Raw genomic sequence first — 70814 nt, 5'->3', positions numbered from 1 at the left:
GAGTCAGTGCTCACTGGATTTGCTCTTTGTTTTCTCATCAGTGAATTCAGAGAGCAGGATCAAAAGTAACAACTGTGGAGACCTAGTAAATTTGTAGGGGTAACTCAGACTGAGCCCAGATCTCCTCCCAGATGGGACCTGCCAGCCCCCAGATATAAAAGAGGGTCAACCTAGTTTCTTCTCTCAGATGCCATGCTAAACTGTGAAGGAGCTCTATAAATGAGGTGGAAATAAAAGCCTCCCCTGGTGGATCCTGGGAGGATGTGTGCGTGCATGTGTGTGCATGTGTGCGTGTGTGCACTCAGCCAAGCTCTCTTGGTCCCATGCAAACACAGGGGGCTTCCTTTCTTTGGAGGGTTGGTGACAGCCCGGCCTCCCATTCACAGGTTGGAGAAAGAACATTAATCTTCTTGACATGGCACTGGTGGGGGAGGGGGATCGAGGACTGGAACCTCTCAAACTGGGACATCCCTGTGAGCAGAGATCCTTGTCTTATTTGGCTGTTTGAATACGCTTTAATTCATAAGCCCAGGGCATAAAAATGTCAGGGGGACTTTGAAGATGGGCCACTTGAAGAAAATCAAGTGGTATTATAAAAAAGCAAATATCATCCCTCCTTTTTCTTCTTCTTGCTTTTGTTGGGAGTGGGGCAGAGGTGGAAGGGACTCTGCCCATGGAGGAACCTTGAAGTGTTTTTGGAGAACAAACACCCATGTTCTCAGTAGGAGGGTACCGGGGGAGGGGAGTTCCTGCTGCAGAGAGGCAGGCTGGTGAAGTCTAAACTTGTAAGCAGAACATAATCTATACAGCCCACAGCTTTCAGAAATTTCTGGCAAGCTGGTAGGGCCTCCACCTCTCTGTGTGGAGTCGTCCTTGGTCTTACCTATGCTATTCCTCTCTGTTAACTTGGCTCTGCAGCCACAGTGTGGGGCTTACCAAGAAGAACCAGGTTCCAGAGGCCAGACAGCCCACAGAGGCGCTTCCTCTAGGAGGAGGTCCCATTCATCTGGAATGCGAAAGGCAGGATTGGGTGAGGAGAGGTGAAGGTGGTCAAGAACCCAGACACATCCGTTAGAGAGACTTAGGACAAAGAGGCAAATGGCTATCACATACCGAACCTGCACCCTCACTGTCTCATGAGCAGGCCATGTTCGTTTTGTTCCTTGCCCCAGCGCCAGCCTTGCCCAACCTGGACCACCCAGAAACCTCTTCTCCAGCCAGTCCTGATGTCACCCAACTTGGGCTCTGCCTTCTTCCGGAAACCTCCAGCTAAGTGTCAGTCCCACATGACTTCCTGGAACTTGTACCCCTATTGTTTCTCGTGTGGTAGTCCTGGCCTCTGAGGGCCTTGCCCTCTTGGTTGGGAGTTGGAACTGTTCCACATGCACCATTCCGATCTCAAGGGCAATGGCACTTCTCCATGGAGTTCTTCCCTGATCTAAGCCCTTCAGATAGAATCATCTGTTTGATTGTTGTCCATAGCACTTCCCATTTTATTAACATCTGGTTTATGTGTGTTTGTTTTTTCTTGTCTCACCCCACTAGAGAGTAAGGCAAGAAGGTAACTTGCCTGCCTGTTCACTATGGTGGCCCAGGGCTTGGAACATTGCCTGGCACATTGTAGACCCTCAGAAACTGCTAAGTAAACTGGTGAATGAATGAATCCTCCTTCCTCCCAGCATAGTAACCGAGGTGTATTTGCTGATGGATTAGCAAGAACTAATGGCCGCACCACGAGGAGAGCAGAAGATGGAGCAGTGCAAGGAAGCCGGGGCAGGTCTAGGGTTAGGATTTGGGGTTCTGAACTCCACCTGGTGGGTGACTCTGGGCAGGCCAACCAGTCTCCCTGGGACTGGGTGACACTCCTGGCCCTTCCTCCTGTGATTCTAGAGCTCCCGAGGTGAGAGCATTTGGGATCCCTGGCTTGGCCAATGGACCTGCCTTGGCAGCCGGTGCCCTGTGTGCAGGGGAGGTGTTCCAGTGTGCCCTGAGGGCTGCAAGACTCTTTATGGAGCCAATGGAACAGGCATCGTTAGCAGAGGAAAGGGGAACAAAGACCAACCTTCCCAATTATTAATAAGGCAGCAACACCATCCATCTTAACGAGACAAGGCGGAAAAACCAGCCGCCAGGCAGCCAGCACACAATAGGATACAATAGAGACCTTGCTTTCTTTTTAAAAAAGAGGAAAGAAAGAGACACACAGAAAAGAAAAAGCCACGCAGATTGGAAAGCAGTTCCAAAACGTCCACCTCTGTGCCCCTTGTAGAAGGTGTCACCCTGCTCTGCAACCGTAGCTGTTTGGGAAACGCAGAGGGTGCCGTGGTCCTCTGATGGGCCCTGCAGTGGGGTGGGGTGGGTTGGGGGCAGCTGTTATGGCAAGTGGTGGGTGTAGTGGCACCCACCACTACCTCTCTTACCTAGCCAGAGACTCGGATTCTGGGTGAACTGTGGCCCAATGCGAACATGAAGATCTCTAGCTTAGTTTAATTCTAGCTTACTTAAATGGGGGCTCAAAAGGATTTGCTAACTTTTCAATTAAAGCTCCTCTCCTCCACCCCCCCGCCCCATGTTGTGTTAAAATTCTTCTGAGCCCTGGATCTGGATTCTTCTATTTGTTAGCTGTGTGGCTCTGAGCAAATCACTTAATGTCTCACCTCAGTTTCTTCAGAACAAACTTCTAGAGTAGCTGATAAGATTATATTGTGCTAATAATCGTGGATAAATGATTATCAAAGTGTCTGACACAAAGAAGGCATTAAGTAGTCACTCTTAATTGGATCAGTCTGAATCTTATTTCAGACGGACAGGGGAACGAGGTCTTCTTGGGAGTTGGGGGTCGGGGATCTTGACAGGGGATCTGTCTGATGTTCACTCTGATTCCCCCTGTTGAGCACAGGGCCCAGCCAGAGTAGCTGAATGAATGACTAACAGGCCAGATGCGGATCCAGTGGTGGAGAACAAGGCTCAGCACTCACATGCTGATGCCCTCCAGGGGGGCCCAGCCCAGATCCCAATTAGAGCAGGGATTCCTGCCAGTGATCCCTGCACTCTGCCAGGATCCTCATTAGTCTGGCGGAAAATCCTTGCAGGCTTTGCCGGATCCTGCCACATGCCCAGACGCAGTCCCCAGTGTGCAAACCACTAAGCTGTCTTAGCAGGTGACACACAGCTTGTCCAGCATTTCCTCGGAGCAAACATCCCCAGGCCTGGGCAGGAAACTCTGGTACTCTCTGTGGCGTTCAAGGAAGCATTTTCACCATCTCTCCCGTCCCGGGACTGGGTCCAGTCCATACAGGAAAGGTGTGTTTTGTGTGGCAAGTTATTACAGGATAAATTCCTGCAGCCCGGAAAGAGTGGCTGCCAAGAGCTCTCCCGGTACGACAGGTATATGACCTTCCAAATTTCCCCTCTTGGCATGGCCATCTTATGGTGGATTACCTCAGGCAGTGTTTGTTCTGTGCTCAGTGTGGCTAGGAGGGTGGTGGGGTCAGAGGCCAGTGTGCTGGCAGGGCGTTAGGGGCCTGGTGTCCAACAGTGACCTACAGAAGGACCTTGAGCAAGCTGTTAAACTTCTCTGAGTCTGTTTCAAACCCTCTTCTGCTCCTTGGTGGAAACAGCTCAGAGTGTCTTCTCTTAGGGGTATGCATGATGCAATGAATAGACGCCCAGACTGGGCCCGTGATGCCCGGGGAAGGCAGGAGGCCCAAGCAAAGCACACTGGGGTGGCGGGAGGTAACGGAGAGAAGCTGAAGAGGGCGTGCATGTGAGGGGAGCAAGGGCATCCATCCTGTACAGAACCCTGCACGTAGTAGGAGCTCATTAAGCATTTGTTGATGGATTGCTGGCCAAAGAGCTCTCACTCCATACTTCACTTCTGTGTGGTCTGGAAGGAAGATGTAGAATATGACTCCATAGGCATCGTGACCTGGACAATGGGGGCAATTCTCCAGAAAATGTGAGCCATTGCTCACCCCCCCCCTCCCACACTAAATCTTTTGCAATAATTACCTGACATTTCAAATGAAGCAGGATTTTTACGAACCTATGTAATTGAGGCGAATATTAGAGACTCACACTATTTCTTCCGCCTGAGAAAAACATTTATGCTGTTGAATTTGCTCATCTTCTTTTCTTTAAAATTAATAGTTGTACTTTTACCTTTATTCCAAAAGTGATATAAGGCCATTATAGAAATTTTAGAAAATGAAGAAAAGCAAAAAGAAGACAGTTTAAACCAGATTCTAACAACCAGAAATACTTAATATTTCAGTGTACATATTTTCAGATAAAAAGAAAAAGATCTTTATTATTGATTTCCCCCCATCGACACCCTCCTCCCTCCTCCCACCTCCCCACCCCACCTTCTCCACACTGTTTTTTGTGTCCATGGGTTATGCATATATGCATATAAGTTCTTTGGTTCATCTCTTCCCACTCCCCACCCCTACCTCCTTTTCCTCTGAGGTTTGTCAGTCTGTTCCCTACTTCTATGTCTCTGGATCTATTTTGTTTATCAGCTTATTTTGTTCATTATATTCTATCGACAAGTGAGATCATGTAGTACTCAGATTTTTGTTTTTACCTTTTTTTCTTCTTTCTTTCTTTCCCTTCCGTCTTTCTCCTTCTCTTCTATATTTTTTCTGCAAAATTTGAATCAAACTACATATGTTTGTAGTCTATATTCTCCATATATAATTTATTCATGTATTCATTCATTCATTCATTCATTCATTCGTTCAGCAAGCCTTTATTTATCAAATGCTTGAAAGGTACTAGGGCACTATTCTTTGGCACATAGTTGTGCACAAAACTGATACAAATCTCTGCCATTGGGAAGCTTACATTTTGGTGTGGTGGTGATGGGGTGACAGAAAATAAAATAAATGAACAAAATATGTAGTGTGTTAGAAGATCAGAAGAAGTAGGTAGGAAAATAAAGTAAAAGAGTATAGCAAGTGGTGGAGAGGTCTGAGTGCAATTTTAAATAGGAAGGATCTCAGCTAGTAGGTGATGTCTGAGTCCAAACTGGCAGCAATGTTCTATCCTAAAATACTCCGTTTTCTTTTTTTTTTTCTTCATTGATTTTGGAGAGAAAGGAAGGGAGAAGTAGGGAGAGATGGAAACATCAATGAGAGAGAATATTGATTGGCCGCCTCCTTCATGCCCCTCATTGGGGATCTCGGGCCCATCACGTGGGCATGTGCCCTGACTGGGAATCCAACCAAACACTTCTTGGTGCATGGGTCGACGCTCAACCACTGAGCCACACCTGCTGGGCTAAAATACTCTATTTTCAATATCCAATCGTTGGGTGCTTAGAATGACTTTCTCAAGCACACAAAAATTTTAGGCAAAATTCTTTTTATCAGCCACATTAATGCAATAAATAAGAATAAAAATGCAAAGAAAAGTGCAAAAAGCTTATGCCAAAGTTCTGGGTCTTTCCCTCTGGATGATCAGAGTGTGTCCACGGCACAGAAGAGAGTGAGTCGGGGGAAGGCAGGGTGGGTTGGAGGTAACACTGCAGGTCCTTGCGCGTCAAGGCTCTGCCAGTGTGGTCACTCTTCCGTCTCTCCACTTGACATGCTGTGCTATAGGAATAAGAAATCCCATCAGCACAGCTCTGTCTCGGGTGTTGTCTTTGCTCCGTTCATACTGACCCGTTGTCAAAGGTTATAATTATCACTAACGTTTGCACTGGGCTTTTCAGTTTTTTAAGTCCTGGTCTTTTCGGAGTTCCTGATAGAGTATGAGGTGGTAAAGTCAAGAAAGGGTGGTCAGAGTTTATCTATTTATATAAAATTTCAAAGTTTGAAGGAGTCTAGAGTCTATCTGGTCCAACTTCCTCAGACGTTAAGGATGAAGGCTCAGAGAAGTGACGAGAAGGCAGATGCCACTAAGCTCAGGTTGGAAGACTAGACTCTCAGTCTAGTGCTCCATCCACAACCGCGGGAATCTCCCACAGGTTGATGTGGCTACAGCATCATCTCCTTCCAGCAGCCAAGCTGCTTTTTCCATGTAAAATTCCAAACAATAAACACTGTTCTGCAGTCACCCACTGGTACCAGGTTTCTCAAATTAAAAACAAAACCTGTCTTGTCTGCTTCAGAGCAGTAACTTCTTCACCCGCCTCGGGACCGGTGTGGGCTGTCTCGGGCTGGCTGGGCCAGGTGCTTGGTGTCAGCCCCCAGGCTCTTTCCTGGGCACTGTCCTGCTCTGAGTGTGGGTCCCAGGAAGTAGCCTGGTGCTTGGACCCCTGTGCCCATTAGCCAACCCTTCCTGAAGCCCTGAATATGGACTTTGTCTGGCGGGCTCCACTCTGCTCCCAATGGACTAAAGCCAGTCATTTGGCAAAAATCAGCTCAGTTGCCACCATTGTTCTTAAAGAGGCAGAGCTGAATGGGCTGAGGGGCTAATGTATTCTATTATGCCCCTCAGGCTGGCCTCTGAGTGTTGGGGGAGAGGGCTGCATTCCACAGACCTCCCTTCCCCAGCACTCCACTCTCAAGTCCTGCCCCCCCTGGCCCCAGAGGGAGCTGCCCAGCCAGCCCATGGGCCATTGGGTGTCTCACCTCCCAGGACGAGCCTTGAAAATCAGCTGTGGGAAGGCCCCCCATCTGGGGGGTGGGAAGAAAAGTGGCTGAGAGTCCCACAAGAGAGCCAGGAATGGACACGGAGAAGCAGCGTTGGCTGCTGAGAGGAGCAGGCGTCAGGGGGGATATTCTGGGGAACCAGGCACACTACCCCTGCCCTGCCTCCCTCACACCGGCACACCTCCACGCTGCAGGGTGCACTCACCAATCATGTACTGTGTGTCCGCGCCCCTTCTCTCTGTGACCCATTGCCCACCAGGAACAGTCCTCCTCCAGAGGACAAGAAAGGTCACGGGATTGATGTGAGCGGCCTGCAGACCTCTCGTTCCGGGGTCGGTTATGCCTGCACCAAGAGAAATATGATGTGTGAAAGATAAGGGGAAAGCGGTCTGGAGAAGGGGAGCCTGGCTCACACATTGATCATACATGCCCTTTTTAAGCATAAAGATGGGGTTTGCGCGAGTCTTAGGTCCCTCCCGGTTCTTGTGTGTGACAGAGCGAGGCCTCCATCCAGGACTTCGCTTCATCCTGGAGAGCCTAAGGGAACCTCAGCCAGGGAGGCGGGAGGGAAGGCAGGTGTGGCCCGGGTTTAGGTGTCTTTCCTAACAAGACAGAGGTTTGGAAGCGTGGCTTCCTGGCCCCAGGATTTGGTGAGCTCATACAGCAGAGGTTTCTCTCCCTTTTGGACTTTAGCCTGCCTGGTTTTTGTTTTTGTTTTTTTTTTCCTCCCCACCACCCACTTTTATTGGTTCCATGTATACTTATTCTCACTGACAACTACACAACTTTTGGGAGAGATCTCAGAAGTCTGAGAGCCTACTTCTTAGGATAGTTTGGGCAAGGTGGGAGTGGACAAAGTGATAGGGAGACAGAGAGTCATCTCTCAATCTGACAGGATTGTTAGAGCTGTGATCCTGATGCCATGAGGGGACTGCGGTGGGTCCCGGTGGGCTTGTTCTGGGGCTGTGTGCCTAGCGTGTCTGCTGGTTTCTCCGAGTTGCTGGACAGTGGGTGGGCGGATGAATGGTTCAAAATGAATCACCTGTCCTGACTGACTGTGGCATCTCAGCCCAAGCTCTTCCCACATCCACTCTCCCCAACCCTTCGCTCTGTGCACACTGCCCCCTGGGTCTCCGCTGATGCGTATCTTTCTAACCCACCTCTCTGATTTTAGGATTTGGAGATGTCTTCTCTTTCCCACATAACCCAGTCCAGACAAAGGTTATGTTAGGGGAAAAGAGAGGATGGAATTAAATTCCAATCTGAAATGCCCCCTGATTGTGAGCAGGCAGTGTCCTTGGGGTGGGGATGGAAATAAACCCCCAAGTCAGGGAATGTGGATGAGTTGAAGTCACGCAGGATGTAGAGCATTTTATCCTCCAGAAAGAATATTTTATTCTTCTGTCAAGACGCCAAGGATAATGGCAATAAAAGAAAACATAAGTGATGGCGGTAAGGATTATATGGCCATTTAGGAAGCAGCCGGTTATATATTTATGGACCGAAATGGCTGGAAAACCCTTCACACGAGGAGTTAATGCAGAACTTGGAAAGCGCTCTAAAGCTGAGTGGCTGTACTCGGGAAGCTGTTATTTATGGAGCTTTATACTGTGTATTAAGCAATTTGGTGGTCTAGACTACAGTTAAAAATAAAGAAAGAACAAAAGGGTTTGATGGACAAATTATGCTTTTCTTGGGGTGGGGGAGGCTTGTAACACTCTAAGTGTTAGAAGCATTTGAGAAAAGGCAATGTTTGTACAATGACAGATATTAAATATGATAGAGTGTGAAACTGCTGGAAGATTACAGAAGCCTCCAGATAAACAGCTGCTTATGTTACAGTGCGTGGGGAAGAAAGCAGGGTCTGTGGGCTCCTGGCTGTGCAGTCAGCCTCAGAGGGGCCAAGGGGCAGGGCTTGCTTGCTGCCACCCTTCGACTTTGAAACACTTCTACAGACTGCTTCCTTAAGAAAAGAGTTGCCTGTCCACCCTTTCTGCCTGCGAACTTGATTTCATTGTTTAAGCTTAGATTGTCTGGATGCCCTGGACACGGGCAACCTGATGAGCCTCTCTGACTCAGTTTCCTTTTCTGATAAGTGAGCGTTCATGAGGCCCTTCCAGTGGGATGTTAAGTTGGGGGATACAGAGTGTGTGGCATATCCCCTGACACTTAGAAATAAGGTGTTTTACAGCTATAGGAATCGAGGCAGAAGGAAGATATACCAACTTCTAGGCACACAGAAGAGCTTCTTAGGATAATATTGCTTCTTGGTCTTCAGTATGCATAGGGATCTAGTTAAAATGAAAATTTTAATTAAATAGCTCTGGGATAGGGCCTGAGATTCTGCATTTCTGACACATTCCCAGCAGATACTGATGATGCTGGTCTGGGGATCACACTTTAAACAGTCCTAGGAGAGAGTAAAAATTAGAACTTTCAACCTTTCAGTTTCTTGTCTGTGGTGAGAGTCCCTAAGCTATAGACCCACGTCAGTTAGCTTTATTTCTAGCTGTATGAAAGAAAATCTAAATGAGTGGATTTAAGCAAGTGAGGGAGAGAGATCGTAATTCTCACCCAACAAGAATTCCAGGGTAGGCTGCTCAGGTCGTTCCTTACCACCCAGGTTCTTTCCTTCTCTCTGTTCCACCACCCTAGTGTGTGGGCATTTATCCTCATGCTGGTGGTCTCACAGTTGCAAGATAGCTGCTGTACCCCTTGGTATCGCATCTGAATTCCAGACAGGAAGAAGAGGGGAGGGTCAAGGTGCATGCCCTTTAAGGCTGTCTGTGCCCCACTTACCAAGCTTGTAGTACTTACTTCTCACTGCTCAGAGCTGGATCATAGGACCCATCTCATTCAGTGACCCCATGTCTGTGTACCTACTATGTGACCAGCACTGGGCAAAATAGTTTCTGTTCTCAAGAAGCTTCTGGAGGAACTCCAGTCGTAAAAAGAAGCAAACAGCGAGGAGAGGTGCTCAGACAGCTGTGGGGCATGCTGTGGACAGAAGACCCGGTTGACCACTTCTAGCTGGGCGACATGGGAGTGGCCAGCCCAGAGAAGGGGAGCGCTGAGTCTTGGGTAGGGGCTGGGAGGACAGCTGGGCCTGTGGGGGCAGCATGAGCTCAGCACAGAGGTGAGAGGCAGCCTGGTGCCTCCTGGGAACTGCATATCCACTCACACCTCTGTTGGAACTGCCCCAGGGCTTGGATCCAGCCCTCATACACCTGCAGGGCAGTGCAGGTGGTTTTTGTCTGGCATACATTCTGATTGCTTGTGCCATATTGGGTTTCAAATATTTTTTAATATCACCCCTCAAAAGACCATGGAAGTCTCAAATTGGTCAGGTCCTAGAGAGGACCATAAATAGACCTCCTGCCTTACACCCCGGACCAGCTCTAGAACAGTTCTCTCTCTCTCTCTCTCTCTCTCTCTCTCTCTCTCATAGCAAGCCTTCCCTCCTTGTGTGGCTCACAATCTTTTCTCCCCTAGAGGGTTTCTTCTGGCATCCACATGATGGCAGGTCAGTGACACATGGTTTCTTGGCAGCTGCCTGCACAGAGCACTGTGGTTACCTCTGCAACCCGGGTCAGGCACCCTTAAGGCACTCCCTACTTCATGCTACTCTTGTTCCCTCCCAGGACCCCATAGGAAGACCCCTCATGCACTGCCCAGACCTTCAGAGCTCTCTCTCCCGCCTCTCCTCTTTCAGAACCGTCTTTTCTTTCTAGCTGACCTCTGGGAAAAGTCTGATAAATGAATTCACGACAGAAGTTAACGACAGCCAAAGGCTCTCTGGGTTTCTCTCTCCAGGGATTGGCATTTAACAAAGGCAGTTAGGCCTAGTGCAGAGTCCACAGGATTGGAATCGAAAGATCCGGTTCCTGACTCTGTCCGCATCAGAGCACCGCTTGGGGCCCCTGTGAAATGGGAATAACAGAGTCGCTGCCTGCTCTGAGGCTTTCTGTGAGGCCCCAGTGCGATCGTGCACAAAGAATGCAAACTGAACGACTGCGGGAAGGTAGCTCCCCTTCCATGGGCGCCCTTCGCCCGCAGAGCCGCTCCGGTCGCCTGTGCCTTTCGGGTGGGAACTGTTACCTAGGCGGAGGCCGGCTGGGAGGAGACCTCTCATCGGCCCAGATGGAGACCTGGAGGTGAGCGCTTTCACAGCGGAGGGTGAGGTCACCAGACCCCGAGGGGAAGGAAAGGCTCTCCTGAAGGGTGGAGGAGTGTGATGATGGGCCCTCTCCCGCTCCTCCCCCCAACACCTCATTTATATCGGAGTTGTTCTCAGCTCCAACCCTTGAGAAAGGCGGTGGAGCCGTCTGGCGCGCCTGCCACGAAGGGTTAGGTAAATAAGCACATGGCTCCTAGGGGAATGTCTGCTGCCGCCCTGCAGCAATCTCGGCAGATTTACGGGCCTCCCGTCACCGAAGCATGTGCCACTTCACTTTCACTCCCTGGGATCACCAGAAGGAGGGGGTTCCTAAACGCCCAGTTTTCCTGCCCGGCGGTGTCCCAGCGAAGCCTCGAAGCCTCGGGCTCTAAAACCAGGACCTAGGCACAGGTATTACAGGCAGGGCCCCTCCAGCTTCTCCGGCCCTCACTTCAAGCCCAAGTGCTGTCAGAGGCTCTCAGAATCCACTGCCTCTAGGCACTAGCCCCTGTTTTTACACAGGATTGCATTAGGGTCTGGGGGTCAGTGTCCACGTAGGATTTACAGAAGTTCTGTTCTCCATTCCGAATTGGCCACTACATTCACTAACCTGTTCTTTACTGAGCAGCCTACTGGTGCAGGCCCTGGGGAGATACGAGGTGGCTGTGGCATCGGTCCACAGGTGGGCTCCGAGATGCGAGGAGAGCCAATACAAAAGTCCCACACTCTGCTCCAATGATCAGTGCCCTTAGGCCTCAGATGTAGGAGAGATTTTCCTTTCCTGCAGACAAAGAGAACTATATGAGGGGTTCATGCTTACTTATTGCCTTGGCTCTCTGGACCCCTGGTGCAAAATCAATGCTCAAGTGTAGTACCTCTCCTAGCCTGGGTATTTCCTCCCTCTACTACAGGTTTATGCATTTATTGGGGTGGAGGGCCTTACTGAGCACTCGCTGTTTGCCTGGCACCACGCTAGAAGCTGGTATGCAGAGATAAATGGACAAAATGAGACAAGATGCTGACTCTCCAAGAGCTCACTGTCATGTAGTAGATGCCCCAAAGCAAGCAGTTATAAAACGGCCAGGTGAGGGCGCGCAAGTGCTCTGGGTGTAGGTAGGAGATAGCGCCCAATCTGCCTAACGGTGGAGTTACCTTCCACTCTGAATTTTTATGAGTCTTGCTAGACATTCTCAAATCCGAGATAGCAGGTCAGGCCAGTTCCTGAGTCAGAGTGGCTCGGGATCAGTAAGGTGGGCATGATACTTGCACCTCCACAGAGGCAGAATGGAAAAGAAGCTTGTTCAAGTAAGGACATTATGGTGCTTCATGATGTCTTATATGGAATATCACTTTAAACATTTCACATTTTACTGAAAGCCTATGTGTCTCACTAACATTAGCTATTGATAATTCACACATTTTAGTTCATGAGGAAGAAGAGCAGGCATTATAGCTCTGAGTTACAGATGAGAACTCTAAGGCCAGAGGGATAAAATGAGAGTCACCCAGCTTGTAAGCAGAACCAAGGCCATACTTTGTATTTCTTGACTCTGGGCCAGAATGCTTTTTTCTTTATTGCACCAAAGTCACCACCACCCCATACGCAGGAGACCCTCCTGCCTCACTGTACAACTTCTGGCTGATGGAGAGGATCTTGAGTGTATCTTTGGAGAATGTCGTAAAAAATCACTGATGATATGATAATGGAACCGAATAAGGGGAACAGGGCAGACAGGCTCTTCCCCACCCCACCCTGTTTTTCTAGGAGTGGGCAGGACGGAGCTTTGTGTGTGGGAAGAGGCCACCAGGTAGGTACCTGAAAGGCCCTTCAGTGACCTGGTTGGCCTGACAGTGAGCTTTGGGCAACAGGGAGACTGATGAATACCTCCTGGAGCTGATGTTATGAAGCAACAGGCAACACACTTCCAATTTTCATGCACAGGCATCTGGCAGTGTGGGAAAATTAGAACTTTTTTGAAATGAAAAACATAAGTTGAAAGTTGTGTTTTGCCCTTGTTCTCATATTCAAGAACCCTGGATTCTAGAAGCTTTGTCATGTCAATAGCATGTTTAAAGAACCATTGTTCTGCCCTGGCCAGTTTGGCTCAGTGGTAAGAGCATTGGCCCGTGGACCGGAGAGTCCTGGGTTCAGTTTCCGCTAAGGGCATGTACCTCGGTTGCAGTTTGTCCCTGGCCCTGGTTAGGGTCGTGAGGGTAGCAACCAGTTGATGTGTCTTGCTCACGTGAATGTTTCTATTAAAAAAACAATAAAAAAAGAACCATTGTTCTAAAACTTCCTCCTACACACACACACACACACACACACACACACACACACACTCTTGCCATTAGGAAAAGGGAGACTGGGCTTTGGAATGCAAAAGTTTGACAATATGAAAAAGGACAAAAACAAAATCAAAAACAAAAAACCCACAAAAAACAAGGCAAAATGCAAAACTGTACACAGCACTAAACCACAGAGTCTTCAGGCTTTTCTGCCTGGTGCCATTACATGATACGTGACTGACAGTCATCCTCCAGAAATTCCAGGTGTAGGATAAAATCTGTTGGTAGGACTGAGACCTAAGTCCTTCCTTTCCAATTGGGCCTTGGAAGGAGCCAGAAATGTACTGGGTTTAGGATTCTGGCATCATATTTATACCCACACCCCTTCTTTGCCCTTGAGACACTTGTGTCTCCAGCATGGCCTAAGAGACCTCTCTCTAAAGCAGTAAGACCATCTGGGTTTGGGGTGGGGAGTTAGGGATTGTGGGTGATCAAAGTCAACGGGGATCAACCAGACACAGGCTAGTTCTCCCTTGAATGGATTTGTGAGATTTACTCCTGGCTGGCAGCTCCGGGACTGGTGGAGGTACAGTCACCTGGATGGATTTCCAGAATTGTAATGGTGGACACACTCAAGAACTTGAGTTTGGGGAAACTGTACAAAATATGAGTGAGAGATGAGCCAAGCCTGGATTCAGAGCTGAGAGGATGTTATTTACTAACACAACTCATTCCAAGAAGTGAGTAAACAGACACATTTGGCTAGGGACTGAGGGCCTGGCTGGAGGAGAGAAAAGGACCCCCTACCAAACAGCATTTTTCTCTAAATGCCCCTTGAATTGAGACACAGTTGCCGGGTCTCCTGCGGTCTATTCTCTGTGAGGAATGTCTTCCCCAGCTTCTCAGCTGAGCTCCACCAATTGTTTAGGGATTAACTCTTTGCCACCCAAACTCTTGCTTTATCTCTCTCCATCTCTTTCCCTCCGTCTGCTCCTCTGGCTTTAGTGCACCTTTCTTTTTTTTTTATCCTCACCCGAGGACACTTTTCCATTTTTTGTTCAGGTAGAGTGGGAGGGAGAGAGAGGAACAGAGAGAGAGAGAGAGAAACATCGATGTGAAAGGGACACATCGAGTGGCTGCCACCCGCACAACCGACCAGGGCCGGGGACAAACTGCAACCGAGGTACATGCCCTTAGCGGGAACCGAACCCGGGTCTCTCAGGACCGCAGGCCGACGCTCTAACCGCTGAGCCAAACCGGCCAGGGCAAGTGCACCTTTCTTTAACCTAGAAATGGCAGAGAAGTTGATCTGCAGATGTGTTTTGTGTGCGTAGTGGAATCAACCACCGTATGGGCACTAGTGCTTTAAGAAAACAGTCTTGTTTCTTCATAAACTCAAGTAGCTTTACTTGGAATCTGTCCATCAAAAAATTTGGTCTGCAGAGTCCAAAGCCAGCTTCCCTGGAGCCTTACAAACAAGCTGGCTGGCAAGGCAGCGCCTCCTACAGTGTCTGCCTTAAGCAATAAGGTCTGTGGCCCATTTGCCATGTGGGGCGGTATCACACAGCTCAGATTGGGGTTTTCAGCATCCTTTCCTCCTTTCACCCACACTTCAGGGCACACACAGTCCAGACTGGCAAACTTCATAAACTGCTTGCTCTTGTCTCCTGTTCCTAGGGTCAGTCATATTCACACTCCCAGTTCTCTGGATGTTTGAAACAAAGAATTCTCAGGAACTCTGAGGCGGTGGGTGGCAGGGAGACTTCTGTTCCTGGGGGGCTAGGTGAGAAGGCCCAGCTGTGTTTCTGCTAATACTCTTCCCTTGCTTTCTGCCTTAATGGGAGCCCTTGATTTTGACTTGAGTTTCCTAGGCCAGCACTGAATGTAGCATGTGTGCCTGAGTGATGGATTTGATATTTACACACACCATGCTGATAAGTGCACATGTGTTTTTAATGTTTTGGCTTTCTACACCACAAACATGTCAATGTGGATATGCGTGCACACACAGACATGCTGTCGGGCTGGGACTTGAGTAGGTCCCCCGCCCCCCTTTTAAACTGCCCTCTCAAAGCTAACACCTTTGCAAGCAATATTTCCCGCCACACTGACCAACATTTACTTAATGCCTCCGATGTTGTTGGAGGGCCACCATCCGGTTGTCCCACCTGGAAAAGTGCTGCATTTTAAAATCAGCAAACAGCACCAACTACACTCCTTCCTCTGGTCTTTGCGGGAGCCGAGCCTGGCCGGCTGGGGATTTAAAAGCAGACCTCCGTTGCTTCTGCCTTCCTGAGCCCCGGCTTGTCGGGAAACGACTTTGTATTGCAGCTACAGAGAACAAAACGGAGGAGGTGAGCTGCTTGTCTGGTGGGCTGTTGTTTGAAACGAGGAAAAGGTGTAAAAAAAAAAAAAGTCTTCATTATCTCATGGATTTGCAAGTACTGTTAAATTTCTTGTTTCTCTGCGATCTGACGCAAGTTAATTACAGCGTTAAACATTCTTTATCCACCCCACACTTCCTTTTATTTTCCTATTTTCTCTATTTAGTCCCCTTCTTCTTTTATTTATTTATTTTTGGATTTTGTTTCTGAAGGGGTGTTGACCTGTGTTTAGTTCTGGTAAACCGAACCCTGTTGCAAGTAAAGCGATTGGCTAATTGCGCCGGTGACTGACGTGCTAAATGAGTGCGGCTCGCCGCAGCCCGGAGCTGATTGGCTGCGCGGGGAGACTCAGAGGGCTTTGCAACAGGAGCACCGGGCACTCGAGTCCTGCAGCCTCGGGAGTAGGTGCTGCGCGCCCGGGAGCCCGGGCAGCACTCAGGCCGCGCGCGCTCCCCTCCCCGTGGCAGGCCGAGGGCCGCCCCCCGCCGAGAACTGGGCAGAAGCGCTCCGCGGAGCCGGGCCGGGGTGGGGACGGCGCCTTTTGTCCCCGGAGACTCCTGGAAGTTTGCGGCGGGACGCACGCGGGAGGGCGGCCGAAGCAGCCCCGACGTCGCGGGAGCGAGTGCGCCGAGCCAGCATGGGCAGCGGGCGCGGCGCGGGGGGTCGGCGCGGGGCCGCCGGGGGCGTGCTGCTGGCGCTGGCCGCCGGGCTGCTGGCTGCGGGTTCGGCCAGCGAGTACGACTACGTGAGCTTCCAGTCGGACATCGGCTCCTACCAGAGCGGGCGCTTCTACACCAAGCCGCCGCAGTGCGTGGACATCCCGGCTGACTTGCGGCTGTGCCACAACGTGGGCTACAAGAAGATGGTGCTGCCCAACCTGCTGGAGCACGAGACCATGGCCGAGGTGAAGCAGCAGGCCAGCAGCTGGGTGCCCCTACTCAACAAGAACTGCCACATCGGCACCCAGGTCTTCCTCTGCTCGCTCTTCGCACCCGTCTGCCTGGACCGGCCCATCTACCCGTGCCGCTGGCTCTGCGAGGCCGTGCGCGACTCGTGCGAGCCGGTCATGCAGTTCTTCGGCTTCTACTGGCCCGAGATGCTCAAGTGTGACAAGTTCCCCGAAGGGGACGTCTGCATCGCCATGACCCCGCCCAATGCCACCGAAGCCTCCAAACCCCAAGGTAAGGGCACCCTCTCCGACGTCCCGGCCCCTGGGGATCCTGGGATCCGCCAGGCTGAAGCGGGGGCTGCGGGAGAGCCGCCGCCACCCCTACCCTCGGCTGCCGTTCGGCCTCAGAGTTCGGACGTGCTCCCTAGAGATTGCTCTCAAGCTGTGCAGAATGAGTTCTCAAAGCTTCCAGTGCGTCCCAGGTGTTGTTTAGCGCCTCTCCCGACCCAGGTGCACCGACCTCCGGGCTTGCCTGGCAGCGGCGGCTGCGCCTCCCGCTATCCCCAAACTGGGTCCCGCTTCTGGAGTTGCTCTTCCTGGGGTCCGGTCTCTCTTTTCCATACCTGAAACAAAGCCTTAAGCTCCAAATCAAAGGAGAGCCCGTCTCTCCTCTGGGTGGGAACTGAGTCCTCACCGCAGTGTTTATCAACCCAGACAGGATGCGCCAGGAGACAAAAACCAAAACCCAAAGTGCAGAAAGCTCAGAAAGGCCGAGAACATGCTTAGGAGCAGCTTTATTTTCATAGGTTCCATGAGGATTCAAACAAACAAACAAACAAACAAACAAATAAACAACTCTTTCCTTAACTAGTCATTCAGCCAAGTAGCCCAAGCCGCAGAACTGGCTGAGAAAGCAAGTTTGGAAACTGGGGATGTCTGTTTCTCCACTCCTTTCAGATAACAGCTCCGCGAGGGTGGGGGAAGGGAAGTCTCATCCTTTTCATTCTTGCATACCCCCCTGCTTCTCTCATTTACATAAATCCTCAGGTAATTAGAAAGATAAAAATGTAATTAGTTCATTGTTAGTCTCTCCTTGGGAAGTGGGGTTCTGCAAATTGGAGACTTTCCTAACTGTATCTGGGAAAGAATGAGGTTCCTCCAAGAACTCCCTCCCACTTAAAGGGCTGTTCTTGAGTAGGGGGAAAACAAATCCCTGAGAGGCAACAAAACAAACAACCCCCCCCCCCCCCAGCTTGGTGGCCTGACTTTTTTAAGAGTGAATTCAACCCTGAATTTTTTGGAAGCAGAATTGAGACAAAGATGTGGAGATAGTCTGAGATGGGGAGCCATACCCAGGTATGCTTAGCACAGGGGCAGGCATCTGGAGGGCTTTTTGAGGAGGGGGCCTCTGGTGGGGGCTGGCTGCTGGCTGACTTTGCCTATCCTCATGTGATGCCAAAAAGAGATGTCCACCGAAGGGAAGGGCGTGTTCCCCCAGAGTGAGAGTGAGGGTAGGTGTGGGGAAAGGGCACTCTGAACTTTGAATGCACTTGCTTATTCTAGGGAGGGAGAAGATCAATCCAATGTAACTGACTGTGGGTGGCATGGGTCCCGGCCTATGGGAAAGGTAGCAGCCTACCTGCATGGGGAAGTCCGGGCACCTCTTGCTGTCTACTTCCTGGGTGTCTGCACAGGGTTAACGTTTGGGAAGTGCAGCTCTTTGACAGCGAGAGCTGAGCAATTACCAGAGCAAACAAAGCACTTTGTGTTCTTTCTGTGGAGCCATCCCCTGCAGCCCACAGCATTTTCCTTCTCCCCTTTCCCCACTGGCCAGTGGGGGATTAGCCCAGCCCAGCCCTGCCCTGAGGCTGTGGCCAGCTCTGCTTGGGCTGAGTCCACTCATCTTTCTGCAACAGCTGGTTGGTGGACATGGAGTCCTTTGGGGGAACACCTTCTGAGGGGAAGATGCGGGGAAGGGTTGGGGTGCCTACTTAGTAAGGGGAAAGAATCCTCCCAGCTGAACCCCCAAAAGCCTGGGGTGTCTTCTTGAAGCCTTTTACTCCTTGGCTGCTGTTCCACTTGTCTGCTACCTCCTGTCTGGGCCTTTGTACCATCCTCTCTCCTTCCTCCATCCCAGAAGTGCCCAAGGTAGTCACCCTCCTAAGACCAGGGGCTAACCAGAGAGAAAGGCTGTGAGAGGACCAGTCAGGTGTGGGACTAGGGAACTGGTTCTCCTTCAGCACTTTGGTGAGAGGCTCTGTCTTGAGAGGGCATTTGCTCCTCCCCAGGACTGCAGCCGCTCTGTGAGAGAGAGCCCCACATGGCTACTTCTGTGGCCGGAAGACCACTGACTGTCAGCTGAGCATGGAGGTGGGAGGGCTGTGTGCACATGCCTGTGTATGCATGCGTGTGCATATGTGTGTGTGTGTATTGGTGCAGGTTGGGATGACTGTACTACTAGTCCTTATAACCTTATGGCTAGTGGCTCCTGAATAAGAACTGGTACTTTGGATGACAATAAGTACACATGCCCTATTTTTATTCTTTAAAATTAAAACTGAGTTTTCAAAGCATAAGATTTCTGCATGATTTGGCTGGTTTCTGTTTACATACTTGGGCATGTACAGTTTTGGGGAATTGGGCCACCCCTTGTGGCCACATGTTATTAAAGATAAACTCAGTTATGAGAAATGAGGCAACCCCCCAACCCCCCACCAAACGCCATTGCCCAAGTTGCATCAAGCATCTTTTATGGGAGGGACAATTGTTCTTTTTCCAGGAAAGTTATTTCTAAGTCTTGCATTTACATTAAACCTGTATAGTCTGATTAGTTGTTCCCCTTCCCTGCCAGGTTTTACTGATTGAAGTTGTATGAACAAGCACATACTTTTAGTTTAGTTTTGTTGTTGTTTAGGCATGTTGTGCATTAAATCAGCCTGGCTGTTTCAGTCACAGATTGCAGAGGCCACAGTGCCCTCATTATGCCCAAGAGCCTTCCATAGAGCCCCTTCTCCATGTATCCAGGAGCTGACCAGGGAAGACCTGCTGTGTGTGTGTGTGTGTGTGTGTGTGTGTGTGTGTGAGAGAGAGAGAGAGAGAGAGAGAGAGAGAGAGAGAGAGAGAGAGAGAGAATGTGCCGTGTGAGAGAAAGGGGGGTAGAGAATGTCCTGTGTGCATTGATTTTAAAAAATTCACTTAATCCTGATTCTGCTGTTGGACTTTCTCTTCTACTCCCCTTTAAATGTTAATAAAACACAAAAACGTTTTGGTTTTTGTGTCCTTTGCTTTAAACATTACATTAAATGTGCTTTAAAACTGATTTTATTCCACTTCTCAGACAGATGATTGGGTGGATTTTTCCTGCTGAGGCAGCTCGTGGGGCCCCAAGGACAATCAGAGGGGGCACAGATTAATATTGGATTACACATTCCTCCCTTCTCTGGATTGAGCTGCTGCTGTTCCAGAGTCTTGCTATAAGGAAAGCAAGATGGGGGAAAGTCATGCTGAGAACACACAGAGCTCACCTCAATGAGCTCCTGTCGCCCTGAGAGGCACTGATGGCCAAAGGTCACTGATGGCACTGAAGGAAATGCCCCGTGGGCAGGATCAGGGAACTCAGAGTGTCTAGACGAGATGATGTGAGTGTGTGGAGCTGATGGAGTCCTGGCCTTTATATTTTCATGGCCCTGGCCCTGCTACTTGATTGGCCAAGGTTCTATTCATAGAATCTTGCAATATGATAGCTTTCACTTTTAAAAAAATAACCTGAACAAGGAAAACCCTAAAGCGCATTTGACTCTCCCACTATAAGTAACATGGTTCTTCCCATATTTTGGGACTTTCTTTCCCTGCTTTTCTCCTGTGGAAGCAAGAACCATGGGTACAACTCTGGGGAAGTTTTTCCCTTTGTTAGAAACACTACCAATCTCAAATTTGCTGTTGGGTGAAAAGCAAATTTCCAAGACAGTCTTCTGCTTGGAGCGTGGCTGTGGTTCTTGCTACACTGAGTGTCTGGATGGTGTGTGGCTCTGGGTATAGAGAAGAGGTGGGAGAGGAATCTGTCAACAAAGACTATGGCTTATAATCTCTGCTGGACCATGTAGGGACCCTGCTTGGAAGTGGGGGGAGGGTGGCTAGCTCTAGATTGGCCATGTCTTGGGAGCAGCAGTGGCCTGGTAGAGCTGTTCAGTTCCCTGCTTATCCTTCATCTTGGGAGGCTTTGCCCATTTCACTGAGCCACAGGGGAGCCCACTGAGGAGAAGATGCTATCCCAGAAGCCATGGAGAGGGAGGGGCAGGAGGAGGATCAAGAGCTTTCTATATGAGCAGAGGTTGCTCAGTATACCATCCTTTCTTGAGGTGACTTTCCTGTGCCTTTTAGCTCCAGGGGCCCTGGCTTGGCCTCTAGTGCTGTGCCAAGGATGGCATGCCCTTAGAACATGTTAATCCTTTCCTAGATCATGGCTAAAACTCCAAGTTGTTTGAAAGATGGTGATGATAGTGGTGGTGGTGGGATGGTGGTGGTGGTGGAATGATGGTGGTGGTGGTATGGTGGTGATGATGATGGTGGTGGTGGGATGGTGGTGATGATGGTGGTGGTGGTGGAATGATGATGGTGGTGGTGGTATAGTGGTGATGATGGTGGTGGTGGTGGTGGTGATAATGGTGGTGGTGGTGGTGGTGGTGGGATGATGGTGGTGGTGGTGGTATGGTGGTGATGGTGATGGTGTGGTGATGATGGTGGTGGTGGTGGTATGGTGGTGATGATGATGGTGGTGGTGGTGGAATGATGGTGGTGGGATGGTGGTGTGGTGTGATGATGATGGTGGTGGTGGTGGTGGTGATGATGGTGGTGGGATGGTGGTGGTGGTGGGATGATGGTGGTGGTAGAATGATGGTAGTGGTGGTGGGATGATGGTGGTGGTGGTGGTGGTGGTGGTGCGGTGGGATAATGATGGTGGTGGTGATGATTGTGGTGGTGATGATGGTGGTGGTGATGATAAGCCACCACACCCTTCTGGGGATTCCACTGTACCACCTTCTCTCTGCCCTTCTACAGAGACACTTTATCTCCCTGGGATCCCTCTAGCATCATTAGCATTTTAGCTTGGAGGAGGCCTCTAGCCCTGGCCTCAGATGCCTTGTCCTCCTGGAGCTTGGCCACTTCTCAGTGGCCCTCAGGTTGGCCACACACACATCTCCTCTTCAAAGCACTTCACAGTGTTGTGAAAATGCCTCCAGAGGGTCTCTCCCATCAAGCTCTGTCCTCCCATTTGGCAGCTCTTGCTAGCAATAGCCCTTTTGGAGAGGGATGTTCAGGGCCTGGGGTTAGAGTTCATGAGTCTGGCTGAGTTTTTTCTTGGCTCCTAGAGAGCCGGTTGGATTGATCTGCTGTCTTGTTGGGAGTTTGGGAATAGGAGGAGGCAGGGAATAGGATGGGAGATAGTCAAAGGAGAGGGAAGAAAGAACAGGAAACCAACAACTGAAATAGATGTGTTTGGTTTATAAGTCAGTCTTTCCCAGGGACCCACCATACCCCATCAAGCCACGAGTTAGGACTCTGCCACCCAGCCCCAGATATTGTTGCTTTAAATAGTTGTACCATATTCAACAGCTTAGCCCCAAGATTTTCAAGAAACCATGTCTGCTTATAGCTTTAGGTTCTAGGCTTTAGGAGTCTTCTTTTCTATTCTCGGGTTGCCCTTCAGAAATTCCAGAAGACCTTTAACTACTTTCATTCTTGTGGGCTGATCTCTCTCTGCAGCCCTTAACCCCATAACTCACAGCTCCCTTTTCTCCTCTTTTCCCTTCCTAGGCACAACTGTGTGTCCCCCATGTGACAACGAGCTGAAATCTGAAGCCATAATCGAACATCTCTGTGCGAGCGAGTTTGGTAAGGAAGCATCCTGGCTGCTGTGGGAGGGTCTGGCATTCCCTAGTGCCTCCTGGCCCATGTCCCTGCTGAACAGAACCTGTGGATGCATCTTTTTGGAGCTTTATATTCTCTATCTCCAGTGTCCCCAGTGGCTGTTTTTTTCAGGCAGATGTGGGGACAGGGTGGGGAACTGGCCGGTTTTAATTACAGTCAAACTTGCATTTGTCCCTCTGTGTGGGAGGTCACTGGACAGGTTTTCGGCAACCTTCTCTAGGAGTGAGGGAGGTAGACTTGGGGGCAGGTGGACAGGAACTAGGGGAAAACGTCACTTCTTGGACTCTACCAGGAGGTACAGCGGGCAGCCAGGGCGGCCTTCTCTCGCACTGGCTCTTCCTCCATCCACCCCTAGGTGTCAGCACCTCTCCACCCAGGATCTGAATGGCTGATGACTGGGTGCTTCCCAGGGAGGTGAGAGTCCAACGTTAGGGCATTCAGAGGAGGGGTCCCTATCAGGCAAAGCAAAGCGATATCCCCACAGTACTGGGGTTTCTCTCACTTGTTCCCAAATCACTCTAGGTTAAAAGGGAACTTTGAATCAGTACTTATAGCCCTGGGAGAAGGGCTGGACGTGGTCTGGGGAGCCCATCTCAGGTGGCCTTTCAGGGATGGTCCCTTGTAGTCTGCTCTGCAGAAGACCTGTGCTCTGGACATGCTGGGAATCTCTTCTCTGGGAGAAGTAAACGCTAACCACACTATTTGAAGGGCCGACTCTCTCATGCCTGCCTCTCTCTCATATGGATGCTGAGAATGGTTCGCGCCAGGCCTGCTTTGCTGAAGGACATTCAGCCTGGCACGCAACAGGGCATTTCTCATGGTACCTGCATTGTGTCCCTGAGGTTGAATTTTGTGCAGAATTCTTACCAGGAAAAGCAGAACAGCAAGACGTGAGTCTTTATGTCCTTTCAGAGCTACCTACTCTGTGTTTTCATTAACCAAACATCATAAAGTACACGAAAGGGCCTTATGCTGGCAGAATGCCATGTCTGAATGAGTTGCACACACATGTGCGTGCACACACGAGGCAAAGGAGATTGTATGTATGATAGACATGCTCTCAGGGTTATTTGCCATGGTGACTGAAGACAAGTTGGGGAATTCAGACCCTTCGCCGTGGAGGGCTTCTTGAGGATGGAGGCGTCTTGTGTGCTTCACCTCTATACTAGGTAGCTCTCTGCCTGCCTCTTTGTCCTTGGTGGAGGACAGCAGGACCTCAAAGAGGATTTGGTCTACTCTGCATTTTGCTGCTTGTGTTTGTCACACACTTTTCCTTGTTGTCATTTTAAATGAACTCAAATAAAATTATTGTACAGAACTCTGACTATCCTTCCATCTGACTGTAGTGACATTGCTTCCTGATGGTCACACTCTTGCTTCGTCAAGAGGTGTCAGATGCCAGGTTGAGCCTGGCGAGTCTCCTGCCGCAAAGCCTGCGGGTGCGCAGCCCCACCCTGCCTTAGCAGCAAGCTTTTCTTCCATAAATGGGGTTGGGATTCCTTTCCACAGATGCCATTGGATACGGAGAAAAGGGACATAAATAAAATCTCTCAGAAATCATGATGAGAATCCTGCTGCTGCGTGGCCGGGGCAGGGAGACTCTCCTCAGGTATGGCTGGGTTCCCGAAGGATCCTTAGGGGAATGACTGAGGGGCCACTCTTGTAGATTTCACCAGTGCTCTTCAGATATTGTAAATCAGCCCACTTGCTTTCAGAAACCGGCCGCCTGACAGCGCATCAAATCCAGGGGATCATATTAAACTCTGAAAGGTAATATATGAGCTGATATATATGCTCATGTGACTTCTGTCAGACTCAGTTCCTGAGGGAAGTGTGATGGAAGACCCTGGAACTGAGTGTGTGCAGGTGACTGGCAGCTGATGTCTTCCTGTCATAGAACTTTAATTCAATGCATTCGATTATTCATTGATTCACACTCTTGAGGGCAAAGCCCTGTGCTAGACGCCATATCCAAAAAGACTTCCTAGACTAAATTAAAATTTAATTTAAATTTAAAATCCTGACCAAACACTGATCAGTGATTTCCTAGGAACTGTGGAGTCATTTTATAACTCACCAGCTGAAGAGAGAGCGGTGGGGACTCGAAGCCAAAGTCAGTGCCGGGGAGCTGTGCGAACAGAGTCCGGCTTATTCTCAGGTTGTTGTCTGGAACATTCTGTCCTGAACTTGTCATCAGGTCTCCTCTGATCTCCCCCAGTTACCCACCGCAGTTCTAGTAGCTGGGGGCTCTGTGGCAACTAGCTCAACTGGAGACATTCCCTAGACGCCAGCTGAAGAGGCAAGCCTTGGGAAACCATTTGAATGTGGATGATTGACCGCAGGTCACTCACCTGGGGATGGACATCTTTTCCCCACTATAGTAGGCACCTACCGAGTCAGCAAGCACCTGCTCAGGGCTTCTAGGAGGGAGAGCTTTATCTTATTTCAATAACCAATCAGGTCTTGGTGAATCTGAATGATTAGTTGCTTGAGACTGTTCTTTTAGCTCCGAGATTATTTTTCTTCTTGGGGTCATAGAACTTTTGTCTTCTTCCTGAACCCTGCAGGTCACCTTATGAAGTTCACTTATTTTACAAATAAGGGATCTGACCTTCCCAACTAGAGTTCTCCTACTCTCTCTCATGCTGCCTTCCTCGTTTAAGAGAAGATAAACAGCCACTGGACTTTGCCACAGGGGCGTTTACCTCCCCAGCATGGGTATGGTGTATGCCAGGCTTCTTTGATCTGGATGCAGGAGAGACTTTTAGTTCTTTTGTTTGTAATTTTCCTCTAAGACAATAAATAGGGTTTTCCCTCTGTCTCTGCAGGGGCGGAGCCTAGCTCTGCCCTTCTCAGCACCCTGGAGAATGCAGCCTTGTGGAGAAACTCGTTTCCTAGCTAAGTTCCTTTCAAGTAAGTAAAGCAGTCAGCGTACACTGATGGGATTTAGTTAGGAAACAAAGAAATTCAGCAACGAAGCTGACACACAACAGAAAAGAAAAAGACTGTTTTAGTCCCTACTCCTCGGATCAAACTTTGCATTAAGTGGCCCTGACATCTGGGAGGGGAAGACAGCAGGTTGTTGGAAGGCTCTCTGCAAGCTCCAGAAACAAGGGGTGCATTCCTTCTGGGTCAGCACGCACACTTGCCCTCCTGCCAACTCATCCTCGGACTCCTGCATGCCCAGCCGATTACTTTCTCCTCAGGCAGTGTGTTTTTAACTGCCTGGTCTGCTTGGCCACCAGTCTCTCCACCCCTGCACTGTACCCCCTCAGTTCCGAACACATATTTTTTTCCCCAACAGGGAAAAGCATCAGTAGAAACACCTGTGTGCTGATGTTCAGGAATGCAGCTGGATCAGCCTGGCTCAAGCACCAGATGTGGGAGAGCTAACCGTTAGGTGGTGCAAAGTCTCCGAATTCAACATGGCAGCCAGCCTGCCTGCCCTGCTTCACGTAGGATGCCCTGATCTGCTCTTTGTCCTCTCCGGTTTTCCTGCTCCATGCCAGCAAGGTGCTGCTCTCTTCTCTTACACAGGCCGCTATAGTATTTGCAAGCTGCCACACTAAATGATCCTGCTGTTAACAACCCAGTGCCCACAGCCGTCTTCAGGTTGCTCATCCCAGGGATGTGAGGATCTAATTTATAATTGCTGTGAGCCACTGTAGCTTCTCCAGGATCTGCAAACACCCGTAAGCCTTTCTGGTAGAAATGTGTATGATGATACATTTCTGTTAAGATAGTTCAGAGCTTTCTCCTGTTTTTTTGAGCTTGAAAGTTAAGCAGACAACTTCTTTAGCCCAGTATTTTCTCACTGTGGGAAAAGATTTCTTTGCCCCCAGAAGTTTTCCTTGCCTTCTGGAAAGACATCCCCCCATTTATATGTTTTCTCATAAAGAGTAAAACCATATTTTGCAACACTAAAATGCGTCAAATAGGTGCGTCAAAAAAAATCAGCCCTCACGGGTAGTGTTTGGGAGTCTTTCCTAGAAGAGATATTTTTGGAAGTTCCTGTACCTTCGCTAATTTGTTCTCACTCCTTTTTGGAAGTGTCTTGGCTGTGCTGCTGTTCAGAGGCTCAGTGCTTTACTCTGAAGGACTGTTTGATCTCTTGCAAAGAGTAGGGTCAGCCTTTCCAAACTAAGTCCGTTTCCTCCCACGGAGGAGGAACATTGGCTGCCAGCACAGTAATCACAACATCTGTAAGCTGCTTGAGAGCAGGGTCTGTATTGTGTACCGTATTTCATCTAGTGTAAGATGCCCATTAATTATGAGATGCACTCTTCGTTTGGTACCACTGCCAAAGAAAACATAGCTTGTGTTCAAATGTAACGATAATCTGTGTCTTAGAACGAACAAAACAAGGTCTGCTTGTACTTATAGCCTCTGGCTCAGTGTCTTGGACATGGAGGCATAAAATAAATGTTTGTCAGATGAGACTATGAATGACAGGATAGCAGGGATTTGGAAACTGGACTTCCTTTTTTGTAAAAGGAGAAGGCTCCTTTCCAAGGGAATGTGTGCCACTTGTTTATTAAGTCCAAGGAAAATTACATGCCCTGTTTTGGGTGACTGGGTGAATATGTAAAAGAAAAAAAGTCCTAACAGTCAGAAATCTAGTTCGGTCACAGTAGAATTAAATAGACATGGAAGAAGCAACCGTTACCCCAGGGTAACAGTTGTCACTGACGGTCTCTAAATACATACTCCATCCACAGCCCTGCTGGAAGGAGTTGTTGTGTCTCAAGTGAGGGAAAACATGGGGCAGGGCACATAAGGGCACTAGAAGTGTCACTCGCAGCTCAGGGCCTGACAGCGGTCTACCCTCCCGTGCACGGGGCTGGGCCGCACTGCGCAGACCTAGCTGAACCAGGAGCCGTCCAGGCCTTTGCGTTGACCAGGTGAGTTGTGATGTCACTGCAGGCTCACCCACAACCTCAGACAGGAGATTTCCTGAACAGATCCCAGACCTGGGGCCCTGGCCAGATGAATCAGGTCTTGGGCAGTTTGGATGGAGGTCCTATCAGGAGCACTTCGCACTCGGAAGTCACGTCGAGAAACTGAGTAAAAGCTGGAGAAGGAGCCGTGGTTCCCCCTCTGGTGAGCATGGTGCATCCTGTCTGCTAATTCCTTCTTGGCTATACCTGTGGCAGGAAGACACTCAGATAAAGCAAATTACAACGAGAAGCACTTCTCTTTAGCATCTCTGAACCCATGAAAATGTGCTTAAGTGTGAAGAACTGCACGGAAACCCAGGGTCCGTGGATTGGCACGGCGTCCTCTGGAACGGAGCTCAGTCCTCCCTCTACCACTGTGAATGCTCCACGACCCCCAGCAGTCTCTCTACCTTCCAGCCCTCAGTTTCCCTCTATGGAATCACAGCCGACAGCCAGGTATAGGTTTTGGTGAGGAGCAGTTGAGCTAGTGTGCAGGGAACCTGGCCCTGGGCCCGGCACGGAGGCGGGACTCACTGAAGGTTCCTGTTGGTGCTCTGCAGGGACAGCAGGAGCCCAGCGGCCTGACGGGCAGACGAGGCCTCCCTTCGTGACTCTCACCAAAGAAGTGAGAGGTGCATCTCAGAAACTCCCCTCTCAGCTCACTTACTGAGCTCTTTCCTTTCCCGAACCGCATGCTGGCTTCAGCGCTTGCCCCTCCTTGCACCATGCTGGGGTGGCAGTTTTTCTTTGTCCTAAGACATAGCTAGGTATGGGCTCGCTGGGTTCAGGATTTGCTGACACATGACTTCCCCTCTTTGTGGGCAAGTCCAGTTTTGACCAGGATGTTCCTTGGGGCGGTCAGTTGCCACATGGTGTGGTTTGGGGGTCCTTTGAGGCACACTCCAGCTGTGGCTCTGTAATTCTCTGCTTGTGAGTAGCCCTGCCCCATTGCCTAGCCCTCATCTTTAAAACATTTTTATTGTGGTAAAATGTACATGATATTAAATTTACAGTTTTAACCATTTTTAAGTGTATAGTTCAGTGGCATTAAGTACATTCCCATCATGATCAGTCGTCACCACCATCCATCTTTGGGTATTGTTCAATCACCCCAAATTGAAACTCCCCATTCTCACCTTCCTCACCCCAGAAACCATCCTTCTCCTTTGTGTTTCTGTGACTTCCACTATTCTAGGTACTGCATAGAAGTGGAATTCTACACTATTTGTCCTTTTGTGTCTGGCTTATTTCACTTAACGAATGTCCTCTTTATCATCCAATATGTATATAAACTATCATGAAGAAGGGGGGCAGTGACGATTTGCCCTCAAGTTCACCCCTGGTCTCTGAAGCTTTTCTGGGAGTGGGTGGGGAAAGAGGGATCAAGGATGAGATCGGATAAGGGGGCTGTTCATAGCCCACATAAATGGCCCATTTTTTTAGGTGTTGTCTTATTCATCTGTACCCCTTAGTCATTCTAAAGATAAGTGGAGCGTGGTGGGACCTCAAGATCAGCCAGTCAAGGGCTCGCGTTCTGAAGATTGAGGAAAATAAGGCTCAGAGAGAGGTGCCAGTCACTTGATTGCCTGAGGCCACTCCGCCTGACATTCCTTACAGGTTGTGTTCCTATCAGCAGTTACCAGGGAGGCCAGTCCAGATTCCATGCCCTTCCTCCTTCATGTTCTCTCATGCCCATCACATTTCCATGCTGCCAGAAATGCTAGAGGAAGTGCCCCGGGAAGGGGGCACAGGGTGCTTCTTCACTGCTTTCAAAGTTTGTGGCATATAAATGGACTGATATCTGTGCCCAGCACATAGAAAGAGCTCAGCAGTTGTCGATGTCTATCTCTCTGGACAGAAGCAGGGAGTACAGTAGAGTAGAAAGAACATATGCTTTGGGCCAGGCAGGTTTGCATCAAATCCTAACCCAATACGCTGAGCAACCATGAGGCAGCCTCTAAACCTCCCTGGGCCTATCTCCTCACTTGCAAAATGTGGATGGCGATTCCTGTGTTACTGTGGGGAGAAATTAATTAATCAGGTATGTACAGTTTCTGGAATATGGCGGCTACTTCATCCATAATAATGGTCTCTTATTCAAAAGGATGGTTTTAGGACAGAAATCAGCCCAGGTAGGAAGACCCTCGCACTAAGGAAATTGTCTGGTTTGGCAGAAAATTTTAGGAAATGGAATGGAATGTTTTGATTAATTCTCTGGTTAACAGAGGATTAAGTTGAAGAAGCCTTTTTTAAAAAAAAAAAAATTTTTCTTTATTGATTTTAGAGAGGAAAGGAGAGGGAGAGAGAAAGAAACATCGATGAGAGAGAACATCGATTGGCCGCCTCCCACATGCCCCCCACTGGGGATCAGGCCCATGACCTGGGCATGTGCCCTGACCAGGAATCGATCTGGCAACCTCTTGTTGCATGGGTCAACACTCAACCACTGAGCCACACCAGCCTGGCTGAAGAAGCCTTTTTAAAAGCTCATTTGGAAAAACTTTAAAAACTTTATGCAACTTCAAGGTGCTACAGTTAAAAAACCAAAGCAAACCCAAACCAAACAAAAGCAGACAAAAATACAACCCTCCCTACTAGCATTTTTAGTTAGATGCCACCCTTAGGACACTAAAACCGGGTGTCATCAGACAATTAAGGCTGCAGAGCCGTGGCCGGTTGCTCAGTGGTTAGAGCCTTGGCCAGTGCGCTGAAGCATCTTGGGTTTGATTCCTGATCAAGGGTATGTACCTGGGTTGCAGGTTTGAACCCCCAGCCCTGGTTGGGGCGCGTAGTTGGGGCGTGTGCTGGAGGCAACCGATTGATGTGCCTCACATTGATATTTCTCTCGCTCTCTCCCACCCCTCTTTCACTCTTTCTAAAAATCAATGAAAAAAATATCCTCTGGTGAGGATCAACAACAACAAAATAACAACCCAAAACACCTGTACGACTCAGGGAGCTAACAGGGAGCTTGGGCTGAGTATAGACCAGTTCCAACACATGTCCACTGCAGTGTTCCGTGTGTTATTTAGAAATCTTATTCCTAACGTGAGCGTTTCTAGTCATGGTTGGTTGGGGTCTGTGTGCTGTACTTCCTCCTGCCCTCCCCTTTTCTCACGCAGTATCTGCAGGGCAGTTTTTAATTCCCAACAAGTGCCTTGCGATGTTCGATAGGTTCTCCCTTTAACCAAAAATACAGGCTATGGAGAAGCAGCCAAACATTTAAATATTAGTAAGTTTTGTCCAATTTTGCAGGCGTGAGCCAGAAGCTCCAATCTGTATTTTTTAAAAAAGAACAAATGTCCAAAGAAATGTCAGGCCCTTGCCTTGCGTCAGCCTGCTCAGAGCAGCCAATTAAACATGCATCAGCTTTGGAAGGCTTCTCAGAGGCCTATAGATTGCGCTTGAAATCTTTGTTTAGTCTTTCAGGAACACTGTCACATGGATGATTTATCAAGGAAAGTTGTTTATCTGGCAGTAAAATAAACTCAGGGCCTGTTCAGGCTAAGATTTCCCGTGAATTTCTACCAAGGTAAACACTGGTTAACTGGCAGGTTGCAAGTTCCGTGTGAAAGCCAGACACATACAGTAAATATTTGAGCTGCAGCTTTGCTGTGTAAGAGGACTGGCCTGTCACTAGTGCTGTCACTCTCCCTGTGCCTGGGAGGACCTTGCAGGGCCAGTGTGTGCGGGAGAGCCCCTGCTGTGTCGGCCTCCCTGGGCTGGAGTGCCACTTAGCGCTGGCACTGGGGACTTCCTGGTTCGGGAGGGACATGCCTCAGGACGGTTTCCCTCAGCATCACACAAGCAGCCTGTGATGAGTTATGAGGGAAATGAACCAGAAGTGGCCAGCTTAGGTTTCTTTGAAAATAGACATTGGTTGAACCAAATTGGCAGGGGGCTGGGGTGTGTTGAATGATCTGGGAGCTGGGGCCAGGGCGCAGTGGGAGGGGGGACCACTGTGGATTGTGCTGAGCTGGAATTAGAGGCAGAGTGCTGAGGAGCCTCCTGGGGCCCCTGGCTTTGCTCATCGGCGGTAGCGAGCGATCCATTTGGGAGGGAAGCGGACAGGGCCCACTCGGTGACGGCTGCAGTGAGTGACAGGACCTGTCCGAGGGTGAGGGAAAGAACAAGTGAAAGGTGACGATTGAGGGGAGAGGGAATGAGCCTTCTCCACCTTTGGAAGGAAGGTGTGGCAGTCATCGTTCACAGTGGCTTTTCAGGAGGGACCATGAGTTACAAACCCCTGCTTCTCGGACCGTCTCAGAGGCCTGAGCTTCCGGACGACTGTCGTCTTGGTCAGGGTCCTGAGTGCAGGACAGCTCAGTGGTGCTGGTGGGTCTCTTCCAGAGCTCAGAGGTGCCACCCTGGGTCCCTGCCATCCGACCTCCTGGTTGGGTCGGGGCGGCGAAACAGGACCTGGGAGAAGAGGTGACATTCGTGTGTGTTTGATGAGGGCGTTTTGGGTTGGGCTCATGTGCAGGACATCTGTGCTTGGGTTTGAGTGTGGAGACTAAATGGCCTTTCCAGGCGGAGTGTGAGGCCAGGCCGTTGACAGCTCGAAGGGATTGATGTGCAGGTAGCGTGCTCACTGGCTTGCAGGTATTTAGGGGAATAAAGGAGTGTTTCTCTGTAGGGCAGACATGAGGGGAAATCATTTACAAATTCTGAAAGGATGTCTGTGAGTTGTACAGAGATGCCCACATGGTCCTTTGGCAGCGGGGAGGGATTAGGAACCCTAAACTGTGTTCTGGCTCCTTCTGGCAGGATTATGAGTAGGACTTTGTCGTCCGTGTTTCCCCGGCCCGGCCCGTCCTCAGTGTTTTCCGCAGGGCGTTTCCGCAGAACCCCAGATGTGTTCTCCTCTCTCTGGGAGCCTTTTGAAAATTAGTTCACACTGGGGTGTCTTCCACAACAGAGCCATTCAGCTTCTGGAAAGGGCTTTCTGGCTGCAGGTAATCCCTGACTCTGTCTGCAGCAGAACTAGAAACGGGGGCCCAGGATGAGCACTTCAGACCCTCAGAAACAGCTGACGCCTAGGACCAGCCCCTCAGGCGGCACTCACTCCACGTGGGGTGGCGGCAGGCACTGGAGTCTGGCAGAGGTGGCGGTGCTCCAGGACCCGGGGACCCGCCTCCTGTCCTCCCAAAACGTAAGAACCTGGTGGAGGAGGCCGGCCTTGGTCGTGCTTGTCTGTCTCTGTTGCCAGTGATTTCAGATGCTTTAGTGCATAGTCCGAACTCTCAGGCCTGAAGAAGGAAGGGTTTCTGGGGGGAGGGGGCTGCTGGAGAAATTCCGGCAGGTTTCCTAGGGGAGAGGAGGGTCCTAACTTCAGGCTTAAGATTAATGGAGAAAGTGAAGAAAGGCATCCCTGGCGTTGGGAAAGGGAGTGGAGATTCAAAACAAATAGTAATTCTCTTTTTAAAATATGTGTTTATTGATATTTTTTAGAGAGAGAAAGGGAGAGAGACATAGAAACATTGATGTGAGAGAGAAACAGATCAGCCACCTCCTGCATGCCTCCCGCTGGGGATCAGGCCCACAACCAGGGCATGTGCCCTGACTGGGAATCGAACCAGCAACCTCCTGGTGTATGGGTCGATGCTCAACCACGGAGCCACACTGGCTGGGCCAAATAGAGGTAAATAAATGCAGGGAAAGAATGTCATTTGTCCATTCTGGCCACTAACTTGGCATCCTGTGTAAGGGCTAGCCCCAGCCCAAAACGCGAATTCTCAAAGGTTGACTTGAGGTGTGAAGAAGAATTGGTCCTCTGACTCACCACTGCCTGTGTACCCCACCGGGAGGTGGCAGGGTCCAAGTGGCACTGGGCCCAGGAATGAGTAGCAGTTAGAATGAGCAGGTGTGTTACAGTGGTTACCCATTCAGTGTGGCCATGGGCCTGAGCCAGAGACACTGCCTGGGGGCAGGGCGGCAGGAGGGAAGGATATCAGTCAGTAAGAAGTGTTGTCTGCTCTGGGCAAGGGGTGGGCTGATGAGGGCAGCCTCTGACCTCCACGGAACCTGCAGCTGCTTCCATCCATAGGGAGCAGGACTAAGGAGAGAGCACAGCCTGTGTTCTGAGACTCAGAGGGACAAGGTGCCAGCTAGCACTCAGCCTCTCAGGTTACAGCTTCTCTCTACACACGCATTCATCTAAAGACAGGTGTGTGATGTGTGTGTGCATGTGTGTGCGCGCACATGCCTTTTCTTTTGAAAACCTATCCACAGGAGGTGCACATTCTTGCACAGATTTAACTCAGTGGATGATTACTGGACTTCTACTGAGTACGTGGCCCTGCCTATACTTTATAACTGCAGAGGGTGACTTTGCGAGCAACACCCAGACTGCTGTCAGTCGTGCAGACGGGAGTGTTTGTGTCACCTCCCCAGGGCCTAGGAAGAGAGCAGTCCCCAGAGCCGAAGCCAAAGCGAGCAACCACCTCCTCCCTCTAGGTGGTGCTCTGAACCCTGAGTTGAGCCCTTGGCAAGGAAGGTAAGACCTTAGTTGGCCAGAAGGTAGGTCTCACCTGTGCATGTGAGTACAGGCAGGGGAGATTTTTAGTAGGTCCAGTTCTGTCCTGTTGCATGTTGCCTTTTAACTTGGATTCTGAGTGAGCTCTGCGCAGAGTCACCTTATTGAGGTGAGAGCACCCCATTTTGTTGCCTCCACCTGACCGAATGGGAGCTGGTGAGTTTTGGAGGTGGGGGTGAAGGTATATCCGTGGGCGAACTTATGGGAGGACTAGGGCACCTCTCCCTCCCCTTGTGGGGGCCAGCTTGAGGCCCAACTTCATTTGTCGTGGGTTTCCCCAAGGCGCTTCTCTCCTGCCTCACAAGCCCTGGCACCCAGCCCTTCTGTGCCACTCAGTGTGGTGTTTCCTGCCCTAGAGAAGGACGTGCCTCGCTGAACGGATCGCATGTTGGTGTTAGACGGCGTGGATGCCAGCGGAATGGAATTGAGGCTGTATCGTGTCAGGCTCAGCACTGGTTCGTGCGTGCAAGAACGGTTGTGCGGGACGATGGGGCTGTGGCGCCTGCCCTCCCCGTCTAGAGGGGGTAGAGAGGAAGAACATAAATATAATACCATGTCAGCAAATGCTGAAATTTCTGTAACATAAGAACCAGGAGCCATGGGAGCACAGAGGAGGGGACAGTTCCTCCTAGGGGGGGTCAGGGAAAGCTCCAGAGAGGAGATACCTTGTGCTGCCAGGCCAAAAAGATGGGCATAGGAAAAACATTCTAGGTTGAGGGCCTAGGGGAGATCAAGGCATGGAGGCATGATGTTATCTGTACACTGGGCTGTGGCGAATGTTTGTGGTCAGCTCATCAGGTCTGTGGTGCCGAGTATCTAGAAATGGGATTGACAAAGTTGGCAAAAGTCAGCCCATGGCAATCTTGAATGCCGTGCTAGAGAATGGAGCTTTTGTCTTGTTGGCATTGGAGAAGTATCAGAAGCCTACTGTTACTCACATCTTAAAAGATGATCTTAGGAGGGGAGCAGGGGCAGAAGGAGGAGGGTGCTCATAATCTGCCCTGAAGTACTAACTGCAGAGCTTCAGGTACCGTGGTGAGATGTTTGGGGCAGGAGAGATGTTTCAGTGAGGGTGAGGAGGGGAGAGAGAGGAGGCCCTCAAGTTACATCCCTTAAGTAAGGGCTCAGGGCAGTGCTTGGCCAGCCTGGGCCAGCTCTGGCCACCCAGTTGAAGGAGCTCCTGACGGCTGGGCTGATGAGGTCAGCACGTGGCCTGGGCAGCTAGGGAAGGGGGCCATCTGCTGCGGTCAGGACCTCCGAGAAACCTTTGTTCTGGGTGTGTGGAGCAGGAGCCAGAGCTTGTAATCAACTCAGAGCTGGGTCACCGCAGAGCTGGTCATTACCAAGAGCAGCCATCATTAGAGGCTGTCATAAACTGCCCTGACTTTTCTCTCCAGACCTTGTTAGTGGCCCAGGCAGGCAGCAAACACAGGGCTTCTGGAGCCAGCCCTGTAATGGTTGGACTGGTAACGGCATTAGTCAGGGCCCGAGGGGCTGGATCAGCTCAGGTGTCTGGGGTTTTCTGGAGGAGGGAGCCAAGAGAGGCTGTGGCTACACTACAGGACAAGGGGAGAGGCCTCAGTTGGGGTGCATGCGTGAGGTGTGTGTGTGTTTATGTCTGTGTGTGTATGGGTAGGTCTGAGCTGTGGGTGTACATGCATGTGTGTAGCCGTGTGGTACAGTGGGCCCTGTGCATATGCACATATGTATGATTATCTGTGTGCTCACAGCATACCTGCTTCTTCAGCACAACCAGGGCAGACAGCTGCCTGCACAGCCAACGGGAGCCTCTTCCCGCTGCCCTGGCCTCATAGGCGCTTAGTCTCCACTGGTGAGGTCAGAGGCTTACTCCTTCCCCATCACTTCAGAGAGAGGCCTGAACATGGCCCTGATTTCCCTGGGCTCAAGAAGGATTTAGAGAAGCTCATAAAGATTTCTCTGCAGCATGCCTTTATGCAAACCCATCTTGTAAGTCTGGGGAACACTCCTACAGTCTTGGCGTTTTGTTTATTACTCCAAATACCAACCTGGCCTATTTCATTTAGGTTTTAGTGTTTGCAGCAAGTCCATTTAGAACTGCTGGTTCTCTGGGCAGGAGTCACTTCCTTCGCAGATTCCAGTGGTTAGCAGGGGTTGTCATAAAGGGCGGGCTGTAATCCCAGGGATTTAAAAAGTAGAGTGGAAAGAACATGTATGGCCTCAGGAGTCATGCGGACCTGAGGTCAAGGCCTGGTTCGACCACCTGCTGTGTCAGCACAGGCAAACCACTTAAAAAAAAAAAAATCTCTCTGTGACTCAGTTTACCCACCTGTCACAGAACAAACATAAAAACCTCTGTTTAAGGAGATGTGATGTGATGGACACATTCTGGCCCTGGCCGGTTTGGCTCAGCAGTTAGAGCGTCGGCCTGTGGTGCAGAGAGACCCGGGTTCGGTTCCCGCTAAGGGCATGTATCTCGGTTGCAGTTTGTCCCCGGCCCTGGTTGGGTCGAGCGGGTGGCAGCCACTCGATGTGTCCCTTTCACGTTGATGTTTCTCTCTCTCTCTCTCTCTCTCTCTCTCTCTCTCTCTCTCTCTCTCTCCCTCTCTCTCCCTCTCCCTCTCTCCCTCCCTCCCACTCTATCTGAACAAAAAATGGAAAAATGTCCTCTGGTGAGGATTAAAAAAGAAAAACAACACACACTCCGGAGTCTGGGGATCTGATTTCAGCACTACCACCAAACAACTTGCGACTCTGGCCCATGTGTTCAAGCCTCAGAGCCCGTTTCCTTAAGCAAAGTGAAAGGATCACCCTAGGTGAACTCTAAGGCTCCTTCCAGCCCTGGAATTACATGGTTTTATTCCGCAAAAACTCTGTGATGTGGTTTCTCGATAGAATACCTTTGCTGGCACCTCCCTGTTCCCCGGAAGTGTTCACTTGGCCTTTATCGGAGGCACCTGTGGAAGAAAAGAGAGGCCAGTGTCTAAGTGTGCCACAGAGGGCAAGTGAGTTGGATGGCCTCACTGGAGAGTGGAATTGGGGGTGCCGTTGGGGTTGCCTGACCACTACAAAGGACGATGCATTGGTACATTGTAGATGAGTATTCCTTGACACTACCGGGTGGGGGCTGGACATCCTGACCTCGGCTCCTTGGACTAGTTCGACGTTTGGGATCCCTCTTCTGACCTCATCTTTGAGGTTCTTGCTCTCCCCTGTGGTTACTGAGAAACCCAGGGACAGAGGGCATAGGACCCTCTTTGCCTGCACGGAGAAGATACAGCCTGATGGGAAAGCAGTTCGGAAGCGTGGAGCAAGTGATTTCTAAGGAGCACTATCTAAACCTCACAATCGAGTTTTAATCCGAGCTCCACAGTTTACCAACTATAAGACTTTGGCCAAGTTTAGTTGTCTGAGCCTCTGTTTCCTCACCTGCCAAGGAGGAATCATTGTGCACACTTCTCAGAACTGGCGTGTAGACCCCATGAGATCCCCTCCAAGAGTCCTGGAAACGACGAAGTGCAAACTCACATCTGCCAAGCTCCCTGTGGCATCTGCTCACAGGTGCCATCGTCCAGCTCCACTTGGCATCCCCAGGAAAGGCTTTCTGTTCAAGCAGAGGCTGTTAGCATGCCCAGCAAGGCCATTTCCCCCGAAAGCATTTATAGCATAAGCACACACTTGGCCTTCCTTACAAAGGAAAAATAAAGGGTGAATGCGTTTTTACAGATATACCAAATCTAAACCAGGGTAGTAATAGTGAGCTTCTCTCAGAGGAGCTTATAAAGAGTTTTAGAGGTTATTAAAATAGGGGCTGATCTAACCCCTAAGCATCTTTGGGCTCACAGGGAGCACATATTACCCCAAGACTGAGGTCCAAAACTTGGAAAATTGAGGCCTGTGTCTTTGTGCCAGCCTGGCTTTCAAAGAGGGGACAGTGGCCATGGCAGGCCCTGGTGCAGACATGCCACGTCTGGGCGTGACCTGGTGCCCCCACTGCCACTCTGTGCTGTTCCTCTGCACTGATACCAGTGTGTGGAATGAATGTGTGTCCAGCCACCCAATGGCAGATACTTTGTGTACAGGAGCTTTGAGATGTCAGAAACTGAGCTGCCAAGTCATCGTCCATAGACCTAGATGCTGCACAGTCAAGTTGGATGTTCCCACTTTCTAAGGGGCCTACCAATTCTCCCATATCCTCCCTCCAATGGAGAAGCCTGTGTGTCTGAAGATGTCTGTCTCTCAGGACTACAAGTGTTGGGAGGACATTGAGAGAGCTGAGACTGTCTAGTCAGCAAAGGGAAGACTTGTACTGTGTGGCTCCGGTAGAACCTCGCTTGGTGAGGGAATAAAACTTTGATCAACAAGGTAGTGGTGTCCCCACCACAGGAGCTATACAAAGGCAGGATGGTCTCTTGCCTGTGATACCTAAAAGGCCTGTGTTTGGCAGGAAGCTAGAAGGCATGACCCGATGGTCCTTTCCAACCCTGCAGATTCCATGGCTCAGTGATTTATGGGGCACCTGCTCTCTGCTTCCCACCTGGGAGGTGGCTGTGTTGGTGGGTGAGCCTTCCTTCTTGAGAGGATATCAGATTATTTTCCTGAGCAAGGTGGAGGAACAAACTAGGGCCCCTAGCTCACTAGATCACCCAGCAACATGGAATGTCACCTCTGAAATATGTTTCTGTTCAGTTCCAACCTCACATGTAGACCCCCTCTTCAGCCAGAGAAGGGCCGGCTCTGGGTGTGCAAAAACAGAACCTCGAATTCATTCCTAATTGCATGTCTTCACGATGAAGACCAGATGCCTTGGAGCATTTTGGTGGTCATGACTCTTGCGAAATGGCCCTCCAACCCAGAGAGGAGGTCCCGTGGACCTAGAATGAAGTGCAGGCTCCAGGTCCGGCTTCCTTCGTTTTCTGCCTGCCTGTCTTGCCCTTTTCTGCATACAAGCAAGACCATCTGGTCTACCCCCCACCCCCACTCCCTGGTATCGGTTTTCTTGGTGACTTAAAAAAAAATCCCTCTTGCCTGCACAGTTGTATAACTATGTGTGATGGGGGAGGGCAGTGAGAATGTTGAGCATGAAACTGCCCCTTCACTGGAAAGGGAGAAGAATCAATAGATTGTGTTGTTGACTTTTCTGCGTGACTGACAGCTCTTCGCCTGCAGCCTGCTCTTACAGACTTACTGTGTCTCCTGGCAGGTTTCCTTGTTTGAATGGTTACTTGAGTGGAGAGCAGTCAAGCCTGGCAGAGAGCTCGGCATTTGCCCTTTCTTTTGCCCGTCGTCCCATCCAGGTCCTCCTGTCCTGATGCTCTTTGGGAGTCGGTTGGTGAGCTGAATCTGGTCTGGGCTAGCGGAGAACTCTCTGTGCTCCCGAGAAGGAGAGACCCAGGTTGGAATTGAGAAGCTGTGCCTGTTCCTCCTGTGGAGCCCTTAGCATGGGGATTCCTGGGGAGCCCATACCCCAAGAAACTCTGGCATGGGATACAACACAGAGCTCCTTCTGAAGTGGTCTAAATGTCCTCTTGAATCCCATTCCACTCTAAGAATCTGCTTCTGTGTCCTGACATCGATCTTAAACACACATGTGCCATGAGGCAGGGCCTTTCTTCAAAGGAAATTTTACCCTGAACTCCGTTATAGGAAACCAGCCAACACGGGCCACTGGGTTGAGAGAGGAGGGGACCAGGAGCTGGGTTGGAAGAGGAGGGGACCGGAATCTGGGTTGGCCTGGGGCCTGTTGCACACTCTTTTAAGTTACTGGGTGTGTGACATCAGGGAAGAAGGGCTGGTTATCCAATGAGACATACACCTGTACTATCTTCCGGAATGGAACCTTTGCCGCATGTCCCCTTTCCTGGCCGCCTGTGGGTACAAATGATGACATTTCCATCCAAACTGTTCTGGCCAGGTGTCCTGACTTTGTTGGAGTTCTTCACTGCCAACCCAAGGCTTCGTGGCAATCACTGCAGAAGACTGTGCTTGGGCTGGAACTTCCAGTGCTCAGAGACCCACAGGAGGGTCCTGGGGGAGGGGCTACCTGGGCGTACCTGTGTCCTGATGCATCCCAGCTTCCAGTCAAGCAGCTCCTGAACGTCTTCCCACAGTACGTTTTCTCCCGAGAGTGGCTGTCCACACAGTAGCCACTATGCTGCAAGGAGCCACGTTCCCTCCTTCCCTCGGGTCCTGCCTCTTTGTCCGGGCCGATGCCCCAGACTCTCCTTCCTCCTGGCGTCTCCGGTGGCTTCATGTCCTCTCGGTAACGTGGCCCTCGGCAGTTCCTCTAGGTGTTCCTGTGTATGTGTGGATCCCACTCCCTGCAAATCTTAGGGTTCTGCTTTTTCCGGAGAGTTATTCCACACTCATGCAGACAGGGATCCTGGTGGTGTTGGAAGCCAGTGGGTGCTGCTACCAACTGTGCTGTGGCCCCTCTAGGACACCCATGTCCAGGGATAGGCTGGGACTGAGCAGTCAGCCTGTGTAAAGGAACAAGTGCTAATCAACTCGATATATGGTTTGAGGTAATCAATAGATATAAGAAAATTGGAGGAATGGTTTTTTTCCTTTCTAGAAAAATAATGTTGATCTGGAATTTTTTACAAGCTCAGCAGCTGATTTTGGTCTGACCTTCTGATCCCTCCATGGGAATGTCTGTAAGTAAATCCTGAGAATGGATGAAAAAGCAACCCGGTGCCTGCTCGTTGTCTTCCCAAGGCCGGGGTCATTGGGTTTCCTACCCACCCCAGGTCGGTCTGACGTGGGGAACGTGACCGATTTCCAGGAGAAAAGCCTACAGATCACTCCATTCACATTCCAAAGGGAGAATCCACAAACTGTGAGGAGGACAGAAAGCGGAGACCCAAGTGCTTGCCACGTAGTCGTCTCCTAATTCTAGCACATGTCCAGGGAAACATACTTTTTGTTGAAGCAAAGGAAAGAAGCAGAGACGTGGCTGTGTCCTGAAGCTCAAGAAAAAAGGTATTGAAATCCGAATCGCAGAAAGAGGGAGGAACAGGGCAGGGAGTACGTGCTGTCAGAGGTCACATAATGCAGAGCAGTGATAGAAATTCAGCAGCGTTCTTACCTATGAAGTCGTGGGAATCTTCACTCTTGGGAGTAGGGCGGAGGACATTGAGGCCATAGATAGTCACAGAGAACTTCTGGAAAGACCACTGGGAAATTAACCCAAATGCTAAAGCTAGAGTTCCTTTGCCTCAGCACAGTAGAAAACAGTTTGTACTTTTCTACCTCTGAAGGCAGACGGGTGTTTAACAATCGGGCAGAAGTTTAGGTGAACAAAATAAATGAATCAGTGAATGAAGTGTAAATAAAAACACAAATCTATGCATATATACTTAGATGTAGTTTGTTTTTGGATATGTGATTTAATTTTGAAAAAGCAACGTATTCACATGGTATAAAATAAAAAAATGTACTAAAAAGTAGAGATTTAAAAGCAAGTTTGCCATTTTGAAAATGCTTTTCCATACATAAGCTTTAAAAAAATAGGTATTTATTTATTTTTTTAGAGAGAGAGGAAGGGAGAGAGATAGAAACATCAATCGGCTGCCTCCTGCATGCCCCCCACTGGGGATCGAGCCCGCAACCTGGCACGTGCCCTGACCGGGAATCAAACCAGGACCTCTCAGTCCATGGGACAGTGCTCAATCCACTGAGCCACACTGGCTGGCCATGAGCTTATTTTTATACTGAGCCTACCAACGACCCTGTGAGGTGTGGAAAGGATTATTTCCCCCCTTTTTAGGTTGAGGAAAATGAAGCTCAGAGGATTCATGACTTGCCCAGAGCCGGGAGTCGCACCCCAGGCGGCATGGGCAGGCCTCAGGACTCGGACGTTCCAGCAAACCCTTCCTGTTTCTCGTAGCTGACTGGCTGCATCTGTGGAGGGACAGTAGTGCAGTGGGGGTGAGTTTGGCATGTATTGATTTCCTAGGGCCTCCGTAACAAGCGACCACAGACCAGGTGGCTTGAACAATAGAAATTTAGTTTCTCGCAGTTCAGGAGGACCAGGAGTGCAAAACCTCGGTTCCTCGGAGGCTCTGAGGGAGAATCTGTCCACGCCTCTCTCCAGGATCAGCTGCTTTGCACAGTGATCCCAGTTCCTGAGGCTCTGTCTTCCCCGATGGGGTGTGTACACGAAGTGCTCCATAACGGAGCGTGTGCCAATTTCCCCTGAGGCCACTGGTCGCTAGCTAATCTGTACATGGTGTATGAAGGCTGGTTTCCCGGCAAACCCTCCATTAATGACAAATTGGCACATGGCTGCTATTTGTCCAGTGTCTCTGCACAGATCTGTTGACAAGAGACCTAAACCAGTGTCCATGTTTGCACAGTGCCTGACCGTTGACAAGGTGTCTTCCGCTTACCAGCGTCTCTGCAGTCTTCACATGGTAGCCACGAGCTCAAACACTGGGTGCTCGAAGTGAAGCTGCTGCTCTGGCGATGGTCCGGTGCAGGGTGACATTTGTCTTCCACCTTCCCCTGTCTGTGGCTGTCACGCCAACCCTCCTATGCTGACGGGAAGGGGTGCTGGGACCCCATTTCTTTAGCAAATCCAGGAAGGACCTGCCCAACCTCTGGGACTTCTCCCGGTTGTTACTGGGTGAAGCTTGCTGGGGAGGTATGTGTGGGGGTGTGATGATTGTCCTCTGGCACAATACCTGGGGTGTTGGAGAGGAGCTGCAGGAGAAGGGACCCCTCACACCCCGGGTGGGCAGAAGCCCATGCACAAGACATAGGAGCACTCGGCAGGCGGCAGGAGAACTGGGGAGGGACTGGGGGAATATAAGGGTGTCAGTAATGGGCATACCTGCTGGGGGACTGGGTGCTTACAGGACTGTCGCGTGGAGCTCTGAGCCAGGGCCATTGCCCCGCACTCCTGGGATTCTGACCGTCTTCAGTAGGAAGTGTGCAGTGTACACAGAGAGCAATGGGCCCATTCAAAGAAAACCTGCCAGTTCTGGAGTCAGGAGCTTGGTAAACAGCCAGATAACATTTGCCACCTGATTGGGAGGAGTGCCTTTGGGAGGGATTTGGGGGCAGGACCCCAGAAAGTGGTGTGGACACCTGTTTCCTGCTGATCTCTGTCTCGGTGGTACCCCAAACCTTGTTCATCATTAAGACTCGATGTGACTCTCCTCTGGACCTGGGGCTGTTTGTCCCTCCGCTGGGGCTCCCTTTGGCCTCCACAGCCATGGGGAAGTTTGTCTGTTCATTTATTAATTTTTTGTTTTTGTCTCTTTTTATTTTACTTTATTTATTTATTTATTTTAAATCCTCACCTAAGGATATTTTTTCTATTTATCTTCAGATAGAGCGTGAGGGAGAGAGAGAGACATCAACGGGAGAGAGATATATCGAGTGGCTGCCTCCCGCATGACCCCAACCAGGGCCGGGGATGAACTGCAACCCAGGTACGTGCCCTTGACTGGAATCGAACCCGTGGCTCGTTTGTCTGTGGGCTGACATGCTAACCACTGAGCAAAAACCAGGGCTGTTTTTGTCTCTTTTTTTATTTTTATTTTTATTTATTTTTTATTTTTTTTATTTTTATTTTTTTAATCCTCATCCGAGGACATTTTTCCATTTTTTGTACAGACAGAGTGGGAGGGAGAGAGAGGAAGAGAGAGAGAGGGAAACATCGATGTGAAAGGGACACATCGAGTGGCTGCCACCCGCACGACCAACCAGGGCCGGGGACAAACTGCAACCGAGGTACATGCCCTTAGCGGGAACCGAACCCGGGCCTCTCCGGACCGCAGGCAGACGCTCTAACCGCTGAGCCAAACCGGCCAGGGCTGTTTTTGTCTCTTTTTAACAAATGGCTTTCTTGAGAAGGAGAAGGAGCACAGAGTGGGGAGCATGTGTTCCCATTGCCTTTATTCCCCTGTACCGTCTCCCCCTTAGGCCTCAGAACCTCTGCCCGGTCACATGTGTGCGGCTCCAAATGGGTGGAGAGAAAGAAGAGAACCAGTGACGGCCAGAGGACCTAGAATCAGGAGCCAGGACATCCAGCTCCAGGCCGATGCCCCGGCCACCCTGAGTGTATGCCTGCGGAGCTCAGCAGAGGGTGCAAACCCCAGGGAGTAGAGGGACCAGCTTGGAGTCTGACTCTATTCCCTTTATAGATGTTTGGCTTCAACTAAACCCACCTCAGGCTGAGACAAATGTCACCTTTGGGAGACCAGCATTCCCCCCCCCATCCTGTTTGGTGTCCTTTGTAAGCCAACCGGATACAGGTGTGGTTCCAGTAGGCATGGCTGGGTGGGCGATAGGAGAACCCATGTGCTCTGTCGCCCTCCTGGGACTTCACCGTGAAGCCGGGGCGCTGCACTGTCTCCTGGACAGGGAGGTGTCTGTTGTGGCCCAGCCTCACACTCCACCTCGGGGCCTGCCAAGTGCCAGTCGAGCAGGCTGCCAGGGCAACGGGGTCTTCCGAGTCTCCCCGCTGTTTACACAAAGCCTGGAAAGACTGAGAAATGAAACGAAAATGCAAGTGCAATAAGTTAGACATGTAGGGTCAGAAATTTCAATCAGTGGGAAGAACCTTAATATCAGGATGGGGTGGGGCGGGCTGAGGCCTACCCTGAGAACTCTGTTTCTGCTTCAGAGAGGATCCTGGGATGGGTGTAATGAAGAGTTTGGGATGTAGGCTTCCTTTTTGCATTCTTAGCTTGGTACTTTCGAAAAGTCCATGATGACTCAAAGAGGTGCGTCCCTCTCCAAGTTCTTTTGTACCTAGAATGCCCTTTTCCTTGGGCATGGCTGCACCAGGCTAGGAGGCTTCGGGGAGAAGATGGTCTGTAGCTTAGCCAGAAGAATGGGTAGGAAAATATATATTTAGTCTGGAGTGCACCCTCTGCCTTCAGAGGGATCAACTAAGAAATCAAAAAGGGAGAAGGGCCCTGATCCGTGTGGCTCAGTTGGTTGGAGTGTCGTTCCATTCACCAAAATGATGAGGGTTTGATCCCTGGTGAGAGTGTGTGCAGGAGTCAACTGATCCATGTTTCTCTCGCCCATCGATGTTCTTCTCTCACTCTCCCTTCCTCTCTCTCAAAATCAATTTTAAAAAGGGGTAAGAGCTGAGGTGTGCGTGCTGCTGGTGTTTGAGGCACTGGACACATTGTTCAGGGATATCCTAGCCCAGGGCCCAGGGCCAGCCAAGGGGTCAGGGCACGCCCCTGGTCTCCTCTCCCATCTGTCAAAGGGGAGCACACCTAACAGTGCACCATGCTTGGAGTGTGTCACATGCTTTTCTGCAGCTGTCTTTAAGTTGAGACAGCTTCACGACCAGGGCTGGACTCTTGTACCGTTGTGTTCACTCTAGTCCTGGGCTACGCTCCATGTAGGCCAGGTTCCCGGGCGATATGAGCAAGCCAGGGTAGCAGTTACCCCCTGAGATGGGGTTGCTTTCCTGTGTATGATTAGGGTTTCTAGATTGAATTTCTAGACAGAAAGGAAATATGAAGACTTAGAAAGATTGCCAGTGCTGGTGTGGAAATTGAGATTAACTGGTCCAAATGGCTACCCAGAGTCCCAGGGAAGTAAAATGATTTCCCCAGGTTTGTATTAAAGGCTGACTTCTGCTGACTCTGGACTTAGCATCCTTTCCTCTGAAATGTGCACCTCTTGCTATCAAAGCTTGTGTTTTCCCCATGTGGCAAGAATCCACCACGGAGGGTTGGGGCCCATAGGCCTCTGCAATTCTGAAACCAGTGCTAGACATCTCACCCAAGGTCCACTGGGTCTTGGACATACCCCTGTAGGTCTTGCTGAATTCAGCCTGAGCTTCTGTGAGTTTGGAGGGCTGTCCGGGGCCCCCAGCATGTTTAAACACCATCCAAGGAAGGATCCTCAGAATTGACCACTGTAAATGACGAAGGTGACAAATCAAAAAGCTCACCTTATCCTCACCCTTCAATCTCTTTGAACCCAGTGGTCTCAACTATGGTCCCCAGATCAGCTGTATCAGTATCCTTGGGAACTTGTCAGAAATGCTCATTCTCGGGCCCCATCCCATTGGCACCAGTCAGAAACTCGGGGGTGGCTCAGCAGTCTGCATCTGTAACAGGTCCTCCAGGTGACTGATGGCACTGACGTTTGAGGACCCCTTCTCACAAGCACAGCTCAGAGCCAGGGACAGCTCTTGGCTTTCCCAGTTCATTGGTTGTGAAGCCCACTCCTCATGTTTTCCCTTCCAAGAGGCCATTCCGCTCTCCAGCTCGCCGATTGTGCGGACCGTAGGGGGGGACCGGAGAGGAATGGAAAACAGTGACCCTGCGGCAGGAAAAACTGTTTGCCTTGGCAGGTCTGCCTGGACCCAGAGCCAAGATCCAATCCATCCTAGTGATTGACTTGAAGCGATTCTCCCATTCTCTGCCTCCTCTGGGGCGGTGGGGAGGAGGGATACGGTGCTGACTGGAACGAGGGCCCAGAGCTCCTCTTTGTCCCGTTCTGAGCCCAGGCTCCCGCTGCCTGAGCTGCCAGCGCACACGTCTTCCCAATAAAACCGCACCAGGCAGCTCTTTGCTCTTAAAGTGGGGTTTTCATTTTGCACCATTAGCTTAAACCAGTGGGGACTTAACACAATCCATGAAATCAAGCAATTAGGCCGTGGGATCCTGGCTGGCTGACATCAATGCGGCTGTGCTGGGTGTGTGAGTGTGTTGGGGAGGGGCCTGTAAAGTTGCAAACTCCACTTTCCTTCCCGACGCGCCCCCCCCCCCAACACCTCCCTAAGGTGTCTGGGGTCCAGAAAAAGGAACAACGTCAGTTCATAATTTGCCCCAAGTAAGTCACTCAGGAGCATATTTTACATCTGCTGTTTTAGTAAATGAGAGAAAAAGAAAGCTGCTTTCAATCTTTTTGGGGGGTTTGTTTTTTCTTTCTTTCTTTCTTCTCCTTTTTTTGGTAACGTATGTCCTGTAGTCAGTAAATTCATGTAAGTATGCAGTGTGTGGTTTGTGGTCAGGGGAGAGTCTGAGTTACTGTGACCAAGTGCGAGCTCCTTTCTTTGCTAAACGAATTAATGATGCCAAACACTGGCTCCTGCTGGGAGCAGAGAGGTCTGCTAAGCTGCCATTGCAGGGCCTTTGTCAGTAGGACTCATTTGGCCCTAATTCCTCAAAGCCAGCTCCCCGGTGCCCAGACCCTCTGCTGAGAGTGGGGAGGAGGCTGCAGTTCCTCATAGCTTGGCCCGTACCCAGTGCTGTTACCCAATCTCGACGGCACAGTTGGGTTTGGAGATGATGGTTCTTTCTCCCTCAGGGACAGGAAACAGAAAATCAGGTCCTCTCTGTTTTTATTGCTGAGCGAGGTCTTGTTATTTGAACAGGCTTTCTCTTCTGCAGACTCTATGTGTGAGCTGAGGCAACAGAGCTGATGCCCAGGTGCCCATCTGTGGGCTCCTGATCTAAGGGGTCTGTAACAGGCCACTTTGTACAGAGTTTGCCAGTCTTCCCCCCTGCTTCTCAAATCATCTATTTGGGAACTCCAGGCCTCTCTGCAAAAGAAAGCAATTTAGGAAAAATGAAAGTCACTAGGCATCTGGGTGTGTGCTCTGTTATCTGTGGTGGGATGAATTTTCTTGAGCACTGATGAGAGAAAATGGATCTGTGTGCTTGTCCAGTTGTCCCCAGAACCTTCCTGGACACCATTCATCCCTTCGTGCCTTTCTGTGTGAAGGAACTATGGAATAAAGCAGTGAGCTTATCTGGAGGGACAGGGGAGCAGGTTCTCAGCAGAGCTGTGGGAACTCCAGCTGCGTGGCCTTAGGCAAGTTATTTTTGAGCCTCAGTTGAACTAAGTTTAACATCACTTCCAGTTCAAAGGAAATAATTAAAATTCTAACCTAATTTATTATTTATCTGAAGAATGATGGGGATTGATTAGATCCATAGGCTACCCACTTCTCCCCACAAGCAATGGAAAGGGCAGACTTCTTACTCAAGTATAACCCTTAAGAAACCCTAACCACTGCCAAGCTGCTCTAGTTGAAGGGACAGCGGAGGACCTGGAAATCTAATCTTTGTGCTTATGATCTCATATTTTGTGATTCGTGTATATTTTAAGTCATTTAGAGACTATACACTTTTTTTTTCAAGGTAAGTTTTCTGCTTTAAAATATTTATTTATTTATTTATTTTTATCCTCACCCAGGGACATTTTTTCCATTTTTCGTTCAGACAGAGCGGAAGGGAGAGAGAGAGAGAGAGAGAGAGAGAGAAACATCGACGTGAAAGAGACACATCGACTGGCTGCCACCCACACAACCCCAACCGGAGCCGGGGACAGACTGCAACCAAGGTACATGCCCTTAGTGGGAACCAAACCCGGGTCTCTCTGGACTGTGGGCTGGCGCTCTAACTGCTGAGCCAAACCAGCAGGGCCTGCTCTACATTTTTGTAGAAGTACACACCACGGAGTAGTTTCCTAAGAAAAGATTTGTGGGAAATAACTTTTCTTTATTCATTGAATGTCTGAAGATGTCTTTACTGTCTTTATTCTGCGCTCACATGCTGATTGATAGGCTCAGTATTAAATGTGGGAATTTTAAAGGCATCCATCCATGATCTTCCAGTTTCTAGTGTTGCTCTAGATGAATCCACTGCCATTCTGATGCCTGCTCCTTTGTACATTCTTTTTCCTTCGAGGGTTTTAAAAATTCTCTTTATCTCTGGTGTTTCCAGATGTCGTGATTCATTGAGCTGGGGACTGTTTGATCTGAGAACTCACTTTCTTCATTTCTAGGAAATTTCCTTGCGTTATTTCCTTGATATTTCCTACCATTCATTTTCTTGGTTCTGTCTATAATGCCTTCTATTCAGATGTTGAAATTCCTGGATTGAGCCTCTGTCTTATATTTCATCTGTTTCCCTTCTCTGTGTCATTTTGTTCAACTTTCTAGGACATTTTTTCAACCCTACCTTAGAGCAATTGTATTGCATTATTTACTTCTGCTCTTATATTTTAAATTTCCAAATACTCTTTCTGTTCTTTCAACATTTCTTTTAATAGCTTTCTGTTCTGGTTTTATGACTACAATATCTTATCTAATATTATCTTTGTATGAGGTTTTTTTTTTGTTCCCTACATTGTCTCTGAATTATTATTATTTTTTTCCAGTTTGTTTTGTATGTTTTGGTCTCTGTTGTTCACATTTAAAGGCTTCATTAAACGCCTGCCAATCCTTGGCTGGCCATTCGAATTTAAGAGTGAAACACTAAATTGGAAGCTCTTTGTGTAAATGCGTGGCCTGTGATTTGTGGTGCCTCATCGAGGGTTTCATGGTGGGAGCTGTAGGTCTTTGCATTTGGGCTACTTGTTTCTTTAGCTAGAAACCCTTCAGTCCCCTGACTGGGGATATACACGTGGTGTTCTAAGACCTGAGGGTCTCGCTGACCCCATGCAGACTTTCCCCAGTATAGCACCTCCCTACCCTGTCCTCCTGCCTGGTGGATCCAACCCACAGTCTCCGGTTCAGACCTTCTGTAGAGAATAAAGCTCTCGGCTGCTGCTGGAGTTGGTGAAGGACAGACAGTCACCTGGATTTATGGCCCAGACTAGTAAATCTGAGTATCCTTATACAGACTTTTTACCAGTTCCTCTGTTTAACACAAGCTCTGTAATGGGTGCAGAAGCAGCCGGTGGCCCCAGTTCCTGAGCGTTTCTGGGTCCTGCAGTGTGGATCGGCTTGTTTCTTCCTGGCAGCTCGGTTTCAGCTTTTCCTCTCCCTGTCAAGCCAGTTCTCCATCCATTTGCTTTCTATTACACTAAATGTTGATACGTTCTCGTTTCCTATACCATTTTCCTGCATGTGTTTATAACTTTTTTTCACTATAATTTTAAACTGACTTCGGAAAGGAGTGGAAATGATTGCGTGTGCTCCGTCGAATATGTTTGGCTAGAAGCGGCCATTGGTCAATCTGCACAAACATTCCAGAAGCTTGGTGGTTGTCAGCATGGCGTACCTTTTCTCTCCACTTCCCAGTGGTTGTTAGCTCTCTGGAACTCACCCTCACCTCTGTGGATCCTGGCCTCCCACAGGTCATCAGGGACTCCCCCTGACTACCATGTTGAGGGATCTAGTCTCACACTCATTCTTAAACTCTGCAGCATTTGGAACCAAGGAGCATTTCCTCCATTCAAAACACTTCCCCCACTGTGCTTTCTGAGATACCGAGCGGCCTGGTTTTCCATCTGTGCCTGTGATGACTTTTGTAATAACTCTTCTTCATCTCACCCCTGTGAAGGTGGTTCCCGGGGCCCCTCATTCTCTTCTCTCTCTCTTTTTTCTTTATTTTTTTTCCCCCTTTATTGATTTTAGAGAGAGAGGAAGTAGAAGGAGAGAGAGATAGAAACATCGATGAGACAAAACATCGATTGGCCACCTCCTGCATGTCCCACAACCTGGGCATGTGTCCTGACCGGGAATCGAACCGGCGACCTCTTGGTGTGTGGGTCAATGCTCAACCACTGAGCCACACCAGCCCGACTCTTCTCGGAGCTTTACTCTTCACCGTAACTACTGTCTATAATAAGATGAGTCATAAATCTGATTACTAACTCAGCCCCATCCCTACCCTTCCCATAAGATCTTTCTTGCATTCCTGCAGCGTTACTGGTTGTATAAACGACTGGCTAACAGTTGACCTGCATCCAAACACCCTGTCTAGGTGGTCGGAAGAACGGTGGCACCATTAGTATAAGCAGGAGGAAGAGATGGTTTGGGAGAGAGTGTGGGTTTGCCTTGCGTGTCATGAGTTTCCTGTTCTTGTTTCAGCCTCAGAAATATGGCCAAGCCTCGTGGGCAGTGTACCAAGGAAGTGTAATTTGTGAGCAAAGAAATATGGCTTAGGTGACTGAAGTGGAATGAAGCTTTAAGGGTCTACCTGAATATAAGGGATTATCTCTTGTAAGATTGCTGAGAAAGATCTAGACACCCCCTGATTGCAACCTTAAATTTGGCGTTTTCACAATTTCTAGGTCTCTGAATTCTTGCTTGAACAAGGGAAGTAATAATCTAGTCATGAAGGATGCTAAGTTGTTAAAAACAAACAACAAAACCCAGAGCAGTGTTGTTTGTTTCTCTGCTGTGTTGCTTTGTTTCAGTTTAGAGTCCAGCTGTTCCAGGGAGCTGAGGTCAAGGGCCTGAGGCTGGTGTGGCAGTCTCCCCCAGGTGAGTGGGCTCACCAGGAGGGCAGGGAAGAATGAGCACAGTGTGTGGATGCTGGAGGGGAGCTTTGCTGGCTCCCCAGCACTGCCCAGCACGGTGCCTCCGGATGGTAGTTCTGCTAGGCCTGCAGACTTCACTCTGCACTTTATAGATGGAAAACAGACACTCAGGGAGCTCAAAACCAGATTTTTGTGGTCACACTGCTAGAACCGAGGATCCAGGACTCCATCCATCGCACCAGCTGCTGCCTCCTGGGGCGTCTCCTCCCTGACCACCACCACCACGAGGTGCATTGCAAACTGTGAACAGTCCAGGGGCGTAACCTCTGGGGCCAGGCACTGTCAGCATGGTTGGGTCTGGGAGGGGAGGGAGAGGTGATCAGTCTCAGGCTGCTCCTGGGCCAGCACCCACCCCTGTCCCAGCAGCCCCTGCATGAGGCAGAGTGGGGGGTTGCCCACGTATCCACAGGCACAGGGAAATCAGCCGCGGACGGCTAATCGCCTAACCAAACATTGTTGGTAATCTGCATCCCTAAAATAAACCCTTGAAAGATGGAAAGATGTTAGTAATTTCTGGCCATATGTGCCTCCTCCTTCCCTACTTTCCCCACCTCAAAAAAGAAAGTGGGCCAAATGGCAAGGAGTAAAGAGCCTAATGCGGAACACATTTCCATCCTTTGATTTCCCCCTCCCGCGTGTCCCCCCACTTATGTAAACTGAATTCCTTTACACGGTCATGGCAAAGGACCATTGATTTTTGATTTGAGTTGTGATTAAAAGCAATACAATCAGAAGAGTGAGATAATTTCCACTGAAGCAAGATCATTTGAAGCCCAGTCATGGTATAGTAGGAAAGAGCGAGGTCTTTGGGATTAGGTATGGGTTCTACTTCTGATCGTCTCTTTTACAAACAGTGGCCGTGTGTTTTCACTACTTACCTGAGCCCCTTCCTTGGCTGTAAGAAATAATCATCATGATTCTTCACATGGATGCCGTGAGCACTGACTCAGGAGCCGCACGACAGCACCCATTCTGTGCTGACTGACAGCCGGCACGGGGTGAGAACTTAAAATGGACGGCTCGCTTCTCTGCAGAAAGGAGGGTGCCCACATTGTCCGCAGGGCACGTATTGGCCTCTCCTGCTGATGGAATTGATTGCCCCTGTGGCAATGCGTTCTCAGCCTTAGACTTTGGGAAATAGTTAGAGACTCTCTAACCTGTGGGGCCACCTCTAAGAGGGTCTTGTGAAAGGAGAGTTGTTTTGACCGCCTTGCCTCCCTGCAGTATTCTTTGCTGCCTTTCTTGGTGGTTTCTCCTAGTCCCATTTGCTCTGTTTGGCCGAGGGGAGGCAGCGATGGACACTTGACTCTGCCTGGGCCTGAGCAGAGTCTCCTCTGGCTGGCTCCTCACTCAACCCCGCTGAGAATCTTTCTTAGTTAGTGAGCCACAGGCTAAAACAGTTGAAGTCTTTTCTCAAGGGAAAGCCAGGTACACGGGTGGTAAGCCAACAAGCAAAGCTTAGCCAGGTGTGGGCCTGTTTGGGTGTGTCTGGGGGTGAGGTCCTGGAAGGGTGATTTTTGCCGCTTTCTTTAAAAAAATTTTTTTTTTCTTTATTGATTTTTAGAGAGAGAGGAAGGGAGAGGGAGAAATAGAAACCTCGATGAGAGAGAACATTGATTGGCCTCCTCCTGCATGCCCCCCACTGGAGACCGGGCCCACAACCTGGGCATGTGCCCTGACCGGGAATCAAACTGGTGACCTCTTGGTGCATGGGACAACGCTCAACCACTGAGCCACACCAGCTGGGCTCTTAAGCTTTCTTTTCTGCACTACCCCCTGCTGGTCCCACTGCATTCTGTCCACAGTGGGGGTGGGAGTCAAGCATAGTCCGTGGCCCTGGGCAATGGCTGTTGGGGTTTGGGGGAGACTTAAAGAAAGGAACTCACGGGGGAGCTGCTCAGCTCACTCCCAAGGGTGCGGGGAAGCCTGGACCAGCTTGGGAGGTCCATGCCAATCCTCAGTGAGAGCATGCTGCTGCTTGGTGCCCAGTCCTGAGCCTGCTCCCTCCCTCGGAGAGGCGTTCTGAAGGGGCACCAGGTCTAGGGCAGTGCACGCTTAAGGAGGCGGCAGCATCTGGACCCCTTTTTGTAAGAAAAAGAGAGCAATGGGAACATGTTTCATTTACCGACTTTGACTCATTCACTAAAGATTTGTTCTTAGGACATTTTCCACCCGCCTCCTTATTCTTGGGTTAGGCCAAGGGTGTGCTTTCTAATCAACTTAATATTAACTTATAAAACCTTCATGAATGCAGTTTCTCCTTTGCCAGAATAGTCTCTTTCAACCGGGAGGAACTCTTTTACCATTTCATAAGTAGAGTCATTTTGAAATGTGGGTGAAACTGGGAAAAGAGTCTGAGAGTGCCCCCCTCCCCCCCGTTCTCTTGGTCCATTTAGTCATTACTCTAAGTTTTGGGTTCATTACAAAGAATTTTGCAACTGTAGAGTCATAGTGGGCAGTGCAGTGATTAAAAGTGCAGACATGGGTTTCAGTTAAGGATTAGTGATTTTGGGTAAGTAAACTTAACCCCTTCTGCCTCCGTTTTCTCATCTGTTAGTTGGGGAAATAGTGGCACCGTCCTCACGATGGTGCTAGGCGTAACGGAGGGACAGCGTGGAAAACAGCGCCCCCGCGTGCCCTATGCTTTCCTAGTCCTTAGCTATTGTTACTTAGTTCAGGCCCAAGCCTTTCCTCCTGGAGTGTGGGTGCAAGCTTCATGTTATGAAAAAGAGGGGCTGACCAATTCTGGATTCAGAGGATGTACAGATTATCTGGTGACTAGCATCTAGAATGTGACTTCCAGCTCCTTTGGCTGCCCCGGGAGGGGAGAGGACTGATAGGCGACGCTGTGTGTTAATGTGTTGGCGGTGTAGAGAGCACCTGCACTGACTTCCCTTCATCGAGACCCTGTGCCGCCAGCACCAAAGGATCCGGTCCACACGTCGGCATGAAAATGATGTTGACTAGAAGACAAAGAGACAAAGGCTGAGGTGGTGGGCGCCCTGGCTTCCTCTTTGTGCACGGGGGTGTGCTGAGAACAGAGATGCCATGTATCAGACTTGAGAGTTCATCACCTGGGTTTATGTAGCAGGACTTGCTCTAATCTATCAGGAAGTCAAAGTAGGGTTTGGTTCCCTGTGGGTCTATTCAGTAGATAGAACATTTGTGACACCTGCTAGAGTCTGATTAGTGGTTGACAAAACATTAGTGGTTCATACTTTCAAAACTCCTTAAAAGACACACTGTTGGGGGCCCAGATTTCTCCAATGCTGAAGTTGGGCATTGGTGTTTAATACACTTGAACAGGACAATTTGAATCATCTTGTAACTTTCCCTTGCTGGTTGGGCACACACAGATTCTGCATGTCTTGTTTAGAGAAATTTTATGACCCTTGGATCTTAAAAAACCTAAACCAATAACTTAAAAAAACCCAAAAAACTCAGGGTAAGTTTTTCTTTGCCTGCAGAGGTCCAAAGCATTAGATTGTATGGTTTGCATTGGAATGTAAGATCCCCTTCCTTTCTTGAAGCATTGTGTGATATTTTCTGAGTCACTGAGTTTTAAAAAAGAGAAATATGAATTGGTATTGAAAATGTGTTTGAGACTCGTGGTACCTTGTGGCAACTGTGAGATACCGGTAAATACCGCAAAACTAGGAGGCAGAATCAGTATATAAAGGCTAACCGAGCCCTTGGCACTTACAAAACTGTCTTCTTTGGCCTCCATATGCCTTCCATTTCAGCTTCCCTTCAGCCACAGGTTTGGGTTATTGTTTTACATGCAAAGCTGGCTCTAAAATGCTTTCTCTCCTCTCCCTTCCCCTCCTGACCCTCACCATCTCCAGCACTGAGGATGAAAATAAAAGAAGTGAAAAAAGAAAATGGTGACAAAAAGATCGTGCCCAAGAAGAAGAAGCCCCTGAAGTTGGGGCCCATCAAGAAGAAGGAACTGAAGAAACTTGTCCTGTACCTGAAGAATGGGGCCGACTGCCCCTGCCACCAGCTGGACAACCTCAGCCACCACTTCCTCATCATGGGCCGGAAGGTGAAGAACCAGTACTTGCTGACGGCCATCCACAAGTGGGACAAGAAAAACAAAGAGTTCAAAAACTTCATGAAGAAAATGAAAAACCACGAGTGTCCCACTTTCCAGTCGGTCTTTAAGTGAATGTCACGGGGTGGGTTGGGGTGAGGGGTGGGGGCTGAGCAGACTATCCTGGAACTCACTGCTTCTGGGGGTAGAGAACATTGTAATGCGGTTGGCTTTCCTCTTGCAGCATCCCTCCTCTCCCCTCCACAGCGCCCTCCAGACCCCGGCAGAGCCGATATTTAAAGCCGCACACCCAGGGAAGGAAACCCAGTTAGATTAGAAAGCCTCTGCAGTCTGGAATGTCACTGGGTGCCAGGAGGTGCACACCATTTCACCCAGAGACACACTCACTAAAGAAGAAGAGTTTCCCCGCACACAGTCACAGGGATTAGGCAAAATGTAAGAGACAGCAGCGCAAACGACGTCCTGCCACTTTCTCTGTGTCGTTCCACGTCGCGTGTGGGTTCATCAGCTAATCTGTTCCTTTGGGACGAGAAAGTTCTAACTGTGGGGAAGACCATTGCTTTCGGTGGCGGAGTGATTGTTCTGTCTGCGTTAGACAGAAGCAGACACCCACCACACTCACAGCGTGAGATGGGCCCCGGAGAGCAGTGGTCAGGGGAGAAAGGCACAGCACCGGGTCTAACAGTGCCTTCCCGCCGCACTGCCTTTCGCCATGAATCCGCCAGTCTCAGATACACGTGAGAGGCAGTTGACATCGGCCTCAGTCACATCTAACCTCCACACATGTGGAGGGCAGCCTGCCTCTGGGTGAGGAAAGGGAACCCCACAGCACCAGACCCATGGCATGAGGGGACAGATGGTTTTCAGACCCAGGAGACAATGGTTAGTGGTTTTCCAAAAACAGTTAAAGAAAAATAAAAATCAGAACAGTTTAGCACATTGCTAGTCTGGGTGAACTGTAATTGGGTGAAGAGCTTAGTATTTTAATGTCATCTGTCCATTTCACGTATTTTTAAAGAATAACCACTACAAAACTCACTCACTTTTCAAGGTTTTTTTTTTTTTTTTAAGTCTACATTGAGCATTTGAAAGGTGTGCTAAGACCAGGGTCTCTTGTTCATTCAAGGTACTTGCAGCAGAGTGGTGCTGTCACTAGGCGTTTTGGATGGGAGGTGGAGTTAGCTAGTGCCTAGCCATGGGGTCCTCCCTCCTAAGGAGTCCAGGTCTGCTGTGGTCCCAACACAACACTCATTAAAACTCACAGTGTGTCCTATTCCTTTCTTCCCTGTGAAGAAATGGATTCATTTAAACTTGATTGCTTACAGGTCAAATAAATTTCAGAACAGCCCCAGCCCGCCTGTCCTCCTACACTTACAAAAAAAAATTATTTTTGTTTCTGCAGAGCGAAAGTTAAGCCACAAGTATCTCCCCATCCGAGGAGTTTCAAAGGCATCCTGTCTCTGCAGTTGCTCCTGAATGCCCTAAGATATTTCTCAAAGCCCTTGTGTTTCATACGTGATGTACATAAACCCGTTTGCTTAAGCAACTTCATTCCTCTTCTTCAGCATGTAGGAAGTAAGTCCAACAATCAGTGTTCGTTTCTTCCCCAAGCCTGATTCTTAATTCTCTGACACCTCGAGGACGTTAGTGCTTGTCTCTCTGGGCGATGGTTGTACCCGACGCGGGTGCGGCTGAGATCTGACCTGTTACCTGTGCGGCCCAAGCCTGACACAGACACACTGGGAGATGCTGTTTAATTCCGAAGACTCCAGTCTGAAAACCAGCCTGCCAACTTCATTACCTACCTGAGGGTTATCCTGATGTAATTAATCTCTCACGATTAGGAATCCCATCATTTAAACACCAATTTTGGTTTTCTTTGACCTTTAATCATAAAGTATTGGGGATCTTAAGTGATTTGCCTGTGATTTTGGATGTTTTTTTTTTTTTTTTTAAATGTGTATATATATTAGTTAATTAGAAATATTTTACTTTCCTATTGTCAACTGAAATGCAGAGCAATTTTATGAGTGCATGGATCTGGGTCTTAGTTTTGGTTGATTAACTCAAGAGTTCATTGAATGTATGTATCTGATGTATCTGCTCGTTTTGACAGAGAACATCATGCACCAGGACCCAAGGCAGGGGCCTGGGCAGGGGGTATTAGCAGTTTGTGCTGAGAGATTATGGAAGAATAATATGTGGCCATGCTGTGCAACTCTCTAAATGGGCAATCTCAGGTAGAAGGTGACATTTTTCAGAAAAGTTCAAAGTAAATTGGAAATATAAATTGCAGCTGTAGGGTTTACCCCAACCACTGTCCTAGGACTGAGTTTTGCTGTGGATTTGAGACTCCCACCAGCTCTGTCTACAACATACTGGCAATTTCAGGGCGCAATGGAGGCTGTGGCCCAAAGCTGCACTCTTATCACAAACCTTTGTTTCACTTAACAAAGGAAATGCCAAAGCCAATGTGCAGACTCATTGGCTTGATCATTGGTTCCCCAAAGAGGAGATGTGTATGTGATCTGGTAATTATTATTGGTGTGAAGGTCATATTGGTAAAGGTTTCAAATAATCATTCTGGGTAGAATCCTGTGGTCATTGGCAGAACTCAGCTCAATCTTGGAAAAGTATTAGTCATTATCTTCGATGATAGAAAGGGAGGTGAGAATTCCAAGAACATTTTACTAGGAGCCACCGAATTAGCACCAAGGCAGATCCATTAAGAGCTTCCGTTTTCATTTGCATCTGTAAATGACAGAAGCACCTTTTCCCAAACCCACAATCTGTGTTTCTCACCAGACTCCAGGTAACTAGTTACCCGATTGTAACTCCACAGGTGTGGGCGCAGACGATCTGTCTTAGACGCACACTGTAGGTAACTCCCATGGAATAATGCACTGGCCATTCTGACCTGTCACCAGCAGATACATAGGACACAGACAAAATTCTTGTTTCCCCTAGTTCCTTCCCATAGCACTCCTCTCGTAGAGTCTAAATCTTTTACACAAGCTTTGAATACTGTGAAAATGTTTTACATTCCATTTCATTTGTGTTGTTTTTAACTGCATTTTACCAGATGTTTTGATGTTATCACTTATGTTAATAGTAATTCCCGTATGTGTTCATTTTATTTTCATGCTTTTCCTGCCATGTATCAATATTCACTTGACTAAAATCACTCAATAAATGATACTGCGAGTTGTGACTCCCCCCCCCCCCCCCCCGTGACACACCACTCACCCTCTTCCACTGCACACATACCCCCGCTCCTGATTTCTTTTTAGTGATGTTTTCTGGCCTCAGAGTAATAGCTTTCAAGGGGTAGCTGGGCATGGGTGGGCTGGAGAGGCCCTGGTGGCACCGCAGGCCACTCTCCTCCATCTCACATTTACCACCTGCTCCCACGAAGAACTTCCCGAAGTGTTTCTCCTGGCTGTGTGTGTTTCAGATCAGAAGGAAGGTTAAATATTTACTCTGCAAGAATGTGTTTTTCGACACTGCCTGAGTTTCGTTTTCTGGTTTTAGATGCTCTTGCCCCTCGGCCAATTCAATGTTAAAATGACTGCCTAAAATTTGAAAATTCTGCGGTATCTGGAATCTTAGATCCACATCAGCCTTAGAGAAGACGCTTTTAGTTTATAAATGGAGAAGCTAAGATGATACGTGGCTAGGATTTCCTAAAGAGCGTGGGGCTCCCAGGCCAATGGTGTTGCAGGAACTAGAACCCAGGGCTCCCATGTCCTAGTCTTGAGGGAATAATGTCTGACTTACCCCTGAACTTCCCTTTGGACCCAGAGTGGGGTCGTTGCCAGGCTCCTGGTGTTTCATATGAGGTTATATGCTCTTGCCTAAGGAGTTCAGTGGGACTTCTAATTCTGTGAGCAATTACAGTGACAGCTTCAGTTGATGTCATTCCCTGATTAACAAGGCACTTGCAAACCTCAGACAACTGGCAGTTTTGCCTAGAAGTGAACAAATACCTCATCACGCAAAACCACACGTGAGCACAGACACCATTTTCCAGGCATGGTATGGGGACTTGTAAAAATTCCATTGAAATTGTGCTCCAGCACAGAAGGATTTTCTCATCTAGTGTACCTGACTGGTTGGTGCACTAGTGAGGTGCTAACCCCACCTGAGAGAGTGTTGGCATTTCCTTTCCGTTCCCCTGTGGTTAATAAGAAGGAACACGTCTTTCAGGCTGGGTGCGGATGTCATTGTCACCCACTAAAGCCCCCACCACCACCACTACCCATGCTTTCCCATTGCTGTCTGAATTTTTTTTTTAACAAATCAAAAGAATGAAGTGTATACAAAGGTATTGGTATCTTGACTTCAGCTGCTGGAGTCACCCTGGAGTTTGGGGTGTCCTAGGATTAGGACTGCTTGGACCTCGAGTCTGGTCCCACCAAAATAGCAGCCTTGCAGTCAAGCTCTGTATGCCCACACCTCTTCAAGGAATTATACTGGTGCCCTCCTGCTCAGGAGCAGAAAGAGATGGAGGGTCAGTCACTATGTTATCCAACTCAGGCTGGACCTCTGATGCTATCTCCTCACAATGAATCCACAGAAGTGCCAGCATTTCACGTCTCCTTAGAAAGGGAAATCTGTAGCCGTCATCCAATAGTAATCAGAGGAAGTAGGGAGAGTCATTCTTAAATCTTAGTACGTATCACCAAGGGGAACTTGCTAACATGCAATTTCTGGCTTCCACACTCTAGACATTCGGGTTCAGGAGGTTTGCCATGGGACCCTGGACACTGAACTTAGAACTCACACTCTACATTGTCCAGGGGCCCGCCGTCCACTGGGTCTTACTTTGAAAAACATTCTAGTAGGACATAAGTGGTAGGGATAAGAGAAGGATTATTTTTTAGTATTTCCCTTTTCCCTACCCACCCACTTCATGCTGCTGCAGCCCTTTCTGAAGTTTCGTGAGCTATTCCTGGGCATCAGTGAATAGAGGTCAGTTAGATATACAAGGAAGGGACCGGTCCTAACTGCTTTATAGCTGGGTACATCTGGTTCTCCAAGGACTGCTTCTCAGAATGGAATATGCATGCGAAGGACCGGAGACCTGGTTAAGATGCAGATTCCCACCCGGTAGGTCTGAGGTGGGGCTGCAGTTCTGCATTTCTGATGGGCTCCGGCTGCGAGGAGAGGCTGAGCCTGCCCGTCAGCGGTGCACGGGGAGGAGTGAGGCCCCCCCGGGGCAAGCGAGAAGAGTTCCAGGGCTCAGGGGTGTCCTTGCTCCCTGTTGTAATAAAGGCGTCTCGGGGTCCCCACATAAGGCCCATCTCCTTGGGTCTCAAAATAACCATGCTTTGGGTTGAAAAGAAACCAGTCACAGAAACCCCAAACTGGGGCTTATCTTCTCAACCCACCCATAAGATTTCACTTTGGTCCATGGCCTTGAGGGTTGGTTCTTTTCCCTCAGACTCCATTTATTTTGGAAACTCACAGATCCCTTTGTTTTTTTCCTTCTTCAGCAAACTTTTAGAATCTGGTCTCTGCCCTTTACCCACCTGTCCTGGACCACCAGGGGTCGTCGGAGTTCAACAACTGGCGGTATTTACCTCGACCGCTCAAGTAATGTCAGACTTGGACAACAGAATCAGGACTTCGCATGTTCCATTTGTTCACATCTGGGCAGTTTCAAGCTCAGGTTATGGGAGAGGCCAAGACGAGAGGGGGTGGGGGACCGAAGTATTTGGAGGGGAAATCCCACTTCTTTGATAAATTGAGGACAACCTGCCAAGCAAGGCTGATTTACGGGGAACTAGGCGTTAGGAATTTCTGTCAGCGAAGACGGGAAGGCTGGGAGAAGATGGGCCCAGAACAAGCTCCAAATAGGAGCAGAAAGCTCCTGTGTCTTTATACATCTGTGGACTATTTAGATAAGAAGGGGCTGTACTTAATCATGGAGGGAGTGTTTGCTTAAATAAAGGGAGTTGCATGTGTGTGTTTAAGGAGAGAAAGAGGAGGTGGGAAGACGGAGAAAGGAGCCAGCCATTTTCCACAGCTGAAACCTACCACGTGGTTTTAATTAGGATGACCTTCCCATCACCTGAGCGCCAGAACTGGCGCGTGGGAGCCGGGTGAAGGATTTGGAATTCCCATGGTTCTGTCCTTGGGATTCAGCTGAGCTCTGCTGAGGGCATCCCTGAGCGCTTCCCTTCCCCAGAGCGCCTGCGTCCTGGGCTCCCCAACTGTGCACACCCAGAATTCTTGTTCCTTGGCTAGCCGGGCGGAGTCCTTGGCCAGGGCTTCTCCGAGATTCCATAGATGTCAAGACTTAGAGATAAAGCAATCAAAACCCAGAACTGCACATTAGATTTCCTATCAGAAAAGAAAAAAAAGGAAAAAAAAAAAAAAAGGAGACCCTGCTTAAATGATTTGTACATGATCCCATCTGTTTCACTTTTTACTAATTCTCATTAGAATCACCTGTCCCTGTTTGGACCTAGGAATGGATTGGGGCTGAGAGGTGGTTTGAGGGCCTCAGTTTCCATTTTTGCTGTCTAGTTCTCTGGAGAGTTTATGCAGATCTGGGTAATTTTACCTCTTTGCCTAGAAGATTAAGCCCACAATCTGAAAGAATAAAAGCACAACAGGCCCAAACTCAAGTGCCTGTTTCACAATGTGGCCCAGGGATAGCCAGGGTGGGTTCCACTGAATTAACTGGATTCCTCTGGGGTCAGCACTGCCTCCCAAGGCTGCCAGCTGAGGCCACCAAGAATCTAAATTTGGCTGCTGGTCTTGGCCAGTGACTCAGTGACTTCTAGCAGCAGTATATCCCTCCAGCATGGCAAATCAAGTCCTGACCTGGGCCAGTCCTGGGCAAGGCCCCGGCCCCTGCAGCGGCGGCAGAGGAGAGAGGGAAGAGGCAGCCTGTGGTTGGCTAGAGAAAAAATAAGCACCAGTCTGTAACAGCAATTCATGTCAGCATGAATCCTTCCCAGCTCTGCCCTCGACTTGCCAAGTCGCGCGTGTAAACTCTGCGTCCTCTCATAATTCTCTCAAGTTGCCTCCACTGCAGACGCCTCCCCTCTGCAGTGCCAGGAATGAGCTCTGATTCATGGAGACTGGAGACGGGTGATGAAGGCACCCCACGATGAAGACGAAGTAGGGACAGCTTAGATGTACACCAGAACCCAGACTTGCATTTACTTCCACTCCATGGGCTAGAAAGAAAGAGCTGACCTTTAAAACCCTCGGAACTGGCTTGACTATGCCATGATTCTCGACGACAAAAAAGGACAGCTGGTGTGTCCTGGTCAGTGTGGCTCCTAGCAAACATTTGCATCCCAGACCCTCCTCATGTCCATGATTCCTCTCGTTCCAAGCTGGAGAGCACAGACCTCTGTGCTCTCCAGGTCTGGACATTTCCCAGCAAGACTCAGACGGAACCTTCAGCAGGTCCAGAGAAAATCCTCTCCTCTTCTCTGACTCACAGTTTCCTCCCTGCCTGGTGGATGGAAATGTGTCTGTTCAGGAGAAGTGGTTTCAACTGCAGGGGAAAGAGATCCAGCTTTCAATCAAGTCAAATGAAATTCATGTGTTTCAAAAGGCACACACACGCGTGTGCGTGCGCGCACACACACAGTCACATACGTACCCGGGGAGGGTCGCGGCTTCACCCCAGGAGGGCTCTTTTTTCCAAAGCGCAGGCTGCTCGGGTCTGCGTTGGTTGCTCTCGTTTTCATAATCACTGTTATGTGCTCAGATGATTGTGAGTGGCGTTGGGCATGTTTGTTCTCATGTAATTGCTTGTTTCCTACTGAAATTTCCATGTCAGACCCGCTCATTGTTCTCATTATCGCTTGCCTCATATTCTGCCTGCCAGAGGAGGCCCATCCCAGTGCCTTTGGTACGGTTGGTATCGATTAGGGGCCTCGTGCGTGTTCCCCTCGCAGGCAGGCCCTCGGGCGGTGGGGCTGTCAGGAGCCCGCCGCAGGAATGCGGGCTGCGGGCCGCAGCTCTGTCCCCACCAGCTGGGGTTCCTGGTTGCTGGGCCAAATGTCAGGACAAGGGAAACTTGACGAGGGCCTGGCCTGCCTCCTGATTTCAGATTAGGCTAAACTCGGAGTGTATTTTGCATCCCCATCCCAAGCATTTCGGAGGAAATGTGACCCTTGTGTTTCTGATCCGTGTGCACTCAGCTCACTAAAATGTTGATTTACAAAGGGCGGGTGATGTCCAAACAAACCTCCAGGGCCTCAGTTCCAAGCCAGGCTTTTTTTTTTTTTTTTCTTATGACTTTTTGTGAGTAGGTTAGGTGGGAAGAAGAAATCAAAGTTTTTGCCTTTGAACTGGGGGGTTGCATTCCAGCAGGAATAAAACTTGGATGGAGAGGACAGGAGCGTAGACCTTCGGAATGAATTGGGTCCTATATTGGACAAGTCATGTGCTTCTAGACCTAATCAGAACCACCTGGACTTCCTCACGGCCCAGTCACTTTCCAGGCAGCATGAAGCATTTGAACTTGACCTGTGCTGAAAACAAGCCAGAGTACATAAGAGAAAAAGACCAGCATCTGTTTACAGGAACAAACGTGTGTCTACGAAGAGCTCTTGGAATCCTGGGATAAACACCCGTGTTGCCTCTTCTCTTCCTCACCTGACTTTCCAGCGACCCACAAACGCCAAGTTACTCTTTCAAAACCACCACCCAGCCAGGAACTTCGGGTGCATTTTTTTATGGAGTGCCTATTAAAACCTGTTTGGAATGGGACAAAAGAATGATGACATACTATAAATTCAGCCACAAGTGACTTCATGGGCCACCAAACATTTTTAGGCAGCCCTGGGCTTTTGCCCATTTTTTATTTACTCAGGATAGACACTTAAAAAAAAAAAAAACAGTATCCCTGAACTTGTGTGCCAGGAACACATCTCTTTCCAGGGTGTGGGTGTGCATGTGTGTGGGTGTGGGTGCATGTCAGTGTCAGCGTGTGTAGGTGTTGGCATTGGGATGTGTATTCTTGAGTTCGTGTTGGTGTCTGTGTGTATAACGCAGCTCCAAAATCAGGCCCCTCTCTGCAGGCACCCACCATCCACGAAGCACAGTGGAATTGTAAAATGTTCAATTGTGCGGTGCCAAGTCTGTCTAGTATTGATCACTCTTGTTTCTGGGATGCCTTAATCACTTCAGCCTGTTTGTAGACTTCATGAGATATAACACTACACCCCGTACATTACAATACGTTATGCTGGTATTATACTTGCCTAGTGCTAGTTCTGGTGTCACCCCATCACCACCGCCACCACCCTCAGCACATGGCTTGTACTCAAGTAACTTGTGTTGGGTGGTTAAGAAAGGGGTGGGTGGGAAGACTGACTTCAAAGTCTTGCCGATCGGCCTAGGTGGGGCCATCCAGGAGAAAGGAAAGTTGCTCTAAAGGACAAAGAGGTTGGGCAGCATTCCAGGGGCTCTGCTGCCCCTGCCTGGGAGCCCCCTCCTCACCTCCTGTTGGCTCTATTAGGTTGAAGGTGTCTCCAATTAAACAAGCTTTGTTTTTTCCAGAATGAGAGGAAAACGGTGAATTCATGCCAGTAGATTTGAACGTGTTAAAGGTGGATCTGACTTCACAGACGGTGTCCATCAGCTGCTGACATACCAATGAAAGCAGGGGAGAGCTGGTTTTCCAGTATTTCTTTGGCAGAGGACCCAGCAGCTGACAGTGGATCAGAACGAGGGCTCGTAAAGCACAGAGCCAGGACCCCAAATGCTGAGTGCTTTCTCGTAAGATGCTTTCAACTCTTATCTTTCTGAACAGTTAAATGTCTGCATTTGGCTCGTCTTCCCTTGGGACCATTTATTGACTTTTTAGAATGATCCCTTCTGGTACAAGTAGTAAAGATCTGAGCTGGCCGGAAAATCTGGGACATTTTCTCCTAACTAAGCGCTTCATTTTGGATCTTTTATGTGAAGTTAATTCTTCAAGATTCCTTGTTGTAGGACTTGAAAAAAGCATACTCAGAAGGCAGGCAAAAAACACCACCAGCATTAAAACAAAACCCACCCAGCAACAGCAAAACAATGAAGCCAAAACAAAATCCTAAATTGAACATAGGCCTGCAAAGAAAAGATTTCTGATAACCTCATGCATAAACTCTGACATGGAAAGTAACAGAAAGAAAGGGTTCGATTAACCTGGTCCATGGCTGTTCCCTTGGGGCTGGCCTTGGATACTGGGGCACATATATCACATTCACTGGGACAGGGTTTTATCTAGTTTTTTCTATCATGGAATGACCTCTTGCAAAGAGCCATAGTACTGATGTTGGCTTAAAGTACTGTTCCTTACAGGCAACATAAGAAAAAAAATAGGTGAATTAGACTACATTAAAATGAAAAACTTCTGTGCATCAAAGAGTGCATCCAACAGAGCCGAAAGGCAGCCTGTGGAACGAGAGAATTTGCAAATGATGTATATGATAAAGGATTAATATCCAGAATGTATAAAGAATCCCCACAACACAAACAACAAACAAACCCCGAAACAACTCTATGAAAAATGGGCAAAGGACTTAAATAGATATTTATCCAAAGAAGACAGAGCAATGGCCATTAAGTACATGAAAAGATGATCAGCATCAGTCATTATTGGGGAAATAAAAATCAAAACTACAATGAGACACCACCTCACACACATTAGGATGGCTGCTATAAAAAAAATAACAGCCTTAAAATGAAACAACCTTCCCCCTGCAATAAACCCAGAAAACAACAATTGCTGGCAAAGATGTGGAGACACCAAAAGCTTTGTGCACTGTGGCTGAGGATGTAAAACAGTGCAGCTGCTATGGGAAATAATATGACAGTTCCTCAAAATAAAAAATAGATTTACCATGTGATCCAGTAATTCCACTTCTAGGTACATATGCAAAAAAACCTGAAGGCAAGGTCTAGAGGAACTATTTGTACACCCGTGTTCCTAGCAGCATCATTCACAGTAGACAATAGATTGATGAGTGGGTAAACTAAACATGGTATATCCATACAATGGAATGTTATTCAGCCTTATAAAAGAAGGAAGTTCTGACGCATGTTACAAGGTGGGTGAAACCTGAAGACATCATGCAAAGTGAAATAAGCCAGTCAGAAAAGGATAAGCTGTGTGATTATATGAGGTACCCAGGGCAGTCAAATTTACAGAGACAGAAAGTGGAGTGGTGGCTGCCAGGGGCTGGGGGCGGGGCAGGGGAGAATTGTTGCAGGTTATCGAGTTTCAAGGTTGGAAGATGAAAAGAGAACTGGAGATCGGTTGCGCATCTGGATGCTTAAAAATGGTTATGATGGTAAATTGTGTTACGTGCATTGACCACAATTAAAAATATTGTTCCTTTTATCCTGGGCATTTCTGGGACAAAAGAGGTTTTCCAAAGTTCAGGAATATGTGAGTTGGAAGCTATGTGCACAGCAGACCCTTATTTCTGAATTACTCCTGCAGTTTAGTGGCCTCCTAAATGGAAAAAGAAACTTCACTGAGTGGTTTTTCCACCTCCTCCGCTCACCACACTGGGGAGCACAAGGGAAAACAGCTACATCCAAATCAAAAGTGATCAGAACTCTTGCCGTGGCAAGATTTTCCAACCCCAGCAAGCAAGCTCCTACACACACACACACACACACACACACACGCACGCACACACTTTTCCAACTCAGCAAACATCTCCGTGAGAGGACACGGCTTCCTAGTCTCACTGCTGGGCTGGGCTGGAGCCCTGAACCCACCTCCTTGGGCCCCCAGGACTTGGTTGCCTGGAGGAAGAGGAAGGGGCTTCCTTAGCTTCACCGAGACACAGCTTTGCCTGTGGGGCCCTGCTCCTTGCTGGCATGAGCAGAGGAAGCTTGGGCCGAGGGCCCCACCTTGGAGGGGACACATCGCCAAGAAATATTTTCTTTCGATCAATGAGGCTCTCCAAAACGGTTACCAGGAACATTACTTCTGATCTGCCTGTCCTTCTCCCCCGTGTTTAAGATTTCCTATCACCTTTTTCCTCCCTGCTCACTTTTTTTCTGTCTTTTCTCTTTTCCATTAAAAAAAAATCTTTCTTCATTTCTCTCCCTTTGGCCCCGCCTATCCCCCACCTGCAACCTTCCGCTTTTCCTGCTCCCTCCTCATCTTCCTCTCTTCCTGGGCCCCCTGCATGGCAGATGCAGTCTTTGGTGCAGGGCCTCTTGTTCTGAGGCAACACAGCAGGGTCTGGCTCAGGAGCACCTTCGCGGGCCGGGCCCACCTGGGCAACCTGTTTCTGCCGCGGAAGGTCAGGCAGCACCCTCTGCACAGGAAAAGCCAGGCGGGAGGCTGTCCCTCTCGCTCACATTCTCAGTCAGCACATCCTGACCTCCTTCAAGCGGGGGGTAGCCACACCCCATGCCTGGCCAGCATGTCACAGGGCCCTGCAGGAATTCCAGCCCCTGGGAGGGACAGGAGGGACGCCGGTTTGGTTCCTGCAGGTACGAATTGTGGCCCACTGAGCCCACACGCTGCCATCCGTCCAGTGCGTCCTCGGACGCAGGGAGAACAACGGCTCTTCACCCTGTAATCGGCGTGTCTGCCATGCGCATGGGGTCTGAACAGAAGGGGTTTCCCTTCACACAATGCCGACTGTCTTCCAGCTGTCACGTCTGCTTGTCCATCTCAGAACAACCGGCCCTGGGCTCGGACACCCTGCTGGGTGGCAAGAGGCCTGGAAGGGACGAAAGGAAACATCCAGCTTGACTGAGACGGGTGGCTGGTGTCCCCACTCCCTGAAGAGCGACAGAGGCACAGAGTCCTTCAGAAGGGTCCACTCCGCACCAGCCGCTCTTCTCAGGGCTGTTGGGGTTTCCCTGGCAGGGGTCCAGCAGAGCTGCACCTTCTTGGCAGGAAGAGCAAACAGCTATTTCTCTCTGCTCAGTCTGCTCCACGCAGACCCAGGCACCTGTTGCTTTCAAATACGGAGAAAACCAGCTGTACTGGGTGGCCGCTCTGCCAGCTATCATGAAGGTTGCAAAGAAAAAGCAGACATAAAACCCGCCCCACATATTTCATAATCTCACAGGGAAGGTAAGACTTGGGCATCAGTTACCACGGCGCTGGGTTGGACGTGAGGTGTGCAATAGGCGAAGTATGGATGACTCCCGAGAGTCCCTGGGCAGTGCCATCTGGGAGGATCAAAAAGGTGGGGCAGGTGGCATTGCAGGTGGGCCTCAGAGAACGGTTAGGCCTGGATATGCCAAGTGAAAAAGAGGGCATCCCGGGCCGGAGAATAGCAGGAACACCGGGGAGTCAGAGCTGATGCTGGGGGACCCACTGAAGGCTGATGCTCTGACCTAATCAGAACTTGCTTCAAGGAGATTGGAAGCCAGCGGGGACAAACGGAAGGCGCAGCCTGCGTTTCAAATGCCTGCAGGTTTTAATCACCGGCCACTTCAAAGGTGCAGTGGCTGCCGCTAATTGACCCCAGCTAGGGGTCCCTAGCATGGTGCACGGACTGGCTGTCACTGATACTCAAAAAACGAGTGCAGAAACAGCAATTTAATGGAGTAATTTTGTCTATCAAATCTAATAATACAAATTTTGAGCTTGTCGCTCACTTTGCTCTTATTCACTGTGTCCTAATAATGCATGTACATTGCATTTTACAAAATACAGTTTTGTGGCAGACCGGAAAGAACAGCTTGTCTTTCATGATGATAGTTACAGCAGCACCGCCTTAGCTCGTCCCTGCCATTCCCCCAGAAACAGGCTCCGTCGTCCTCAGTGACACATGCTCAAGCCTCACATGGTGTCTGAGGCCTCGTCCGTGTCCTCTCCACCTGGACCACAGACAGCACGTGCCACGTCTGCACAGCTGTGTCGGAGTTTCACGTGGAGTGGCGGGGCCGCAGCCCTCAGATGTCCGGGAGAGCAGGGGCTGACATTTCGGACCCCTTCCCGTGGATGGGCACTCATGGGTGCTGAGGCTGATCTGGACCGATGTCCTGCCCCCGGCCCACAGGTAAGAAGGCCACCAGTGTGGACTCAGGAGAGGCCCAGCCGCAGCCTGCTCTTCGTCTGAACCTCTGGAGCCCCATCTCTTTCCTACAAACTATTGTCCCATGTCTAATATTTGTAACTGGGTTACTGCGTGAACGGGACTTGCCTGCAATAACGGAATAATGTTCTGCTTTCCACCCGTGGCCTTTCCCACCTGTCCCATTGAATCCCTGTCCTGGGGCCCCATCTAGCTTCCTTACTTACCGTCACTTGTAGGCACTAAGGAGCAGTGTCGTTTTCGTGCACCAAATAGTCCAGACTAAGCTAAAAATGTTTAAGTTCTTATTCAAGTTAAACGCCCCCAAGTCTCAGAAACCTACAGTGGAGAAAGGGCAGGAGGTCTTCTCTCCTGTCCTGTCTCCTCCCCCTGGTTCTCTTGGTTGATGGGGAGTGAAGGGCAGGGGGCGGGCGGGGGAGGACAGAGCAGCCCCAGACAGTGACGTTCTTGTTTTGGTTAATGCGGAGTAGTCTGGAGTAGGTGTCCTCTAACTTGGCTGATGCCCAAAGCTGGGCTCTTTCTCTCGTGGGGACTTTCATGAGTTACTCCTTCTCCCACGGAGACCTCTCATCTTCCGGCTGACAAGCACCTCCTGTTTTTGCAGGTGTATCCACAGCTGTCTGTCAGGATCACCTAATCCTAGAGGGAGCTCTCACGAGGGTGGCCCTTTCCACGGGCGCAGCCCAGCCGCCATTTCTGGCCGAGGAGTAAAACCTGTCACTAGGGCCCTGCCGCCGGGTCCTGGAAGGCCACCCCCCGAGCAGCCCTCTCATCACGCCGCCTTCCCTGTAACTACCACCCTCTGCCCTCAGAGGCCTGCTGCTGAGAGTCAGACACCTGACCCTGGGGCCTCCTTACTTCAGGGGACACCGTTTGTGCTCCCCTGGGAACTTCCCTTCTGACCTCGGCTGGTCCCAGGGCCGCCTCGCTCCAGGTGGGGGGGGGGCACCTGCATGTCTACTCGCCCAGCCAGCAGCCCTCGTCCGGGAAACTCGTTCTCATCACCCTCCCCCCTCTCTCTTCTTACCCGTAAACTGAAGGGAGGTGATTAGTCCTGGCAGGAGGCGGAAGACACCTTGTTTTAATAGAGAAGATATAACATAATTATTAACAATATACTTCTCTAATTGTATTGAAGAACTGAAAAGGCAAAACCAACTGCTAAGTTATTACAGAAGTTATAGCTCGAGTAAGTAGTGACTCCCCAGTCAGGGATCTTAGGGAAGAGACAGGAATTATGAAAATTTTGAAACACTTCCCAAGGACAAGCCTATAATAGCCCTCTGGCCATAAACAGCTAGAAAACGGGATGCAATGGAGGAATAGCTGTTGTCAGACACCGGGTAACGGGCCCAGCACTGTGATCTCTGAGAGAAGGAGAATGAAAGAGGTGTGCTCTACAATGGCCCTGCCCTGCTGCGAGTTAAATTCTTCACCGTGGTTTGGGGAGAGGACCCAAACTGAGCCCAGAGTCCTGCTGAGTTTAGGAGACAGCGATGGGGGTTCAGGGAAGAGGAGGTAGCTGAAATTTATGAGCTACGAAACCAGAGATGAAAGAGTTAGGCAAAGAACTCCAGAAATGTGCCTGTGTGTCCCCTTGAGTCTTTGGCTGAGTGGGATGACAATCCAAGGGACTGCAAGAAGAACAATGGTTAAGGAAAGAATGACACTGAGGAGCTATTGGTGAAATAGTCCCAGAGCTCACAGAGACCTGGAATCACTCTGTTCTACTGGACAAGGTGGAGAGACCTTGTTCAATACCATAAAGACCCAAGAAGGGA

The 70814-nt window shown here is 49.5% G+C and overlaps 1 protein-coding gene across 1 annotated transcript; it reads left to right on the top strand.

Annotated features, from left to right (window-relative positions):
• Positions 1-15844: 15844 nt before the first annotated feature.
• On the top strand, positions 15845-56928 carry SFRP1 (secreted frizzled related protein 1). The gene is made up of 4 exons (XM_036249782.1): positions 15845-16603; positions 22126-22203; positions 54792-55124; positions 56403-56928. The coding sequence occupies exons 1-3, from the start codon at positions 16060-16062 to the stop codon at positions 55112-55114; spliced, it is 945 nt and encodes a 314-aa protein (XP_036105675.1). The 5' UTR covers positions 15845-16059; the 3' UTR covers positions 55115-55124; positions 56403-56928.
• The last annotated feature ends 13886 nt before the right edge of the window (positions 56929-70814 follow it).

This window comes from Molossus molossus, unplaced genomic scaffold (assembly GCF_014108415.1).
Source record: "Molossus molossus isolate mMolMol1 unplaced genomic scaffold, mMolMol1.p scaffold_m16_p_9, whole genome shotgun sequence".
Classification (NCBI taxonomy): domain Eukaryota; kingdom Metazoa; phylum Chordata; class Mammalia; order Chiroptera; family Molossidae; genus Molossus; species Molossus molossus.
This window is presented reverse-complemented; position numbering and strand designations above follow the sequence as displayed.

Coding starts and splice junctions, on each gene's coding strand:
- SFRP1 (XM_036249782.1), top strand. CDS start 16,060: ATGGGCAGCGGGCGCGGCGCGGGGGGTCGGCGCGGGGCCGCCGGGGGC. Junction 16,604..22,125: donor CGAAGCCTCCAAACCCCAAG/GTAAGGGCACCC, acceptor TTCCCTTCCTAG/GCACAACTGTGTGTCCCCCA. Junction 22,204..54,791: donor TCTCTGTGCGAGCGAGTTTG/GTAAGGAAGCAT, acceptor CACCATCTCCAG/CACTGAGGATGAAAATAAAA.